Here is a 72,089-nt window from a genome sequence, read left to right as displayed (position 1 = left end):
TTAAGTTGCTAATTTGGCTTAATTTGGGAAAAGCCCCTGGAAGCGCTCATGTGCTAAACAAACAACAAGGCAGTGTTTGCTTAGATTTGATGAGCGAAATAAAAATGAAAAGGAAAATAGAAAGAAAAGGATAAGAATTGATAGGATTTTAAGTTATATTTAGGTTTCATTTTTTTGGAAAGAAACCAATGATAGAATTATAACCAAACATTTGATAAGCGAAAAATTTAGGTTTCATTTTCTATATGATTGCATTCACTTTCTTTTTTCATGTATTTTCTATTATAACCAAACAAAATGTAGAATTATATATATATTTTTTCTTTTCTTAAATCTTCTAAGCAAATGACAGAGAATTTTTTTTCTTAAATCTTTTAACTAGAAGCAAGCAACAGAGAATTGACAGTGATTGAGCAAAATAATGTCTTAAACAATGTTGTATGTTGTGTCGTATCTTCGTTACTGGAGTGTAAGACAATGTTGTTGTTCATCTAGCTTACGGATGTATTTCAACTATTTGTTATATGAACCTGAAGTTTATAAAATCACTACATTTATAAGTACACATGACAAGATTCGTTACGAATTTTTCTTCCTATTGATAACTCATGTATAAGCATTGCAAAGCCATTATACTGAATGAAAACGTTTGGTCATACAAGCAACCAAGTTCATTCAGTATCATCATTATATTCCACATCAATAATGCATGAAATCATGAAAGTCTACTTCAAGTAGCGTTCTTCAAAATAACTATAACGGAGAGAAAGCAAATGTATTTGTTATTTGTAGAATTACAAGAACTATTAAAAAACAATTGAAATATCTCCCTTCATTGATAAGTCGTGGATAAGCATTACAAATCCATTACAACATAAATGGTTTGGTCATTCATCCAAACAATTTCATTCATTATCATCATCATCCGACATCTCAAAATCAGATTCATACATAACATCCATGCTCCAGGCGAAATAGTGGTGTGCATCATCCATTAACCCATCTTTGATACGCTCATTTGCAGTCTTCATTAGTCCGGACCTTTGCAAATGTTGGGTCATGCTATTAACTTCGTCGCGGATATTATGCAATGCCCTTTGCAACAATTGTGGAGTGTCAGTTGGCATACGCATGGCTAACCGGCGAGGAAATTTAATATTAACTTCACGACATAGCTCAACGAGAACGTTTGCTCGAGTTATGCGAAATTCCCACTCAGCTCTCATGGTATTGACGGTGGCATGTGAGTAACGCAAATTTGGATTTAATGGGTATTGAAATTCATCTCCATCTGCAACCCAATAGTGACCCATTGCTGAATATAGATCAACCACCGTATATCTCATGATGATATCGCTCGAAATAACTATAAAAATTTAGTTGTGGTATGATGCGATATTTATACTACATATACACATGGTAGCTATATGTATGAAATTATTGTAAACAACTATGCATCAGAGTTGTCACGTCAACTTTTATGACCTGAACAACTATGCATCAACTTTATGGGAGTTGTCACTTCGACTTTTATTTACTACTCAGTGCATATCTGAAGGTTTTAAGCAAAGTTCAAATCCGCTTGGAAATTTAATTTAATTTTTTCGCTTACAAATATAATTCAATTTATTTTGACTTGACAATATATTTAATTTCACTTTTTACCTTACATATTTTATTTAATTTAATTGGAGAAATTTGACCAATTTAATTTGAAGTTAATTATGTGTTGATTTAAGTCGGTGTTGTTCTTGTCTGCATACTAGGCTAGGTTTTATCTATGACATTTTCAAGTTCTGTACATCGAAAGAGCCATTCATTCTAACTCTTTTTAAAATTAATCTTCAATACATTCTAACTATATAATATTTTATCATCAAGTTTATGAATCTATTTGGGGTTGCATAAGGTGGCTTTTTAAACACAAAGGGTCTAATTGTTTTGTTATTTTGTTTTGACACCCCCTCAAAAATTTTATGAATTGCAGAATTCACATGGGCACAGTAGGTATGGTACGATAATAAATTGTAGCTCGGCGCAGTGATACGTCCAACATTTCTCAATGATGCAGTGCAGTGACTTAAACAGACGTAATAATTTGTATGCTTTGTTTTTTCCTCAGATGCTATGTGACTTTGTGCAGTGATGCATGTGATGCATGTGACTTTGTGCAGTGATACAATGATGCATGTGACTTTGTGCAGTGATGCAGTGATGCATGTCACTTTGTGTAGTGATACAGTGATGCATGTGACTTTCTGACTTTGGCATGCTTGTATACTTTATGACTTTTTTCCTCACATTACACGACGCATGTGACTTTGTGTAGTGCAACTTAGATGCTTTGTTTTTTCCTCACATTTCTGAATTCATCTAAGTCACATTAATACGACCACATGACAATAGTGTTGATAAACAATTATATAAAGGACTGAAGGAGTGAAGTGTAATTTACCGAATATAAAAAGAAGCAGAAAATGCAAAGAGGAGAAAAGGGGATGACTGTGAAGTTCATTAAGTGAAAATAAGATAAAATATATGCAGTGCCAATCTTGTTTACATATCAGGTGACCATTTTATTATTTTGGTGAAAAAATCAACGATAGTTTTGTAGGTCGAAGTGAGTTGGGCGGTTGTGTATTTACTTGCACTCTGTGTCATAGTTGTTTATGAACAATATTACTTTAAAACAAAGAAAATTAAAGCCGCTGTTTCATTTTATGATTTCATTTATAAATTTTTGAAAACACCAATTTGTACTGAAATCGTCAATTCGAAGTGACTACTTACTGTATTAAAAAACGTAAGCACAAAAAAATAGTTTCATGTAGCGATGTGACAACTCATTGCATTACTGATTAATTTGACAACTCACTGCTCCATAGTGCCCCAACTCAATTATCGTCACCAGATCATCTCTAGTTAACCCCTAGTATGATGTCTATAAATAGCGCTACCCCCAATATGATGTTTGTTCAAGTCATAACAATAGTAATATATCTACAATTACTATTATTATTAATTTTTTTATTTTATGAACAATGTCTTCAAGAGGTGCAGGGAGTTCACGCCGGCAAAGAAATCCGAAAGTGTGGCTGCTACCTCCATTTACTTATGACTATAAGAGCGAAAAGTACTCGAGTCCGAAGGATTGTTATGCTGGTATCCGAGCATAATGGGCGTTCAGGGTAACGGAGCAAGAAGGATTGTTTAATGATCTACGTAACTTTGGGACACCGGTACCTCATCGTCGTTCATTGACCATGGCTAGACGAAATGTGAGTGACTATGAAAAAACAGTTAGCAGAATTAAGAAGGAGAATAATAGAATGTTGATGCGGAGATGTCGACATTTCATGCTTCAGCTAGCCACCGAAATGGCAGAAGCAAGCAACAGAGATTTGACAGTGATTGAGCAAAATAATGTCTTAAACAATGAAAAATATCTGTCTGACTACTACATGTCAGATGAGGAATGAGAAATCAAACACCTTTATCTTTCATATATGTTTGTATGTTGGTCGTATCTTCGTTACTAGAGTGTAAGACAATGTTGTTGTTCATCTAACTTACGGATGTATTTCAAGTATTTATTATATGAACCTGAAGTTTATGAAATAACTAGATTTATAAGTATTTTCTTTATTAGTTCATGACTTTCTTTATTGAATTGCAATGAGTTAATGAATGTTCTGGATTAATGAATGGATTAATGTATGTTGAATTATGTGAATACTTAAGGTTATTTTTTATATATATCTTTTTTTCAAACATGATATACAACTCCATTTTTTGTACCCACTTTATAGACTCAGTGATGTATGAAGAAGATGATTTGTTGATAATCAGATAATATTTAATTATCAACCAATCCTCTTCTTGACATATCAGTAGACTTATAAAGTTTTTGATGTTGTACTTTATTTAGTTTTTTTTAATTTTGTTTATGAAATTTTGAAGTATTTCAAAAAAATATTTACATGTTAGATGTTTATGAAGACATTTAAAAAAAACTTAAACTTATTTTAAAAATTTGTGGTAATAATTTTTTTTATGATTTTTATGAGAGTATTTTATGAAACCCAACACGGGAAGGAGAGAGACAGAGAGAGAAAACAAAATTAGGGTTTGTGCTTTCAAATTTGTAGACACTAGGAGTGTCATGAAAATTTACCCCCACCAATTATCCCACAAAATGAAATTAAAATAGAAATATAATATCATGAATACAAGTAAACACAAAATCACAACAATGCTGCATTGCATAACAACAATATATTGTACATGTTCACATTAGAAACATACAAAACTTAATGCACCATCTATTCCAATAGAACATGAAAAATGATAGGGAGAGGAAAACAAATGCATTTTGACAGATAAAATAGAATTTGTTAGCCGGAGAAACAATCTCAAAGCCAAGTGGTTGGTTTAATTAGGGGACTAATAAAGTTACGACAGACGAACTGTCGCATTCAACAACACAGAAAATAGAACAAGTAGCTCAGTCAAAAGCTTCCCTTAACTGGGGCCTCTAAAATACTGATCTTCTATGTAAAGAATTTCAATCTCCATCAGGAAAGACGAAATAGTCGCCTTCCAATTCCTGGAAGTCCAGTCAAAATGATGACTCTGGTAAGGAATGGGGGGTTGACAGAAAACTAAACTTGGGGGCTGGACAAACAAGCTCAAAGCCAAATGGTTGGTCCAGTTGGGGGACTAATAAAGTTCAAACAAACGAACTACGGCCTTCAACAATACATAAAACAGAACAGGTAGCTCGGTGAAAAGCTTCCCTTAATTGGGGCTCGTCAAATAGTGATCCTCTAGGTAAAGAATTTCAATCTTCATCAGGAAAGAAGAAAGAGTCGCCTTCCAATTCCTGGAAGTCCAGTCAAAATGATGACTCTGGTAAGGAATGGGGGGTTGACAGAAAACTAAACTTGGGGGCTTGACAAACAAACTCAAAGCCAAGTGGTTGGTCTAGTTGGGGGACTAATAAAGTTTAGACAAACGAACTACCACCTTCAACAACACATAAAACATAATAGGTAGCTCGGTGAAAAGCTCCCCTTAATTGGGGCTCGTCAAATAGTGATCCTTTAGGTAAAGAATTTCAATCTCCATTAGGAAAGAAGAAAGAGTCGCCTTTCAATTCTTGGAAGTCCAGTCAAAATGATGACTCTGGTAAGGAATGGGGGGTTGACAGAAAACTAAACTTGGGGGCTGGACAAACAAGCTCAAAGACAAATGGTTGGTCCAGTTGGGGGACTAATAAAGTTCAGACAAACGAACTACCACCTTCAACAACACATAAAACATAACAGGTAGCTCGGTGAAAAGCTTCCCTTAACTGGTGCTCGTCAAATAGTGATCCTCTAAGTAAAGAATTCAATCTCCATCAGGAAAGAAGAAAGAATTGCCTTCCAATTCCTGGAAGTCCAGTCAAAATGATGACTCTGGTAAGGAATGGGGGGTTGACAGAAAACTATACTTGGGGGCTGGACAAACAAGCTTAAAACCAAGTGGTTGGTCCAGTTAGGGGACTAAGTTTAAAACCCAATTGGTTTTACTTGATTTGCTCGTCAAAATATCTATTTACAATTAACTATACCGAAACAGATTATTTTTTGCACCTCTTTAAAGAAATTGACGATTCTCTTAGTATAGAATAGCAATCAACTCAAGGCCAAAAATGTAAGAAACTAGACTTGTAACCAGTTCTAATGACGCTGATTTGATATTTTCTGGATTTATACCCAAAGAGAACAACACTTCTGAAATTACTGTTTAACACCAGTTTTCTGGACAGATTTGAATGCACCAGTTAATATAGATTTTGACTCCCAAAAATTATGAGAAAATTCTGATATGCAATTCAATATGTAATTAATCAATTATAAAAATTCTTTACGTAGAGGATCACTATTTGACTTGGTGCACAGGCTTTGGTTTTCTTGATTTTTTGATTACAGTGACAACTCATCTCTTATTGATATATGTGGGATTCTCAATTCAGAAAGTCACATGGCAACAGTGAATTCACTGATTTACCTTATAGTGAGCATGCCCTTATGTTGTCGGTATATGCAGATGCATTGTCACGTCATGTGACTTGGTGCATAGGCATTGCTTTTCTCTGTTTTCTGATTACAGTGACAACTCATCTCTTATTGATCTATGTGGGATTGTCAATTCAGAAAGTCATATGGCAACAATGAATTCACTAATTTACTTTACAGTGAGCATGCCCTTATTTTGTCAGTATATGCAGATGGATTGTCAAGTCACGTGACTTGGTACACAATATTTGCTTTTCTCTGTTTTTTCATTCTAGTGACAACTCATACCTTGTTCGTATATGTGGGATTGTCATTCAGAGGCATCTTTCTAAAGCCGTTCATAACCAACTATATAAACGACTGAAGGTGAAGACACAACCTTACAACTCATTTCGCCTTACGAAATTATCATTCATTTGTTTAAAAAAATTAGCATGGCTACACGATTCATGGGAGGGAGTGGGAATCGCAGAGGTGGTAGGAACTTGCAAAGGGGTGACAGTTCACAATGAGGAGGGGGAAGGAGACGTGGCGATGCTGAAGACGAAACAACAATACCTGTTTTAGATTGTGCTTGTGGTTATCGTGATAGGTTTGGGAAGCGACATTTTTTGATGCCCAAGTATTATCGAGTTCAAGGAGGTTCATGTATGGAGCCATCTGACAATCAAATAGGATATGGTTTATCTGATGCTGCTCGTCTCAAGTGGCCCGCACTATTTATAGAGCAAGTACAACTGGAAACCTTTAGTTGGGAAAATCAACTTAAGGTGCCAAAAACACGTTCTGTTGAGATCCAAAAGGAAGATCCTGATAATGTTGATCGACTATGTGAAAGACTACAACGTGAGATTTCTCAAATGCACCGTAGGTTAGCCCGCGATATGCAACTATACATAGTTAAGAAGGATGCCCAGAAGAACAGAACAGAACCAAATGTTGCGGCTATCAAGGGTATCATGGAGGATCCTGAAATTGTCTCTGACGCTGAGCTTTCGGATTATTCAGACTTTAAGATTGCCGATTTAAGCGCGAATTAGGTGTTTATGTCTATAGTTCGGCAATATTAGGTCATGTATTAATATGTAATGTTTGTGTTAGACTAAGTGTTTCCGTAATGAGTTTGTCAGATTGTCTGCCTAATATTTGTTTGTCTAACTGTTATGTTTATGTATTGCGTGTTCAGTTCAGGGTGTCAAGGATGTATGTATTGTGTGTTCAGTTCATGGTGTCCATAATGTATTTTTGTGGGAGACTTATGTCTGTACTACCTATGCAACTGAAAAATGTTACATTTGCAACTTCAGTTATGTTGTTTTCATGCCTGTATGAGTATTTAGTAAATTAGTGACTTCGTATATTATGTATTAAGTTTTATTACAAAAATGTTGACAAAATTTATTTTAGGAGAAATACACATTCTCTTAACTTGTTCATCTTCTCAATCAGGACAACCCAAAAATGTAACTATCATTCATTGAATATAACAAATAACGTTCTCATTCTTACAAAAAATACACTACCAATTGAATAAAACAAATAACATTTCCATTCATTCATTCATTGCACAACATCAGTCTTATGAAATAAACGAAACCAATTGAATCACAATAACATCACCACCAACCCAATATTTACATTACATAAGTTCCTGTTCGTAATCAGAATTCAAATTACATATAAGTTACATTACATAGCAAAAAACGGAAAAAGTACCATTCGTATATAAAAAATACATCACCAAAATTTGAGGTCTTTCTCTTCTTCCTTCTTACTGTAGCTCTCGCGGTGACCTTCGTCTTCTTGGCCTACTCCACGGTGCTCTTCGCGCCTCACCCTTCGTCATTGTTCATCGAACTGCATAGTGTCTGGGTGTGCTTCGGACAGTAGACTATGTATATAACCCAAAACAAAGACGAAAGAATTTTTTTTTTTTTAATGAAAACGTCTAGAAAACGATTTTACTAAATCGGTTTTCTGAACTACATTATCACCTTCTAACCCAAAACAAAGACAAAAGAAAAAAAATATATATTTAAATGAAAACAACATTAGTAAAGCCAAAATAAGTTTCTGAATAACACCTTGTAAACCCAAAACAAAGACAAAAGAAAAAAAAGAAAATTTTACATGAAAACGGTTTTAGTAAAGCCAAAAGAAATTTCTTAATTACATTATTACCTTCTAATCCAAAACAAAGACAAAAGAAAAAACAAAAAAAATTTACATGAAAACGGCTTTAGTAAAGTGAAATTTTTTTTCTGAATTACACCTTCTAACCCAAAACAAAGACAGCAGAAAAAAAAAAAAAATTTGACATGAGAATGGCTTTAGTAAAGCCAATTTTTTTTTTTTGAATTACATTATCACCAAAACAATGACAACATAAAAAAAATAATAAAATAAAATTTAAATGAACAGTGAAAGCGTGGTTACAATCCACGCTTCCTGTAACTCAATAGTGAAAGCGTGATTGTGAATCACGTTTTCTTAAGAAAACAATATGAATAAAGAAAGCGTGGTTTAGAATCACATTTTCTTCAGAAAAAAAAAATTATAATTATAAGCACAGTAAAAGCATGGTTTAAAACCACGTTTTATGGAGAACTTTTTTTTTTTGCATTAAAGCGTGCTTTGTAATCACATTTTTTGAAAAAAAAAAAAAATTTGTTAAAAGCGTGGTTTGTAACCATGCTTTTACTATTTCACAAATTTTTCGCAGAATTGGCCTGGAAACATTGAAAATGTGGTTTGGAATAGCGCTTTAGCCTAGTTTGAAAATTCCGTCCAAACTAGGCCTAGTTTGGGAATTAAGTTGTTATTTTGGCTTAATTTGGGAAAAACCCAATGAGTGGGCAAGGGAAGACTGTATGCGTGACGGGAGGGTCAGGGTACATAGCTTCATGGCTGGTTAAGTTGTTGCTACAACGTGATTACACTGTTCGAGCCTCCGTTCAACATGATTACACTGTCCGAGCCTCTGTCCTGAGGACCCTTGTCAGTTCTCGCTCTCTCTCTCTCTCTGTGTTATTTTCAATATTGGGTTATAATCTTTAGTTCTTGTAAGTTATCTCGATTTTGTTGACAATAGATCATTCTAACATTTCCTATGCACTTCAATCTTTCATTCGATTATACCAGTTTATTGCTACTGGAATTTTTGGCTTCTGCATTATATAATTTTGGGTAAATTATACTTAACAGGCCTGTACTTTTTATTAAAATCTTACTTTGGTTCCTTACACTTTCAATCAAGTTTCAATTTCACCCTTCTATTTATCTACCCTTAATAAAGTTAAAAGAAATTGAAATTGAAAGTGGAAACGCTAAGGTGAAATTTTGGTGAGGGTAGGATTAAAGTGAGGTTTTAGTAAAAGTGTAAGAGTTTTAACAAGAAAATAAAAATGTCACACATTCTTCAAATGACAGGTTTTGTCAACTTTGTTAACGGTAGAGGGATGAGAGAGTGAGATTACAACTTGACTTGAAATGTAGGGGTGTGACTGTTATAATTAAAAGTGAGGGAATTATTTTTGTAAAAGTGCAAGAAGTACTAAGTGTAATTAACCCCCTAATATTGTTGTATGATTTTGTGTTGTTTGGAGATAACGGGTTGTTTAACTATTTACAGAATTTCTTATGCTATTTGTGTGTATGCTCACAGAAATTTTTAGTTCTTAATTGTGTGTAGTAATTGCCAATATCACTCTAATAATGTTAGGTCATCACTCCATGTTTAGAGAAGTAATTAATGGATACCATTTGACATTGCCTTACATGATAGACCTTCATCAATGGTTGTGAATCACTTTTTCAATCTTTTCAACCTTGGTTCCGTTGGAGCAAGTCAAAAAATTGAGAAATAGAACCATTGTCCAAACCAAACCAATAGCATAGCAGAAAATCTTATGAGTGAGACATGGTGACTCACCTTTGTTAGGTAGTTGGGAGATGTGAGATGACACACTTAGCGTGGGTTGTGGTTTCCCATTGGTCGGAAGCACCACCTAGGCGATACTAAATTATGCTTCAAGACTATCCAATAATTTTCTTGTTCTAAAAAGTATGTTTCATCATCAATCCAGCTTCAGAACTCATCATAAATTGTATCCTAATTGATAGATAGATTGTAGCAAAATTCTTTCATACTTGATTTAAAATAAATCATTTTTATAAAATACTGATGAACTGAAATCGGACTCCGAAATTAGGAGAGAAGCTTAGATCACATTTGCCCAAGGAATTGAAGTTTAGAAGTCAGGATTTTTACTTAAATCGCCTAAGGTTTTTTTTTTTTTTTTGCAGTTGTCTTGATCTCATGATCTGGTAGGAGCAATAACCATTCTAAACCCAGGATGTTACAAGGGTTTTACTCCAACATTATCTCAAATTGAATTGGGTCTGACCTCACATCATCATCTAGTGAATTGGACGGTAGGAAAACAATAGAACTCTTTTGACCTCAATGACTTGGATGACTTTACTAGGAGGTAGACTCTGTTAGAGTGGTAGTGTGGATCGTGATAATTATGGGGCTTAGGGAAGTGTGGATTTTCAGACACACACTTGCACTATATACACATACCCAAGTCCATGTTTTGTAGTTAGCACTTTTTAGTTCTTTTTCCTATTTGAAAAAAAAGAAAGAAAGAAAGAAAGAAAGAAAAATGACAGGCACTTATATGCAAAGGTTAAATTACACAAATAGTCCCTAAAGTATACTTTCTATTTCATTTTGGTCTCTAATCTTTAATTTGTTTCAATCACATCCTACACTTCACACACTAATTCAATGTGGTCCCTTCTTATATATGCCATAAACTTTAGACAAATTTTTTTGGGATCATGCTTAAATAAGCCTTATATTAAGCATTTAAAAGGCATTGCATTGAGGAATTTATTTCATCTTATTGTCTAAATGAATAGCGGACACATGAATTTAATAGAGGATAACAAAGTTACTTTTAAGAACTGAAATACATACCATAATGAGGAACATAGCCCTCTGATATGTCGCAACAATAAGTTAATTTTTTGTTGATTGAATTTCTAATTTGTTGCGTTAGTTCCTAAAAATCTTCTGACTCTTGCACTTTTAATTTGCAGAGTTAATCCTTAAAATCTCACTAAAACCTCAATTTTTCTATACTGCATGAAACCCTAATCTTTTATCCATTATTCGATCAATGTTATTTGGCATATATATTCCGTCTAAACTCCACTGCATTTATAGGAAAGAATCACATTTGAATCAATGTGTAAAGTTTAGGGATGTAGTTGAAACAAATTAAAGATTAGGAGCCAAAATGAAATAGTAGAATACTTTGGGAACTATTTATGTATTTATCATATGCAAAATTATTATACTATTTGTGCTCTTTTATAAGCTTATAACACTATAATTTTCCATGAAAATGTATGAATTGATATAAATTTGTTCAAGTAGAATTTAGAGGATTGAATCAAGACTCACCTTTTAATCTCATATTGTGCTCTACTTGAAAATGCACCTTTTAATGGATTATGGTTGAGTTACCAGTTTTTCACATTTATTTAATACTTGGTAATAAAATGCAGCTAATCCAAAGAAGACAGAACACTTAGTTGCACTTGATGGAGCTAAGGAGAGACTTCACTTGTTTAAAGGAAATCTACTGGAAGAAGGTTCCTTTGATTCTGTAGTTGATGGGTGCGATGATGTTTTTCATACAGCATCTCCATGTTTTTTTACAACTTCTGATCCACAGGTACACTTTGTATTACGTTTTTTTCTCTTTTATTTTATTTATTTATTTTTTAAACTGCCATACATCAACACGATACAGTGATAGACTGTCAACTGTTGTGGTCTCAAACATTGTTGATTATGTAATGAGTTGTGCTTTCCATTGGACCTTTCGTATAATGGTGTAGGGAGAAGTAAAAATTGTGTGTTGTGCAATGTACTTCTCAATATCTGTTGTAGATTGTTACCAATCCATGCAGGGACAAACCAAAACCTAAACTCATTCAACATGTTCAACATACCAATCTACCTGAGATCTATTGAAAAATGAAAAATGAAGAGGGAAAAATGGAAAAAGAGAAAAGAAAGAAGTTATTGTTGCGTACAGGGAAAATCAAAACCTAAACTCCTCTAACCCACTGACCAATTGGGGTAATCTATTTTTAAACCTCCTTCAGATTGACAAAAATGGCTAAATTTATCTCAAACATTGCTCTATGACATAAATAAAATTGGGGGAATAAGTCAGAAATATGTGTAGCTTGGGAAGTAGGCTTCTGTTTGTAGTGATTTTACCCACATTTGAAAGTGAGCCTTATTCTGGACACTAACTTTATTCTGGACACTAACTTTTGTTTTCCATCCTCTCTGCCAACTAGATCAGTTTGTGGATGCCCCTAACTGAAGATAGTAACTAGTATATAAGAACCACTTTATACAGACCCATTGCTAAATCAACTTGGGTACCTATTGTCCCAACTAAGAATGGTTCAAAAAATTGATTAGTAATTGATTCAATTTAGATATCAGTCCTGGCACAGAGTACGGTGGTTTTACGATCAGATGGGATACGACCATGCACATGTGATGGAAGATTCTTCAAAACTTGGTTATATACAAACAATTAAAAAATTCATTCATTACACAGGTCACATAAATTTTTCTTACGTTGATACAACAACAGATCCGCATGCCTTGAGCAACCATTGTCCCTAATATACTTGTTTATTTCTTCATTAATAGTGATGGGTCATTTCATTCATCTCCTACTTCTTCTTCTTCTTCTTCTTCTTCTTCTTCTTCTTCTTCTTTATTTATTAATTTTATGATGAGGAACCTCTCCAAGGTAGGGCTACATTGGACCCACCTTTGCAGAGTAAATCCGGGATAATTGCAATCACCGGCAAACCCCAAGTATTGGTTAAGCTAAGGTGACTCTAGCGAAAGTCAAACCTAGGATGTCTAGGTTTATAGCTCATCCCAGGATCCAACCCCTTTGCGGGTAGGCTCATCCATCTCCTATTTGGTTTCTAGACATTCTCAATTGTGATGGTCTTGATTTTCCAAGTGAAGTTTACATCATTAACTACTTTGGTTTCAAAACTATCTTTGAGTGTGTGTGGTCTTTTTTGTTACCCAAAAGACAACCTAAGAAGGGGATGAATTAGGTTTTTACAAATAAAAATAATAATACCCTAATAAAAATTATGACTAGCACAATAGATAAATACAGTTAATGAAATAAAAATAATTAAAACAAGCGTTCGAACAACTATGTCAGTTAATGATTTTAGCACAGTAAAAATGTGAAATATAGTTATGGCAATTTAAATAAAATAAAGAGATAAGGGAGAGAGAGACAAACAAATTTATAGTGGTTCGGCTTCAACTCGGCCTACGTTCACTCCTTAAGCTTCACTTGAGATTTTTCACTATTCCCTAGCTTCACAGGGTGCTAGCAACCTTTTCACAGATGGAGCAATCTTCCACAGATTTTACACAGACTTTCTAAGTCAAGAACACTAAGTGTACTACACTCTTACAAGGTTGAAAATAAGGCGTTTTTGCTTTCATAGAAAGTTACAAGAATTATCTCTCAAAGATAGATATAAAAATGAAGCTCTGGATTTTCTGTAAACCTCACACAGAAAAGATGAGCTTAATGCTATAAGGCTCAGTGTATAATTTCTGAGAGAGGATGTAAACAAAAACTTAACAACACTTCTCAGAGAATTTTTTAAAGAATAGATGAGAATGATTTTTAGATCAAAGAATATTTTCTGATTTTTTTTTCTTTTTTTCACTTGTTTACATTAGCGGCTTTGGTATATATAATAAAACTTATAGCCGTTTATAGCCGTTGTGTTCATTTGAATTTATAGCCGTTTATAGCCGTTGTACTCCATCATTACTAATTTGAATATCTTCCACTCCAGCATTACAAATTTGAATATCTTCCACTTGAACCTTTTGAACCTTTTGAACTGCTGTTGTGCTGGGCTGTTTGAACCTCTATTTTTGGGCTGTTTGAACTCCTGATTTAATCAAGTATTAAACACATTCTAATAACATTTAGGATAAAGGTTTAGGCGAGAAATAATGGGGCAAAAGAAATTTTGATTCTATTTTTCTGTTTCATATAAATTAAAACATAATTAAATAAATCATCAAAATAAATGTTGATTCTATTTTTTCCTTTCAAATAAATCATCAAAATAAATTTTGATTCTATTTTTCTCTTCCAAATAAATTAAAACATAATTAAATAAATCATCAAAATAAATAAGTCTAACAATCTTTCCCTTTTTGATGATGGCACACAATGATGTTTTCATTTGATTTTGGAGTAAAAAAAAGCTCCCCCTCAAGTCATACTCCCTGAATTCATTTCTAAAAACATAGGTTAGCACATGTATAATAAATAAGCTTTAATTAGAAACATGATATGAGACTAAGATATCAAACTATAAATACATAATCATCAGATTAGTTTTCAAATAATACCATAATACATAACATCATATAATTTCTCTTCCTGTGACAGTATCAAAAGGAAATCATGGGTTAGAATCTGGAGGAGGAGGAGGAGGAGGAGGAGGAGGAGGAGGAAAATGATAGTGATAAATGACATCAAAAAAATAGATAATCAAAACATATATATACATATATGCATACACATACAACCCTCCCGCGTCTCTCTTTTTTCGCAAAACGCGGTTGCCACGCGGCCTGGCTTTTGCTCCATTGGCCGACAAAAGTAGCTCTCCTCGATTGCCGCTCACCTCGGCTATCGCTCCCTCTTTGTCTTCTCCTCTTCAGCCTCTTCTCTTTAGCCTTCTTCTTAATCACACTCGTCTGGTTCTTCTACTTCACCTCACTCTCTTCTATCTCTGCTTCATCACTCTCTTTGATGTTCGTCTTCCTCGAGAGATAGAACAAAAAAAAACAAAAAACTGAACGGAGGAGGCCAAACCTCAGTCTGTTCTTTTCTATTTCGTTGCAACTCATTTCTTTTACATCTCTCACCTCTAAAACATAGCTTCCTCATCCCGTCCCCTCACTTTATTTCCGGACCTGAACGATCCCATAAGCTCTGCTAGACTGAGTGCCCCTACTCCTACTCTTCCTGTCATTCCTCTTCCTAACCTTCCTATGATATCGATTGAGAAAATCATGGCAGCTCAATCTAACATAGAAGCCAATCATTTCACACTGATGTCCTGTATGGAGACGATGATGGCAGTCACAAAATTGACTCACCGATTGCAGAATAGGATGAGTGAGCTTCATCAGGTTAACGCTCAACTCTCTCTGCTCCAGTGCATGTACAAGGATGCGCGAGCAGAAATAGGCGTACTGAAGGCCGAAAATAAAGAGCTTAAACGGAAGACCACCTCCATGGTCCGATTTGGAGCAACGTCGTTCTTGGCCTTTGATAGTCAGCGGGGAGTCGTCGCTCTCAACGAAAGCACGGGGGCAGGGGCATCAAGGGTCGCCCAAGGTGATAAAAAGAAGAAGAGAGCGGTGGAAGAGGTGAGTAAGTAAGATCGGGGTATGGCACGAAAAAAATGAAGGGTTTTTTTTTTTTATGTTTATTTTGATCGGCGTGTGGTCGTAAAAAAATGAAGGGTGTTTTTTTTTATGTAAATATTTGTATTTTGATTTGTTTTTGTTTTTATGTTTAAGTATTGAAAAATGAAATTAAAAAGCAAAAAAAAAAAAAAAGAAAATTAAACCCAAACAAAAAATAATGAGAAAAAAAATAAAAATAAAAGAAATTAAGCCTAATAGCAAAATAAAAAAAAATAAATTAAAATAAAATAATACTAGTAGAAATTAAACTTAATGGGATGTTGGTGTTACTGGAATGGTAATGTAAAAAAAATACCATGAGGGTTTAAAAGAAATCAATGTTTGAAAAGTTAATTTTACCTCAAGATGTAGAACCCAAAGAAAAATTACACAATTAAGAATAACAAACTGTTAAGGAGAATACATGTATGAAGGACTTGAGAGCATGCAACTGATATAAATGTTTCCATATCAATGTATCAATACACATATATCATTTTAACAAAAGTTCAATTTTCACAGTCATAACAAAACTTTTTAAGTAGAAATCGACATTCCAAGCTCGCCACGAATAAAATTGAAGCGATCCTTGCTTAGGGATTTTTTGAAAATATCCGCCAATTGCTTGTCAGTGTTTACAAATTCAAGTACAATATCCCCTTTTTGAACATGATCTCTTAAAAAATGATGTCGAATTTCAATATGTTTTGTTCATGAGTGTTGAACCGTATTTTTGCTTAAATTGATGGCACTAGTATTATCACAATGTAGCATCAAGTTTAGATAAATGCCATGGGTGCAATAAAGAGAAGTTCCAAAGGTCAAGAAGGAGACACATATGCTGTTGTAGCAAGATAATATGGCAACAATGAATTAATGAGCTTATCCATTATGAATAATTCATGTTATTTCAATCTATTTTCAAGTAAGAGCCAAGGAGATACCAAATTGTTAAAAGTATATGTGAAGCAGTTGAGCATGATCTAACAATCAATTTCTAGTAAGAGCGTACATATTTTATACAAGATAATTAAAAAAAAAAATATGTGAGGTGCAAGCTTATAAATGTGGTATAAAAAATAGAATAGAATCTGAGGGGATTTTTTTTTAAAAAAATAAAATAATTCTAGTTTAAATTATTCTCCTTGTTTCATTTGGCAAAATCAATAGGAGATATGATAAATGAAAGCTAATAACTGAAATGTTCTCCTCAATAATATCAATTAGGATGCCAAATATTACCAATAAGGATGCCAAAATGATACCAACATGTAATCTACCAATGATACCAATATGCAATCTAGAAGATTTAACAATCATAGCTCAAACATTACGTAGAATACCAAATATTGTTCATAATAGGTTAAACTCAATATAATCTCATGGCGCTAATGTAATTCCAAAAAATGAAACATGTTCAAGGTATAGCAATCCATATGCCAAGAAAAATCATGAATTTTAATATATAGCACACATTTAAGCATAGGCATGATTCTTAGGCAAGCGCATCATCAAAGAGTATTGCAAATCATATGAAGCATAACTAATCTTTTCCATAGCAATGTAATAACAGTATTAGCTCAAAGGATATAAGATAGAATTTTTACCTCAAAAGTTTAAGAGAGTGTAGGGAGCATACCTTTGGTTCATGAGTTAGAAGCTTTTCAATCTTCAATTTTCTTTCATGAGGAGTTCATCTCAAAAGGGTTTAACAAGTATGTTAGCAAAATGATTTCTCCTCCTAAGTTGGTGTTACCCTTTTCTAATATGATTTTGTGTAAATATAGCATCCATAGAACAATCACTATCACTCAATAAAAATACAGCACAAATCACTTTTTATCACAAACTTAAAAGGTGAAAAATAATTCAATGATCAAACAAGAGTTTGGAATGCTATTTTTCAGAATTTTCAAGTTGTAGCACATAGCATAATATTCATAAGAAAGTAGTGTTATGCTATTTGTTTTATTAAGAAATGATGCAACAATCACATTTAATCACATAACATTATCAAGAGGCATTTTCATCAATTCAATTTGCATACTCAAGTGTGATAAAACATTTTACTTAATGTGGAACACAACATGAATGTTATAAACAATTAATTCAACAATTTATCAATCAAAAGCATTTCATGAGATGTATGCCAATATAATCCATATTAAAAAGATATTCAATAGGATAGATGCAATGTCTTTACAAACGTATGATACTTCTTTTCATTTAGACATTGTTGATGGATCATAATCAAGGAATTTCACAACCCATTCAATTATTCCAATGTAAAGCATATAAGCATGAAATTTTCATATTGAGCATATTCTTGCGATCACAAACGTAGAATTCAAAATATAGATAGTATACATCTCAAAAACATGCTATGACATCAAAATTGATTCTACAAAGATATGACTCAAAAAGGAATTAACATATTAGTATGAAGTCATATATAAGATGTGAAAATTATGCTCACAAAATTTTTTATCACTTCTTATCTATTTTTCATAGCAATGGATGACATGATATAAAATGTTAATGAATACATGAATCATTCATATTCTAATAGGCATTCATCAAAATAATATAATTCTCATTTTTGAGTTCAATGAATGTTTGAAAGAAACTAGAAGAACATGACTTAGCAAACTTAGTACAATTAGGTTACATGGAAGCAATGATTAGACACAACCTATTGTACACAAATCACACCTTAAAGAATATAGAACTTTAAGCTTAAAGGTGTGTTAGGAGTTATACCTTCATTTACCTCTTTGGAGTCTTCACCCATACATTACCTCTACTGTTCATCTTGGTGATTTTCATTTCATCATTCTTCTTATTGTAGGAGCTGATTTTGCTCTTTAGATTAAACACTCTTGTTGTGCATTTCCTCTCGAAATCCTTGGTATTCTTTGAGATTCTACCTACAAAATATCTTGATTTCTTTCTTGGTACCCATACTTTTTTGGGTCCATGGGGATTAGTCTCAAGAACATTTAATCTCATAAAAGGTTTAAGAGGATCAAAACCAATGCCTACTTTGTCAAAAACACATCTTTTATTTCTAAGAAGCTTGTTGAGGTTTTATTTTCTTTTTATAAAATTTTCAAGAGTTGTGTTTAAATCCTCAACATTGTTTTTCAAAATGTTTTTCTCGTTGGCAATAGACGTAAAGTCATTTTTCAAAGTAACATTTTCCATTTTTAAAACACCCACATCATTTGAAAGAGAAGTAACTAATTTCTTTAATTTATAATTCTTAACACAAACATTTCTAAATATGTCATGTAATTCATTGAAAGCACTTTCAAGTTCTACATAATTAGAAATTACCTCATCTTGAGTGGATTCTTCTTCTCCAAGAACCATAAGACACAGGTTGGCTACTCCATCATTTTCTCCCCAAATGGCTTCCTTTTTGCTGCCATCCATCATTGAAAGTTCATGAGCCATGAGTGTGCCTAGGAGTTCTTCAATGCCTAATTTTGTTTAGTCTTTTGCTTCTTGGATAGCTGTAACCTTAGCTTCCCATTCATTTGGCAAAGACCTAAGTATTTTACTTACAAGCTCACCATTAGTATAAGATTTATCAAGAGATTTTAGAGCATTAATAATATTGGTAAATTTATAAAACATCTCAGAAATAGATTCAAATGATTCCATAGTAAAGAGTTCATAATCATGAATAAGCATGTCAATCCGAGACTCTTTTATTTGGCTAGTTCCTTCATAGGTGATTTCAAGTTTATCTCAAATCTCTTTAGCAGTAATACACTCGGAAATTCTATTGTACTCATTTGCATCTAGTCCACACACAAGAAAAAGTTTGGCTTTAGCATTAGCTTGAAAAATTTTATAATCACGCTCATCAAATTCATCCTCAAGTTTAGGCACACTGATATGGTCTACTACCTTGGTAGGGATTTGAGAACCTTTAGTGATAATGAGCCACAAAGTATAATTGGTAGCTTGAAGATATAATGTTATTTTTTCTTTCCAATGAATGTAATTACTACCATCAAAGAGAGATGGCCTATTGCTAGCTTATCCTACAGCAAAGTAAGTAGAATACATGGTTGCTATGGATCAAAAACTCAAGATTGTTAAATCTAAACAAGAGCCCCAGGCTCTGATACCAATTGTCACCCAAAAGTCAACCTAAGAGAGGGGGGTAAATTAGGTTTTTACAAATAAAAATAATAATACCCTAATAAAAATTATGACTAGTATAATAGATAAATATAGTTAATGAAATAAAAATAATTAAAACAAGTGTTCTAACAACTATGTCAGTTAATGATTTTAGCACAATGAAAATGTGAAATATAGTTATGGCAATTTAAATAAAATAAAGAGATAAGGGAGAGAGAGGCAAACAAATTTATAGTGGTTCAGCTTCAACTCGGCGTACGTCCACTGCTCAAGCTTCACTTGAGATTTTCCACTATTCTCTAGCTTCACAGGGTGTTAGCAACCTTTTCACAGATGGAGCAATCCTCCACAGATTTTACACAGACTTTCTAAGTCAAGAATACTGAGTGTACTACACTCTTACAAGGTTGAAAAGAATGTGTTTTTGCTTTCACAGAAAGCTACAATAATTATCTCTTAAAGATAGATATAAAAATGAAGCTCTGGATTTTCTGCAAACCTCACACAGAAAAGATGAGCTTAATGCTATAAGGCTCAGTGTATAATTTCTGAAAGAGGATGTAAACAAAAATTTAAGAACACTTCTCAGAGAATTTTTCAAAGAATAGATGAGAATGATTTTTAGATCAAAGAATATTTTCTAATTTTTTTTTTTGTCACTTGTTTACATTAGAGACTTTGGTATATATAATGAAACCTATAGCCGTTGTATTCATTTGAATTTATAGCCGTTGTACTCCATCATTACTAATTTGAATATCTTCCACTCCATCATTACAAATTTGAATATCTTCCACTTGAACCTTTTGAACCTTTTGAACTGCTGTAGTGCTGGGCTGTTTGAACTCCTGATTTAATTAAATATTAAATACATTCTAATAACATTTAGGATGAAGGTTTATGTGAGAAATAATGGGGCAAAATAAATTTTGATTCTATTTTTCTGTTTCAAATAAATTAAAACATAATTAAATAAATCATCAAAATAAATGTTGATTCTATTTTTTCCTTTCAAATAAATCATCAAAATAAATTTTGATTCTATTTTTCTCTTCTAAATAAATTAAAGCATAATTAAATAAATCATCAAAATAAATTTTGATTCTATTTTCCTCTTCCAAATAAATTAAAACATAATTAAATAAATTATCAAAATAAATAAGTCTAACATTTTTCTTTCCAGTTTTTGTTTCCAAACATTTGTATAGAATGGCATTTTTATCTGGAGTCCTCTTAGCTAGTGGACTTATTCACCTGGTGACATAGAAACAAATCTCAAGTATATGATCTATAAGAGCCATAAAGCTTCATTATATTTGCTTCATAACACTGATGGTTGATATCATGTAATTATTATTTTCATATTGTTTCGTAACCATTTCAGGCAGAATTGATTGATCCAGCATTAAAAGGAACACTAAATGTTCTAGGATCATGTGCCAAAAGCCCAATTGTCAAAAGAGTGGTTTTGACATCGTCTATGGCTGCAGTTGAATGCACTAGTAGGCCTCGAACTCCTGAGGAGATAACTGATGAGACTTGGTTTTCCGATCTAGAGTTCTGCAAGGAAAATAAGGTACATATTTGTGCAATTGTTTTTAATTTTAATTTTATTTTTTTATTGTATTTGGTACTTATTTGTGCAATTGTTAATCATGTTCTTTTGCTATTTCGGTTTTACATGTCTATTGGGCTAGTAAAACTCAGGCTACTAGCTCCCCAATTGGTAGAACCAACAATGGACGATGACCTTTTCTTTTAAGTTTTATTTTGTTTTCATGAATGCTTAAGTTATTATGTTAGTATAATGTGGTCATCTACACATGAATGAGTATTACTTGCATAAACTTGTTACTCTCAAGAACAATGTTACATGTTACTTTAGATCTATTGGAAGGAACCAAATAAAATGTGTTTGGTTGCTCAAATAGCCTTCTAAAAGCAATTAAAGTTTTCCCTCAAATTATCATTTATTGAGCCACTCGGTTCTTTCTCTCAACAACTCCATTTTGTTGTGGAGTAATAGGAGCAGAAAATTCATTCTTGATGCCATGCATATCACAAAAATTTGAAAACAAACTATTGTCAGACTCACGACCATGATTGGTTCTAATTCTTATGATACAGCCAAGGGTAACACCTTGTTCGTTCTAGATTCTTAATATCAAGGATTTGAAAGCATCGAATCCATAAAATTTTTCTCGTAAAAAGTTTACCTATGTGAAACAAGTAAAATCATCAACCATCAAGAAAATATATCTTTTACCTCCAATGCTTTCAGTATGAGTGGGTTCCATAAGATCCATATGAACCAACTCAAGAGGGCACTTGGTTGTTAAGCTATTCACCTTCTTATGAGGGGCTCAAGTTTGCTTGCCCAATTGACATGGCCCGCACACTTGGTTCAAAGACTTACCCAATTTGGGTACTCCTCCCACTAGCTCCTTATTGGCTAAGTCTTTGAAGTTGATATGACCTAACCGTTGATGCCATAAGTATAGATTGCTTATGATGGTCGAGTGACATGTGAGATCACTAGTAGCGACAATCCCATAGCAATTGTCAAATGTGCGGACACCATGCATGATGGTATTTCCCTTTTTGTCTAAAATTTGACATTTGCCTTTTGAAAACAATATCTCATGATGAGAGTGACACATTTGACTAATGCTCTAGAGATTAGCCTTAAGGCCATCAACAAGCAACACACTGTCCAACTTCGGAAGGTCGGGGGCACTTATAGAGCCCTTACCAATTACTCTGGAAGTGCTACCGTCCCCAAATGTAACAATTCCTCCTTCATACTTATCAAAGGAAGTGAAGTAGGATTTTTCATCTAACATGTGACGAGAGCAAGCACTATCAAGACACCACATGTCTTTATAAGCAATATGAACAACAAAACAAGTCAAGTCACTCTTCCGCACCCACACTCTTCTAGTCTTAACTAGAGAGGGATCACCATGATTCTTGGAAGTAGTCTTAGCGTTGTGAACACCATTTTGGTCAATGATATTCCGCCTTGACATAGAGGGTTGTCTCTTAACCCAAGAGGTATTAGAATTTCTTCTTTCTCTTTGAGACTCCCTACCAAACAACTCATAACAATAAGGACAAATGTGGCCATACCTACCACAATCATAACGAATAAAAACCAATTTTACCTTCCTTTCATTGATCATACCAGCTTTAGGATGATGGAGAGACTCATCATCATGGTGCATCTTTTGCTTCCCCTTCCCTTGAGTCCTTTTGTCATAAGAAGTAGAGGCATTCCATTTTTGTGGTTTGTCATCGCAAAAGCCAATTTCATTCTTGTCAAAGTCCATTTATTGAACTCCAATGATATCTTCCAATTTCTTTGGTTCTCTATTCCGAAGACCAATTTTAGGCCTAGCGCATTTGAGTTCTTCCTCCTTCTTGATGACTAGCTCATCCAAAGCAACTTGAGACATCTCGAGAGTTCCAATCTTTTCTTCATATGTCGCATAGATTTTCAGTAGCTCATTCCTCTCAGTCTCACAAGTCAAGAGCTTTGCACAAAAAGCTTATTCGATCATTAGAGATCTTGATGGCATCATTCATAGCCTCGGAAATCTCTTTCTTTAGTTTGACATTCTCAATCTCACATGCTTTGAGTTTGGTAGTGAGTTTATTATTCAACATAGATAAACTAAGAGACTCCTTGTACAAATTTTCATAGGCTTGTTAAAGCTCTTCACCATCTACCTCATCACCACTCTTAGAGGATTCATCAATAGTGACATTCTCAAGTGAAGGCACATCCTCCTTTTGTTTCTCTTCTTCCTTAAGAAATTCCAATCGTGCAAAAAAAGCATTGAATTGAGAAGAACTAGATGCTTTAGAAGATGATTCCATTCTTTCATGGAATTGTATTGGAGTAGCCCATGCATCTTTAGCATTCTTGCAATGAGAGATGCCTTGTTGCTCTCCTTCAAAAAGTGCTTCTCAAATAGTATTCAAGACCCGCATGCTACTCTCCATGTCTGCCCTTTCACTCGCACTCCATTCCACTCCTCAAAAGGCTTGACAACTTTCTAATGAGTTATTGAATCAATCACTAATGGTGCTTCAAAATTTTCTTCAATAGTACGCTATCCTTCTGAATCCCATGCTCTGAGAAACACTCTCATCCTACACTTCCAATACAAGTAGTTACTCACATCAAAGGTAAGAGCACGATGAAGACTATCACCTCATACAAATTCAACTAGTTGAGGAATGCTAGAATAGAAAGCCATGAAGGTAAACCTTCTCTTTGTTCTTCTTGTAGGGACAGTCGAGAGCAATATGCCCAAACCCTTGGCATTCATAGCACTTAACTCCCTAACCTCTCACTAGCTTCTTCTCAGGTTGTGGAATGATTTGAGCTTATCATTGCTTTTATCCTTAGAACTAGTGCCCTTGAAATTAGGCTTCTTTTTCTTTTATTTTTATTTTTATTTTTTGAATTGTTTGGTAAACAAAACTGTCATTTTGGACTCTAGATCATTCTCAACCTCCAGATTCTTAACAACCTCGTGACCACTAGAAAAAACTACAACTTCTTTTTGTTTTTTCTTGGAAATCAAGTGTGCCTCATAAGTTTGCAAGTTTCAAACCAATTGGTACAACTTGAGGTTCTCAACATCTTGAGCTTCCTCAATAGTTGTCACTTTTGATTGGAACCGATCAGGTAATGATATTAGAATTTTTCCAACAACACGAGACTTAGGGATTTTTTCACCGAGAGTGAAACAGGAATTAAAGATATCACTGAGTTTTGCATAAAAATTATTGAACGTCTCATCTTTACGCATAAAAAGGATTTCAAAAACAGAGGTGAGGCATTAAAGTTTTGATCTCTTAACCAAAGTGGTTCCCTCGTGAATCGTTTCAAGAATGTCCCAAGCCTCTTTTGCAACTTCACAAGTGTAAATAATCTGGAACTCTTTCGAGGTGACAGAGCAAAAGAGGGAGTTAAGTGTTTTACTATTCTAACTCGCATTTTGATGATCATTTGTATCCCATTTATCAATTGGTTTGGGAATTATGACGTCCTCAATGGTCACAGTAGGCTCACTCCACCCATAGATGACATAATGCCAAACTTTCTCATCGATGGATTTTAAAAACACCCTCATGTGTGCTTTTCAATATGAGTAGTTTGTTCCATCAAGCAACGGAGGCCTATGAGTAGAGTTATCTTTACAATTATCACAAATCACACAAAATCACACTCCTATAGCTTTGAAAACACCTCAAAGAATGAGTGATCCGCTTTGATACCAATTGAAAAACCCTATGTAATTTGATTGATGACTTATGAACTAATCAATTCAATGCAATTCCAAAATTAGATGATAATCTAAATCATCTAACCAATGCGAACTCGATTTACATTATCTCTAAGCCATTAATAAATCTGACACAAAGATTTGACATAGACAAAAAGCCACAATTGGATAACTCCAATTGTGATAAAAAAAAAAAAAAAAAAAAAAACCACGTCCCAAGAAGGGTGAACAAATCCACTAAGTGAATAAGAAGATTACAAGAGATCTCACCAAACTCTACCACCCATGAATTTACACAAGCACTTGGAAACTCTAGCACATCTTCATCGCCTACTCTTCATCCAAGATTGTCCATGGTTGAGCTAGAATCCACAAACTCCAACATAGTCTGGATTCCACCGGTTGAATTCTCTTGAAAGGTTGATTTGATCCAAACCCCTTGATGTATGCAATTCAATCCATGTGAGGTGACACACTCACTAATTCATCAAGGAAAAAAAACCAATAAACTCTCTTCAAATGCTAATCCAAGGTTTCTTAGGACTGTTGTTTGAGATATGAAAGAGGTAACCCTAAATTAAGCAACTGAGACAACTTAAAACAAAACAAGGTCGCGAAAATCGCTTGAGCGCAAGAAATACCACCCGAGCGGTGTATCTAAGAGGTGGTGGAACAAAAAGTCACTTCACTCAAGCGGTAGAGTGTATGCTCGCGCAGTAAATGCATCCTCCCAATATCTCAGAGCTAAGCCAAAAATACTAGAGGGTCCATTTTAGAGCTCGAGCACACAATTAACCGCTTGAGCAGTCCAAGATTGACAGGCTCAACAATACTACTCAAATGTGTTTGTTCGCGGAATTGACAAACAAGGGACCTAATATTAGTGTTCTGTGCATTAGCCCCATTTGGGGTCAAAAAGTCACACACAAAAAAAAAAAAAAAAAAACCAAAAAGTCAAAAGTTCAATCCCAATGGAAAAGGGTCACATTGTACACATCAAGCAATCACTTTTTTTCCTCACAATTATTATCTTTTCAACTAAAAAAACCATTCCCAAACACATTAACTTGCTTCACCCCATAAAAAAGCCAAAAGGCCACTAAAAAAGGCCAAGTTCCCAAAAGGAGCCATAATATAAACATGGAAATATCATAAATTGGGCTCGGAGAATCTATCTCTCAAATCTTAGACTGGGTCAGGTACTGGTGCACGCAAATCGCATAGATACATGTACCAAATAGGGTTCTAATTGAAGTAAAAGAACTTCATATGGACCTTTATTATAATTATTTAAGATATTTTGAGTCTCTATTACAGTAATTAAAAGTTTAACTTGGTCTGGTCCTTATAGTAGCTTCGTCGGTTATTTGTCACCACTTCTAGCCATTAATGTATGCATTGCATACAATATTGGTTTATAAGCTATTGATTTGGAAGGGAAATTTGGACGGAAAGTGAAATTGATTCATATAAGTTGGAGTCATTGTGATCTAAGAAGTGTGCTTCCTGTTGTGGAACTTCAAGAAAAAAGACTCACATTGATAAGTAAAGTAGTCTTAGTCTTACCAGAGTTTTGTAAGGATACATATATAGTGGTTTTAGCCTGAAATTGATGTAGCCTAGTGAAAGTCATGTATGAAGTACATAAGGTGATTGGTGATTGTAGACGTCCCCCGAACGCCCCAGGAGGGTTTAGCTCCCGTTCTGTTCATTTGGGGTCACTACAGCTCGGACTTTTAAATGTCACGGTTCCTAATCTGAACCAAAGAGTCAAATCCGGCAAATCGTTTTTGAGAAAACTGATTTTTGAAAGAAGTGCCAAACATGGACTGCTTTGCCAGATACAGAGTCGCCACCTAAATATTTTATTTTGGGAAATTTAGGAAACCCTGACTCGGTGCCAAAAGGCCACGTGTCCGTCATCACCAAAGTTGCCTCGGCTCGGGAACTTGGGTACGATTGGGGAAGGTCACTTCGTGAGCACCCCCGCTCGCCCGGTCATAGACCGGCCTCTACTAACCATGATATCGATTTTTGAAAACATTGTGAGTTCTTATTCCGGTTTATTAGCCTAGGTTACTATGTGATGCGCACAGCATACAAATATAGACCGGGTCGCCTGAATTGGAACGAAAGATTTCATGCTTTGTTTTTGAAAATGGTTTGCTACCCGCAGGTAGGCTTTAAAACATTTGATGATTTATTCTAATTCAGATAACCCAACCTTCACCCACAGGCATTCAGGCAGTTATATCAGATAAGCACATAGCCTCATGGTAAGCATGCTATCATGGCAGTCACTCACACGCATGCAAGGATGCTAAAGCATAAAACTTACCGGGTACTCCAAGCCAAAATAGAAACTACATTAGAAATCATGCATGAATCCTAAGTATACAGAAATGCCTAATGCAACACATGCAAAATGCAACTATAGTAGGCTCGGCTATTCTAAGATGGCGTATGAAATGCTACAACTAACATGTATTCAACTTGGAATTGAAAATACAATGCAGTTAGTATGATGCGCCGAGCCCGGTGCATGCAATACAGATGAATGATGCAAACATGCTGTCATACTGTATGCTAATTTAAACATGCCCTAATAAGCAGGTAAATAAAAGGGAGAAAGACGTGGGGTTGGAAGACATACAACACACTCACGCACACTTATTACAGTTATGCCCTCGCTCAGAGGGTCCGAATAAATATACAGTCCCAATATTACAGTCCCGAATAAAAGAATATTACAGTCCAAAATATTACAAAATCCTAATTAATGAATTAACTAAGAAAGCAAATAAAACTGGCGTGCAAGCCAGGGACTACTTCGCTTCTGATGGATGATGCATGTCCGGATTGTCTTGCGTGGAAATCCACCGGAATGCCCCAATTAGCCTCTGTTTACACCTGTTCTTGAAATGCGTGCCAAATTCCGAAAAGTTGCTGATTCTTCGTTTTGCTGCAACAGAGAGCAGGAAAGGGGCATAGCAATGTATTTGCACAGATATATGCATGTCTCGATCCTCGTGCCATCAATCACGCATACCGAGGCATGGTGGCCGAGGAGTCGAAATGCACAACTCAATATAGGATGAATGCACGTGAAACTACAGCTAAAACCTAACTCCATCATGGATAATCCGGAGTGTCGGTGACTGGGGAATTGAGACACATTCCGTCACTCGGAGTACGAAATGTACCTCGTTTCCCGTGCCCGGGCTAACTCCTATTCCGGACATGGTGCAATATGCATGATATGCATGAAGTGCAGCTAAGATACAATTCTGACATGCGCAAAGCTATGAAATGAGATGCCTCGAAATGCGTGCAAGCGGGCACGCAAACTGAGAAAATGATGTGTCTCGAAATACGTGCACGCGGGCACGCAAACCGAGGCAACGATATGTGTCTCGAAATACGTACACGCGGGCACGCAAACCGAGGCAATAATGTGTGTCTCGAAATACGTGCACGCAGGCACGCAAACCGAGGCAGTGATATGTGTCTCGAAATACGTGCACGCGGGCAGCCAAACCGAGGCAATGATATGTGTCTCGAAATACGTGCACGAGGGCACGCAAACCGAGGCGATGATATGTGTCTCGAAATACATGCACGCGGGCACGCAAACCGAGGCAATGATATGTGTCTCGAAATACGTGCACGAGGGCACGCAAACCGAGGCGATGATATGTGTCTCGAAATACGTGCACGCGGGCACGCAAACCGAGGTGATGATATGTGTCTCGAAATACGTGCACGAGGGCACGCAAACCGAGGCAATGATATGTGTCTCGAAATACGTGCACGCTGGCACGCAAACCGAGGCGATGATATGTGTCTCGAAATACGTGCACGCGGGCACGCAAATCGAGGCAATGATATGTGTCTCGAAGTACGTGCACGCGGGCACGCAAACCGAGGCAATGATATGTGTCTCGAAGTACGTGCACACGGGCACGCAAACTGAGGCGGTGATGAAATGCAATGAAATGGCATGGAAATGACAAGTGGGCTTATATCAACATGAGTGAGCCTCAGCCACACTCACATCGGATGCCAACGGATAAAAATGAAGTGCCTCGAAATGCGTGCACACGGGCACGCAAACCGAGGCGGTGATGAAATGCAATGAAATGGCATGGAAATGACAAGTGGGCTTATACCAACATGAGTGAGCCTCAGCCACACTCACATAGGATGCCGGTGGCAGAAAATGAGGTGCCTCGAAATGCGTGCACACGGGCACGCAAACCGAGGCGGTGATGAAATGCAATGAAATGTGGCAAAAATGATATGCAAGCACACTAATGGAATTTCAGCACTAAAATATGGGGGAAAACAGCCCCGAAATGAAGCGAAATGACATGAAATGCAAGGAAATGTCCCGAAATGCAACATTAGGCACCCGAAATGGCCTATGGCTATATCAAGCATGCACAATATGGATATGCAATGCGAAGACAGAAGCTAGACAGTCCCAAAAGATGCACTTTCACAGTTATAAACATGGCCAAACAGCAAGCATAGGTAGGGGAAAGATAGCATGCAAGAATAGGGGCCAAAAGAGGGGTAATGAAGCAAGTGATATAAGCAAAACCCAAACTGAAAAACTTCCTTCTACAACACTGAAGATGGACCAAAAATATGAACATTTACAGTATATGGCAGCCTCAAAATCAGTATACAAACATGCTAAAAATATGATGCAAAATGAGGCTCAAAAGGTGCTAAAACATGAAGTGTACAAAATAATCACCAAACAGAAAAAGAGTGTGAATGAAACATGAAGTATGGGCCAAAATAAGGCCACTTTCAGTTCGGACCAAGGTCCAAAAACAGAAGCAAAGAGGGCTATCAATTTATACAAAAATGGGGTCAAATAAGGGATTGAACCACAAGTGCCACATGGAGACACCAAAAAATGTTGAGCCCTTCTCCAATGTTGAAGAGGGGCTCAAAATATGCCTCATATCAGTTTACAACATGCTCGAAAATAAATTGCTCATGGGTCAAAAATAGCATGCAAAACTATGACATACAAGATGATCAATGAAGCAAGTGTATTATGGAGGGCTCAAACAGGGTTGAGCCCTTAATGAGAAGTGAAGATGAGCTCAAAATATGGCCCTTTTCAGTTAGGGCCGAAGCTTGAAACCAAAAAGAAATGAGGCTTAGAAATAGATCAAGGAAAAGGGTCAAAAGGATCAAAGTGAAACTTACCCTTGAAGATCCAAGCTTTTGTTGCTTCTTGGGTTGATTTGCAGCTTCTTTAGCCTTCAAGAATCCCTCCTTGCTGCTGGAAATGAGATGGTGGTGGTAGAGCTTGGTGGTGTAGAAGGAATGAAGGTTAATGGACTTAGGGTTTTTGAAGAATTGAAGAAGAAGAAGATGGAGTTGGCTATGGAGCTTTGAAGAAGAATTTTTCTAACCTTTGTAGAGGAGGCCATCAGCTGGTTAAAAGGGCCAAAAGGGGGTGTAAAAGGTGGGGGAAATGGAGAGGAAAACTCCCCCACAAAATATCTCCCGGATACAGAAAATATCTGGGGGATATTGCCCAACAGCTGGAAAGGGTACAGTGAGGAGAATACGGCCGGCCTCATACTTTTACAGGAGGTGGCCGGCCGGCCACACCCCCTAGCCGGCCGGCTAGGGGTCAAAAGGGTCAAGGAGCTTTTCTGGCCGGCCAGATATTGGGGAGGTAGCCCTATGTGTGTACAACACAACCATGTAATTGAAATTCCAAGAAAGTGGGCCGAAGGGGTTCAACAATGGCTCGGAAAGAGGGGGTCAAAAGGGTCAAGTTGACTTACTGGCCGGCCATGAACGTTTAGGGGCCTCTCAGGTGTGTACATCACAGATATGTGGTTGAAAGTTCAAGAAAAAAGGTCCAAGGGGTTCAACATTAGCCCGGAAGAAAGGGGTCAAAAGGGTCAGGTGACCTTAATGGCCGGCCACCAACTTTTAGTGGCCTCTCAGATGTGTAGATCACAGATATGTGGGTGAAAGTTGGCAACACTAGCTCTAAGGTATTCAACATTAGCCCGGAAGTGCGAAAAACGGGCGCCGGGAGGCTCCGGAGGAGAGATAACTGGTTGCTGCAACAATTGCTGGCCTCCCACCCTTCAGTGACCTTTCCTGTGATAAAACAGAGGTACCTGCCAAAAATGAGCGAAAACCGTTGCAAAACGAATGTTCCGGAGCCAAAACACGCAGTTCGGGGTCCCGGAAATGGGCCGTTAAGCACCGAAAATGGTATTCGACCTCGAAGTGGGTTTCTCAGCCCCCAGTGTCCCTCAAAATGGATGAAATAAGATGTATGCCAAAAATCAGAGCAATAGGAGATGGTTAAGCGGTCCCGAACCGAGGCACACGGCCTGACGGCTCCGAAAACCGGAAACCGGGCTCCGAAATGGGAAAAATGGCCTACGGCCACCAAATGTAGCCTACGGACATTGAGAGATGGTCTACAGGACCTCTCCCTCCCCTTAGGAAAAGAAACAGAGAAAACCGAGTCTGGTTCGCAAACCGAGACAAGGCACAGAAAAGGGTTCGGAAGCCCGGAGGCAGGGCTCACGGCCGTGACTCTGAAACTTCTGAACAAGCACATTATGCAATATCACCAAGTGCTCAACTGGTGACGTCTGAGTCTCAAGGTCGGTCAAAAATGGGGTGTCTACAGTGATCTTCTATTATGTAGGGCCAATATGAAAGCATTAATCTCTCAATTTCGAGCATTTTAATATGTGTTTGGCTAATTAGAGATTACCGCCTCATATGACCTACAACTGGAAAACTCTTAAATAGTCATTTGGATTTATAAGCTTTGTAAATGGTCTGTACAGCCCAAACTGGCTTCTCACAGATGGGTGGACTTAATGATGGGGGATTGAAAACTTAAGACATTATACAGAATGCTCAAACCTCGGGTTATCTTTTGATTGTATGGTCCATTGCTCGTACTTGCACTTGGAAATTTTAACACTAAGATCACTTCTGTCAAGAATTTAAATAGTCCTTTTATTTAATTAATTGTATCTTGCTTGACCATGTGACCTACACCAATGAAATTGAAGAAATCTTCTAACGTTTGTTTCTATATAACTTTTACTCATTAAACATGTCAGTTTTTGCAGTCTTGTTAATTAGAGTTGTAGCTTGTACTAAACCTAGCCAGCATTTTCACCATATTAAAGTTGTAGCTAGCATGAATGGCTGTTCATAATTTGAGTTGCTCCCCCATGGCTTTTTTTTTATTTGCTACCAGCTTTGGTATCACCTTTCCAAGACTCTAGCAGAGGATGTTGCCTGGAAGTTTGCAAAAGAGAAAGGTATTGACATGGTTGTAATAAACCCATCAGTGGTTGTTGGTCCTCTGTTACAACCAACGCTTAATTCAAGTGCTGCTGCTATCTTGGAATTAATAAATGGTAAGTATTTTTAAAATGTTTGAAATGTTTACCATCCGAAGTTCTTTGAAATGTTTTTTCCCATTCACTTTGCCTTTCTGTTTTACAGGTTCATAAACATATCCAAATGCTTCCTATGGATGAATTAATGTTAAAGATGTTGCAAATGCACACATTCAAGCATATGAAATTCCTTCAGCCAACAGAAGATATTGTTTGGTGGAGAGAATGGCACACTTCTCTGAAGTTGTAAAAATACTACATGAGCTTTACCCTTCTTTTCAACTTCCAGAAAAGTAAGTGTTTGTGATTTGTTGTTGACTTTAATTGTACCTTTATGAAGAAGTAATTGCCTTTGGAATTGAAGCTCTATTTCACAAAAAAGAAAAAAAAAAAATCTTCTTCTGCAAATGTTATCCACGTTCTTTATATTTTTACCAATTAAATTCAGACTATCTCAGCTTCATTAAGTGTCATAAAATATGGGCATATCAGGACATCCTTAGTCGACATATCTATTCTTTTGTCTTTTTCCTGTTTTTTATGTTGGCATCTCGTCGGGTTGCAATTGTTTTTATACTAGTAGATGCAGTTCCATCTACATCTAAGTCTTTAATGTGTTTTCACATGATTCTTTTTTCCTTTTTGGCTATGATGTGATTTGCATTTCATGGGATGAATATAATATAGTAGATATGGTGAATCTTTAATGAGAAAGCAGTCCTCGAGAGCAATCATTGTGGGTATCTATCATTTTAGTGAGGCGATAAATTGAAGATGCTTTGGTGCTCTCGACGATTTTTAAGACATGATGAGCAGCAACAAGACTCTATTAATATTAGTTGTTATTCTTTCTCTGATTACAACTACTACATTCGAACAAGTACTTAATTCTTTCTGCTTTCAGAAGACTTGTCCTTTTCATTTGTTGAAACAAGTTTACTAATTAATGGTAAACTTAACGTTCTTAGTGAACTCATTTATCAGGTCTAATGGTTTTGGTTTAGTAAGACCAGCCAAAAATTTGATGAGCTTTTTGTAGCCTCATTTAAATTAGGAATTTTAAAATGTGGCATGCAGTGCTTTTTAGGAGGTAATTGTTCCAATTTCCAATCATAAGGTTATTGTCATTCTTAACTAATAGTTTTTTTTATTATTATTAAATTTTATTTATTATTGTCATATTGCATTGATGTCTTTCTATAATATTTGCTGATATTCCTTCCAAATGTCATTTTTCTCATTCATTTTTACTTCTAATTTGTAAGAGGAGCTAATTTCAGTCTACTAAATTAATTAGGCCCAATAGCACAAGATTAGTGGGCCCGAATTTATCGCAAGTCCAAGATTGGTGGGCTCGGATTTATCGCCATCAAACGGGCTGAATCACTCTAAGCTTCGAAAGAGTTCGGATCCACGAACTTAGAGACTTACTCAAGTTCGGACTCGAAAGGGTTCGGATCCACGAACTTAGAGATCCGAAGCACCTGGCTTCGAACGGATTCAAACGCAATCTAGAAGTTGCTCCGTTAATGAGTCCCAGAACACTTGCAGGTTCGGAGCTTTCCGGGATCTACGCACCAGAACCATGGGCGTAATGGAGTTCGAACAAAGGACTTGATCCCGAGGACGGTGAGAGGAGATAAATTCACTCTTCGGTTAAACTAGCCTATACCCGGGTCGAGGTGGCACGACTCCGGGGGGTCCATGAGACTCGGCAATATTTAGCGGCATGATGTCCTCTGGGACTACCCCTGACCCTTTGGGATGATTGGGGATCATTGATTACGTGTGGCTAAGAAGAAGGGTTCGCCGAGAGGTTGATCTCTTCTTCGGGGTTTTCCTCATCCTCGGAGAGGTCACCTCCTCGGACAAGGTGGTTAGAGAGAATATTCCCCATGTGCCTTGCACATGGGCTCCATCCTACATCATGAGATGCCTATAAATAGCACCCACCCATAGCTTTACAAGGGATGGATTTTGGAGATTTTTAACTCTTGGGAAAGAACTAATTTCCCTTCTCCATTATCAACCTTGAGAGTGAAAGTGGGAGATCCATGGGAGAGCCTTGCCATTATTCTCTCTCTAGCCATTTTGCCTTCTTCTTCACCCAATCTCTTATCTCCATCATCTCCTTTACTCTTGTGTTCTTGAGTTGAGACTACTGAAGAATATAAGCCTCTCATCATCTTCTAGAGAATTCAAAGTTGTTCTTCAAGGATCTTCGAATTTTCTAACTACTTTCTTGAACCCTCTCCTACATTTTGGCGACTCTGCTGGGGAGGCGAATTGGTTAATGGTCTCAACGAGATCTGGAATCCACACAACTCCAACAAGGATGGCGGGAGAAGATGAAGTTCACCAACAAGGATCCTCTAATGGTGGTGATGACAGGACCATGGCTCCAGATCAACCACTTTTGCTTGAAGCCATTCAAGGACTTCAAAACACTCAGCAGGAGATTCTTACCACTCTTCAGAATCTCACTCACACCATGTTGGTGATGAGTTCTAATCTTGCACCGGCGCCAAACGGAAATCAAACTGGTGGTGGAGTTATTTCCGCCGGAGCGCAAAATCAAATCCAAGGAGAAGTAGGCCCCAATCAACCTATGGCTCATGGCAACACGGCCACAGTAACACATGCTCAAACCGCAGTAGGCGGCAGCAGTTTGCCCATGCCCGGGCTCCATGGCGTGCCAAGCCAAGATCCAATGGTGACTAGGGGAGTTTCTGGTGTAATGAATGGCGCTCTGGCGACTGTTGGTGTCCAGGAAAACATGAGGAGCATGATGGCGCAAAAGGGAGCTCTGCCCATACCAAATCTTGTTACGCCACCAGTAAATGTTACTCAAGTACCAGCCGGGCCTCCTTTGGTGCCAACAACAAATTTGCAAGCACAACCCGGTATAGCGGCACCGTGATGTGGACTCTACGGGCCTCAATTCAATATCCCATCACCAACTGGCTTGTCTATAGGCGCTAATGGTCAGTATCGTCAAATGTCCTCACCAATGATGAATCCGCAGCACCAGAATGGCCAAGTCGTCCCTAGCTAAGTCTTCGGGTCCATAAGCCAAGTTCCGGGAATACCACCGTCAAACTCTCTCCCTCAACAGTTTCTCACTCCCGCCGGCGTGCAGGCCATGTTCGATCTCGAACGAAGCAAGAGGACTTTACCCTCTTTGCCTGATCCGGATGTCAAGCCGCCTTACCCCATTGAGATGCTGAGCTGTCCATACCCTAAGGGGTATACAGTGCCGAAGTTCATCAAGTTCGATGGCAAACAAGGAAATGCTCGAGAACAAGTTGTGCGATTCATCGAGACTTTGGGTATTCATGGTTCAAACCACGTCCTCCGACTGAGAGAATTCTCTAAGTCCCTTACCGACTGAGCATATAGTTGGTATGTTAATTTGGCCCCAAACTCTATCCGAAGTTAGGAGGAAATGGTTAACAAATTCCACTCTAAGTTCTTTCAAGTGGCGGAGAAGGTGACCACACTTACGTTGTGTAAAGAAAAGCAGCAGGAAAGTGAAGTTGACTACGTCAAAAGGTTTCAGGACAAGGCCGTGGATTGCCATGAAATAGTGGAGGAGAGTTATCTGGTTCAAATCTGTCTAGAAGGGGCATTGAGCAGGTACAAAATGTTTCTAGTTAATCACAAGCTACCCACCTTCTCGGCATTAATAGAAGCAGCTCGGAACATTAGCATTCCTCAGGCTCAAGAGTCCGGATTTAAGGCCAGTTACAAGACTAGCTTCAAATCGTCTCGTGGACCTATTGTTGCTACTGCCTTTGCCCCATATACCCGAAAGTCACAAGGAGGAGGTCATAGAGGCCAGAAGAGAAAGCAATATAATGGTGAAAAGGGGAATGTTTCTTATCCATGTGGAATCGAGGAAGTGAAAGCTCTAGTTAAGGAATGGGTGGCCGACGGAGAGCTAAAATTGCCTTATGTCGAAGAAATGCCATCCAAAAAGGACTGCGAGAGCCCTGAATTTTGTGTCTACCATCGTACATTGAAACATCCGACAGAGAAGTGTTAGACTCTCAGGAAAATCTTCAGAGATAAAGTCGAGGAAGACGAATTGAGGTTCAAAAAGCAAGGGACTCAAGACATTCGAGAACAACCATATCCTCAACACCGAGACAAGGGCAAGAATGTTGCTATGATAGCTTATGAAGGCCCAATGATCGAGGCTATCGCCAATCTCGATGACGATGATTATTATCTGGACGACATCCTCGAGCCAGAGGGTGAGCAAGTTTACTATGGAAGTGTTCTCGATCCAGAGGGCAGAACATTTATGACTCATGGCGAAGATCCCTTTAATCCAGAAGGAGGAGAAAAGTACTATGGAAGAGGAGGACACCATGTTTATGTGGCATCTTATTTTGAAGAGACCGAGGAGATGGTTAACTACGAGCCTCCAAGAGTGGAAAAAGATCCGGATCACTATGCCAAAACCTTGCAAGACTGTGTAAAGTTCAAGCAATTCTTCGACCAGCTTGGACTTTCCAGGGAGGCAAGAATAGAAATCACCAAGTCTATCATCAATATAGGTGAGGCATACCATGAGGAATGCATGTCGGCCGAGGGATCTATTCCGAGGAAGGCAAAAGAACAATCTAGTGCCATTACTTTCTCCGAGACTGATCGGAAGTATCCCTTTTCTCACAACCACCCGCTTTATGTGACTACTTTTATTAACGGGGTTGAGTTTAAAAGGGCCTTTCTGGACAGTGGAGCCTCTATCAACATTATGACTCGTGCTACCCTAGAAAAGGCCGAAATTCCTGAAGAGCGCATTGTGAAGCAGCTGATAGTCATCACTGGCTTCGGTGGAGAAAGGAGAGTTACTATCGGATGTGTGACAGTTGATTTAGCCGTCGGAGAAATTCGCTCGACCACCAAGTTCCATATTATCGATTCCGAGGAAAATTATCACATCATTCTGGGGAGGACCTGGATACATAGATATGGGGCTATACCATCAAGTTATCATCAGTGTGTTAAGGCTAAATGGGAAAAGAAGACGGTGACAATTCAGGCTACAGAAAGGCCTTTCGAGACCCATGAAGCTCATTATTCTGATGCCATCTACTTCATCGAACTGGCTGTCGAAGAAGTTCCCACCACCTCTAAGCCTCGGGGGGTCAAAATTCCTCGTTGGGAAGATATCAAAGATGACAAGGAGCCAAGGGCAGAATCAAGTAAACGGGCGATCTCTAGACCAGAAAGTCTGCCTATTCCTCGGAAGGTGATGAAAGTCCGAGAAGGGGGCAAGATGGTGTACTATTTATGAAGGTGCGGGGAGTCGATTTCTTCAGTCACCGACTCCGAGTCAAAAGAAGAGCCTCCTGACAATGACATAGTGATAAAGCCTGAAGTGGCTCCAGAATGCATGCAATATGGGCCTCAGCCTCAGCCCGAACAACTTATTGAAATAGATCTGAGTGATGGACAAGATGCTCCAAGGCCGATATTCATAAGTTCGAGCCTTAGCCTAGAGAAGCAGAACAGTTGTTAAAATTGATAAGTCGGTACTCAGATGTGTTTGCATGGTCATATAAAGAAATGCCCAGACTAGATCCTGACCTAGTCTCCCATCATCTTGATGTGTTCCGAAACTCCAAGCCAATTAAGCAAGTTGCTCGAAAATATTATCCAGATCTCGAAGAGAAGATAAAGGAGGAGATTGAAAAACTTCAACAGGCTGGTTTCATCCGGCCAATACAGTACCCCACGTGGTTGGCAAACATAGTGCCAGTAAAGAAGAAGAATAGTCAAATCAGAGTATGTGTAGACTTTCGAGATTTGAACAAATCTTGCCCGAAGGATGAATTCCCTCTTCCTCACATCGACACTCTCGTGGATGCCACCTCGGGACACCAGATGTTCTCATTCATGGATGGATTCAGTGGATACAATCAGATTAAGATGGCTGAAGAGGACGCAGAAAAGACTGCTTTTAGAACACCTCTCGGAAACTTCTTCTATACAGTCATGCCTTTCGGACTCAAGAATGCCGGAGCAACTTACCAAAGGGCTATGACTGCAATTTTTCATGACATGATCCATCATGAGGTGGAAGATTATGTTAATGATCTAGTGGTGAAATTCAAGAAAGAAGAGGACCATCTCCGAGACCTTGAGAAAGTATTCAAGAGATGCCAAAAATTCAAAATGAGGATGAATCCTCTTAAATGTGCTTTCGAGGTGACGGCTGGGAAGTTCCTCAGGTTTCTTGTACACAGACAAGGTATCGAGGCAGATGAAGACAAGGTCAAATCTATCAGAGCAATGCCTTCCCCGCATTCTCAGAAGGAGTTAAAGAAGTTCCTCAGGAAGGTGTCTTATATTCGGAGGTTTATCCCAGCACTTGCAGAGATCTCTGCCCCTTTCGGCTCATTGTTAAAAGGAGATGCCAAGTTCGAGTGGAACCAGGAGCACGAAAAGGCCTTCAAGAGAATCAAGGCGGCCTTGACCTCGCCTCTGTAGACACCCCATTTTTGACTGTCCTCAAGACTTGGACGTCACTGTTTGAACACACGGTGATTATCTATGTTTGTGCTCGTTTGGAGTTTTCGGAGGCCTCGGCTCGCGCGCCTTGTCTCAGAATCTCCGAACTTGACCGTTTAGTGTCTGGTTTTGCACCAAACACTTGCATCTTGCCTTTGAGAGGCAGGGTAGGGTTTGTAGACCATCCCTACCAACCACCGACAGTGGCTAGATGCCACCGGCTGGTGTCTACTGTCACCGGCAATGTAGTTTGCCGGCCGGCACATTTTGTTGCCGGTCAGCACTTTTTTGTGCCGGTCGGCACTCTTTTTGGCCAAGATGGCATTTTTGGCCGGCCGATTGCTGTTCATCTGCTTTTGTAGATATTTTTAGACAGCTGTCTTGCTTTTGCTCCCCTCCATACACGTGTATGGAGGGATCTCCCTCTTGCAAAGCTTGTCTTGTAAGCTTTACAAGAGATATAGGGATAGAGGCTCTCAAAAAGCAAAAAAAGGAGAGAGATTAGACATTTTAGAGAGAAAAAAAGACAGAGAGAAGCTCTGGTTTTAGGGTTTGAGTTACATATATTTTCTATCTCTCTTTCCCTCTCATTTGTTCACTAGGTGCTTTGTGTCTTACTATTGCACACAAACACCTAGTGTTTCACCTTCCTCTTGGAGTTGAGGTTCTAAAGAGTTTGTTTGGAAGTTTTGGTGTTGGATTCAAGTTCAAGGAGGCCATTGGAGCACCATTTGTGAAGAGGTCATCAAGGGTGAGAATCTAGTCCCATTTTCCCCCATTTTTGCATTGATTTTATACCTATCTTAGAGCTGTTTTTGTGATTATTGTATAACATAAAAAAGTTCTATTTTTAGGCCCTCTTTATTGTTTATTAAGAGTGTTTTGTTGTTTGAGGGTTGTTGACCACCCTTAGGCCTCAAAAGGCCTCATTTTGAGCCATTTTGTGTTAGCTCCGGGATTTTGGTGTTGAGGTCTCTTCACCACTGAAATCTTGAGGGATTTCAGTGGTGAAGATGATGCTTTGAAGTCCCAAGAAGGAGAGGGCCACCCCCTCTCCTTGTTGTCCTTGAAAAGGACATATTTTGGCCTCTTAAGGAAGCCTATGCTTGAGTGTGTGTTGAGCATGTTTGGTTTGTTTTTCATGCTTATATATCCATAATATAACATGATTTCAAGTTGGTTTTGGAACTCCATGCATGCTTAGCATAGTTGCCATGTAATGCCTTGTTTATGCCTTAATGTGCCTTAGGTTGTTAGCCTTTGTTGGAGCATGTTTTAGGCTTAGTCTTGTGAAGATTATGTGCTTATCTTGCCATGTTCTAGGTCTGTCCATAAGTGTTTGGGTCGATTTTAGCATGCATTATATAGCTCCTTTGTATTTGGGCTTGTTGGCCTTGAGTATGTGCATGTGTAGCATGCCATCTTTGCATTGTTTTGGTGATTTGGGATCATTCTACATGCCATTTCAGTCCCATTTCCATGCTTGTTTGGTTGCCTTGCATGCCTCTTTAATGCCTCATAAGCTTGTGTAGCAATGCTCCATGTTTGGGTACTTATTCATGCTTTTGTTTTGAGTCATTTGAATGCCATTTAAGTGATTCTTGAGGTTGTTTTAGCATGATTTTCAGAGCTTATGTTGCATGCTAATTGATCATGTTCGTCCCTTTCAAGTGTGCTTGAAGGTTGTCTAATTTGTGCCTAAGTGTTGGTCCATTTGTGCATATGTGTGTGCATGCCATTTAGTCCTCACTCTTTAGCACTTTGGCTACTGTTTTAGGCCTTATTAGAGCTGCCTAATTCATGTATAAGACCATCTTAGCATTAGTTTGCATTGTCATACGTATGCTTGCATGCTTGCGTAAGTTCATTGCTATGCCATGTTGCATCCATAGCTTGTATGCCTAGGTTGCATTGCATCTTGCATGCATTCCTTGTCCCTTGACTTGGGTGATAGGGATTGGGAGTTTTGTTTGATTGGCTTGCATACATTTGAAATCAAAGTTGCATACTTGGTTCTTTGGGCCATCATGCATGGAAATGCGTGATTGGTGGTCCGAGAACCGAGGCACATGTCCCTTTGAGTCATTACAATGATAAGAGACATGGTTGGTGCATACATGCTTTGAATTGTGCTGCCATGCTTTGCCTTGCCCTCTGTTGCTGTGAGTTGCAGGTTCTGCAGGAATACTCTGCCGACCGGCAGTGTAATGTGCCGACCGGCAACAATTTCTCTGCCGACAGATTCAATTTTGTGCCGATGGCCATACCACACTGCCGGTGGAAATCTCAATCAGCCGGTGGTGATCCTCTCTGTCCAAGGGATCAGTCCTGAGGCTTTGACAGCCTCCAGAGGAGGAAAGGAAGGAAAACAGAGGCAGCCCATGCATGGTGGCGCGCTTCCCGAGGCGTTTTCCTGTTTTAATTAATTTATTTAATTTGTTAATTAAATTAGTTAATTTGTAGTATTAATTAGCTTGCGTAGTTAATTAATTTGTAATATTTATTCGGTCCCTCCGAGCGAGGGCAAATCTGTAATAAGTGTGTGTGGGTGGGTGTGTATGTCTCCCAATCCCCACTTCTTTCTTCCCTTTTACTTACCTGCTTTAATGGTTAGTATTAGGGCACGTTTAATTTAGCATACCTTATGCTATGCATGCGTGCATCCATGCATTCGTATTACATGCATTAGGCTCGGTACATCACGCTAACTGCATCAGTACTTCAATTCCCAAACTGAATACGTGATAATTGTGCATTTTCACATGACATGTTTAGGATAGCCGAGCCTATTCTAGCAACATTTTGTATGCGATGCATTAGGCACTTAACATGGACTTGGATCATGCATGTTTGCTAACAAGTTCTTTGTTTTGGCATGGAGTACTATGTAAGTATTTCCGCTTTAGCATATCGCATGAGTGTGAATATTGCCATGACAGCATGCTTAACATGTGGCTAGATGCTTATGTGTTAAACTATTTTGAATGGCTGTGGGTGGAGGCTGGATTGTTTGAGTTGGAAAAACTCGTTGAAATCCGTATTTTAGCCTACTTGCGAGTAGCAAATTCCAAAGCATTTTCAAACCGAACGGATATGCAATGTTTATTTCCAAATTAGGCAATCTAGTCTATACTTGTTTGCTGCGCGTATAACATAGTAATTCTAGGCTAATAAATGGAATAAGAACACATAAAGATTTCAAAAACGGATATCACGGTTAGTAGAGGCCGGTCTTCGGACCGGGCGAAAGGGGGTGCTCATAGCTGACCTTCCCTGATCGTACCCAAGCTCCCGAGCCGAGACAACTCCGGTGATGACGGACATGTGGCCTTCGGCACCGAGTCAGGGTTTCCTAAATTCTCCCAAAATAAAATATTTAGGTGGCGACTCTGTATCTGGCAAAGCAGTCCATGTTTGGCACTACTTTTTCAAAAATCAGTTTCTCAAAACGATTTGCCAGATTTGGACTCTTTGGTTCAGATTAAGAACCGTGACACAAGTCGAGTCCGAACTGTAGTAACCCCAAATGAACAGAACGGGACTCACCCTCCCGGGGCGTTCGGGGGACGTCTACAGTTTCTAGCGACTCTGCTGGGGATTTTAGAGAGCTTGACTCGAACTCGTGATATCCTGTTTTGATTTCATTTATGTGTTTCTTTGCATTGCATGTGCATTGGTGCGCCTAGGACACCGTGTTTGCCATCTGCCATTCCTGAACGGTTTGCCGGAGGCTTGTCTTGTCAAGGCATGACCATAAGGCTGACCGGTAATGGGCTCTGACAGTATGGGAACACAAACCCCAGTTTTACCGGGGCACCCTTTTTGACCATTCGACCTAGTGCATATTCGGATCCATAGTGACCATTCCGAGTTAGGACAGGTTGCTTACCCGATACTAAGTTGTTTGAAAACCGCTGTGTGCGTAGTGAAACCCTAGTTCCTGACAAAATAGGACAGGGAAACCTTACCCCAACATAGGGGTGTTTTGTTCTCTTTGCTTGCTATGTGCTTTTAGAGTGTATCTCTACAGGAACGCATATACCAGTTTGCGAGTTTGAGTATCGGGCCCGAGGGCACCAGAATCAGTATTGTTGAGAATCAGTTATCGAGAATCAGTTATCCGCGGGTATCAAATTCAATATTTTGGGAACAGAAATCTGGGGAACAGTAATCAGTAGTAGAGTACAGTCGTCTGGCTACGCCCGTGTTTGATCAGTTTGGACTGAAAAGCTGTCTGTTTTTCTTTCAGTTCAGAGAGTTGCAGAGTTGATACAGAATAGCCAGTGTCTCCCCTTGCTGAGGCAGGGTTTATGGCGGCACAAAGTTCAGAAGAAATTGTGGTTATGGCAGCTGCATCGGAGCAGGGGACCGCTCCACAGAGTGAGGCCAGCATCAGTATGTCATATCCGCCCAGGTCGCCCGTTGTGCACCCGGTTTGGGCTCCCCAGTTATACCAGGCTCGTGAGCCCACCACCTTCGAATTGATGGGGATGATAGGGGACCTCCAAAGGTCTATGGCGGACCTCGCCTATGGAATGTCGGCTCCACCGCCAGCGGCATCGTATGCCGGGAATTTCGTACCACAGGAGCCCCTGCTGCTGGGGCGGATTGTAATAGAGCTCAGCCAGCCAGAGGTGGCTTCCAGCTACAGCCGCGACATGCCAACATCAACCCCGACCCTTGATCAGGCTGAGGCCAGAGGAAAAGACAAGGCAAAGGTAGACGCCGACCCTATTGAACAACTACTGTGGGCAGTCGAGGCTCTGAAAGTCAGGGGGATGAACAAGCAACAAACATCTGCGATAGTGACCAAAGCTGTAGATGATGCTTTACCCGCTCCAATCAAAGGCAGTTCAAGCCAGGCAGAAAATCGGGATGGGCCCCGTCATGCCCAAACAATTCCAGTAGTTCCCAACCCTGCACCGGGGAAGGTTCAAAAAGCCAAGGCAGCGCCAGCTGATCCTTTCGCCAGCGCATCTGGCAAGAATCCTCAAACTGCAAAGTACCCGCCCCGAGGGCGCAGGGTCTTTCACGACCTCCACATGCCTTTGTCTAGGGCATTGTTGATATTGGCGGAGAACGGGCATCTTAAGCCTTTGGAGCCCCGGCCACTCCCGAAGAATCTCCCCACCACTCATGATGCTACCTCGTACTGCGCGTACCATCAACAGTCAGGTCACAGTACCGATGGATGTTCCCGCCTTCGTCATGAAGTGCAGGATTTGATTGATAACAAGGTTATCCTACCACCCACCTCAGGCAAGCCCGTCACCACTCAGTTGTTGGATTTCGAGCGCTCAGATACTGCGAGTATGTAAAACGAACCGCCTGAGGGCAACATTTGGTGTATTTTGGATGAAGCGTCTGGCACGCATTTTTGAGCATCGGTGAAACCGAGTTTTGTAAATCCTGGCTTGGATATCGAGTCAGTCTTTTGTTTTGAGTATGTCTCTTTGTCTTGAGTCAGTCTTTTTTTTGCTTAAAGGGTCTATCTGGTTGTATCGAGTCAGTCCCCATTGTATATAATACCAGGTGATTCTGGGGTTGTTGTCCCGAACACCATTTTATTTTGTAATTATTATCTGTTTTTGTTTTGAGTCTGTTTCTGCCAAGGGGCCAGTTGCACCAACAGAGCCGATTGAAACAGCTGTTGCTATCTCAAACTTCATGCTTGCTTTCAGCATAAGTGCCAGAGAATTTGATTGGGCTGACAGTACATCCTGCTTGCTCTCCTGTGTGCCCAAACTCATTGCAATAACCTAAGTTTTCCATAAAAACAACCTTTTTCAACACTGCGGTGATGAAAACGAAGAGGAAGGAATTCCTCGGCTTTTGCGAAATTTTGATCATTTCGAGAGAAAGAGAGGCGTGCTAAGCCTTTTTATGAATGAAATCATGCTTGTCAGCGTGAGTACTGGGAAGGATCCTGGCCTGATCCAGATTGGTTCCACACTGTCTTCGGCGCAAGCGATTTGTCGCTTTCTTAAAAACTTTCAAAAACAAATGTTTTACGCAGCCCTGCGAAGACCTGTGTGGAATCGCTCTTGAGATTGCGCAGCCTAGGATCGCTCTCAGCCTCAAGATTCAACTTATTTGTTTTCCGACTTTGAACCCATTCAGAACGTTCAGAAAGTTCAACGGACAAGCGCCATGAAAGGTCTGTATGGCCAGTTTTGAAGCAGCCCTCGAGCAAGAGGCACCAAAGCCGAATCAGAAGGAGTAGATCTCACCGGAAGAAGCTCGTGGAGCAACCGGGATGGATTCTCCGCAAATCAGTGCAACAGCCGTTCTTCTAGACACAGAAAGGCTTCAATTTCAAAAACCATTTGGCATGGACTTGCTACACTTTTACCCTTTGAGAGGCTCGCTGGGCCGAAAACCCGGAAGGGCGACCCAGGCAAAAGTTAGAGCAAGAGCAAAAAAAAGAAGCAGAAAAAAGCAAAAAAAAAAGAAGCAAAGAAAAGACAAAAAAAATGCAAAAAAGAAATGAAAAAGAAATGAAAAAGAAATAGAAAATGAAAAGAAGCTTGCAAGGTCGAAAACCCGCATTGGGCGCCTTGGCAAAAGTAAGAGCCAAACAAAGTGAAGGTTAAAATACCTGAGTGTACCTTAACCGGAACTACGTAAGGCTTGATTCCCATGTTTGGGATACGTAGGCAACTTCATCATGAAGTCCAGCCCCCAACGCTTTCATAGCGTCTCAGTCCATGCAATGGTTTCGATTTCATCCCAAAGTCCAGTGGCCAACACCCTTTAAGGTGATTGTGTCCATATATGTGTTGTGACCGTCTTCGTCATCGCTGTGTCCAAGAACTCGACCACCGCCAATGAAGATTGTCTGTGGATTGCTGCGGCACCATCCCAAACAAGGGGCAACTTTCCGTTGCCACGAGCCGCCGTGAGCCGCCATTCAAACTAGGGGCAACTTTCCGTTGCCTCCCACCCCCCCTTTAAACCAGGGGCAATTTTTCATTGCCTCCGATCTGAGGTTGCGCATCTCGAAGAGTAAGTTTCATGCTCGTCGAGCATCAGCTGTTTGAAAAAAATAGTTTTTGAAAATTTTTACTGAGGTTGACTATTTTCTCGAAAACTATTTCATTTTCCAAAACTGGACCATTGTCTTGGACCCAAAAAGGAAAATTTTCAGTGTTTACAGCCTGACTTGCACGGTTTTCAAATCAAAAATCGAACAAGTACGTTAATCCGACTCTCGTTTTGATCAAAACCGTTTTAGTAAAAAGCAAAAACGAAAAAATGGTTAAAATGATGAACTAGGGGCACAGTTGAGCCAGGCGTTCTGTCTTTCCCCCGTCACCGACGTACTTGCCAGAAGAGCACTCTGCCCGCCAGAAGAAATAGCTGTGAGCTAACGGCATCGGGCGTGAACCCGCAACTTCCTGTTTATTCATCAGTCACCCCAGGGAGGGATGGAAAATGAGAGATTGAAGAATAGAGAGGTGTAAGTTGAGAGAAAAGTGAGGAAAAGGGTTTTGAAAGAAAATCCGAGCTTGAGAGTCGAGTGATGTGAGGATCACAAATCAGAAAGGGTGGGAAACAATACCCAGATTGAACTGGCTCCTCGTGGTCCGAGGTCCCCCATCTTCGCTAAAGCGTCTGTGTGTCGTGTCCTTTTGATTTGGCGGTCTCATCTTTTGTTTTTAGTCTTTCCCGAGCGTGTCTCGTTGTGTTTAGGTCGTGTACCTCCTTTGTTTGAGTCCTCCCCGCTGTGTTCAGTTGTAGGCTCGATATCCCGGTTTGAAAAACCCTCATTCGATTTCAAAAATCGCTTGTGATCAGAATGTTGTGCCATTCTCTACATTTGAACGCGTTTCGACTCCAACCGGTTCCATCTTTGAGGTCCGTCCTGTCAGATTGGGCTGTTTGTTTGAGAATTGCCGTGTGCAGAATGAATCGAATGTTGTGTTATAGGCTGTATGCAGATTAATCCCCAGTAGAGCAAGGGCTGTGTGTCCAGAATCAGGCAGTGGGTTGCTTGGGTGTATTTTGCTGTTGGCTGTTTAAGTTATCTGATTATTACAGTGCAAGTGTTCAATTTTCAGACAACCAATCAATTTCATTTACATTGAGGTGTAACATGATGAGATGCGATGCAATGCATTAAATGTGTAAATGTAAACACTTTTTCAGATGAAAAGTCCGTTTCATTTCATAATCTTTTTCAAATGTACAAGTTTTGGAAACAAAAATCTGCCTGCAGCAGTACAAGGTAATCTATCTACCAACAAAAAAGAAAAGTACAAGAAAGAAAAGATAGCAAAAATCAGCATCTATGTCCAGCGACTCCGGGGGGCCGTCAGTCCGTCCTAGTCCTCTTCCTGGATGAGGGTCCAGGAGCATCATCAGCGTCGTCATCGGAGCCCGAGCTAGAACCGTCTCTGGTCTCCTCCTCCGATGACTCGGCCTCCGCCTCTGACTCCTCGTCGTCATCGTCGTCCGGGACTGGAGCTCGCGAGCTGCTCCCGACGTGAGTACGCCCTCCCCTGGTACGGGGAAATATCCTGCCCTCCTCATCTCTCCCCCGAGCAGGGACAAAAGGCCCAGCTGGAGCACCTCCTGCCATGGGAATCTAGAAAGGAGGCTGAAAAAGTACACAAAAAGGGAAATGCATCAGTATACTGTGAACAGTTTAAAGGTGCAGAATGCAGTGTATGAATACAGTAAGAGTGCCGTGAGCAGTTTAGCAATGCAGAATGCAGTGTATGAATACAGTGTAGGAATGCCGTGAGCAGTCTATCAGTGCAGAATGCAGTATATGAGTACAGTATGAGAATGCCGCGAGCAGTTTATCAGTACAGAGTACGGTGCAGAATGCAGTGTATGCAGTGTGTCAGATACTGTGAGATCAGTGGATCAGGTGTCACGCCATGCATCAGATTATGTGAAGCAGTGTATAAGTGGTTTGAGGCCAATGTCAGAAGAACATACCGGTATGCTGTAGACGGCTAGGAGGTCAAATGTCCGCTGGAGCATCCCCATCATCGAGGCATTCATCGCCAACGACTGACGGGTGTACCCCGAAGAAGCCTGCAAAAGTATCAGACGCATCAATATTCTGTGGAATATCAAGTAAACTGAATTGAATAACTGTACAAAATGCAGTAGAACATACCGGCGGTAAGTCGGGGACGTCAATGAACTCATGACCAGCCGGTGGAGGGGCGAAGGGGATCTGATAGGTCGACCCACCCTGCCCCTGGAAAGTCAGTACAGCAGGCAGGGCAGGCCAGCCAGCTCCCCGTCATCCCTGCTCTCCACCCCTACCACGGACCCGGGCCCTCCTCGAAGATCCAGCCCCTGCTCCCGCTCCGGCCCCAGCCGCCGATGCTACAGCCCTGGCCCCCTCTGCTCGACGACCACTCAGGGGGCGCATCAGGTACGTCCGCACGTACTCCTGATAGTCGTCGGTGCCTCGGAAGCCGGCCTCCTCCTAGCCGATGGAGTAATCATCTAGCTGCTCAGTAGTGAGCCCCTCGGTCTCCCTCATGTCTGCAGGAGGGGGAACCGGGACTATCTGCTCAGGTAACCCTAGGGTCTGGCGTAGAAAACGCTCCCCCAGGTACCAAGCCCGACAGACCGGGCCCTCAAGCAGAATCCGGAAACGCGAGGTCTCCTCCGCGCCAGGGAACCGACCCCGCATCGCCGCCGGCATGGGAGCCCACGGCCGCCATGTGATCTGAAAATGGCAGACAGTTTGTTATCTACTGTTATTGAAATATACAGTTGGAAAGCGAAGCTTAAATGAACTGAAAGTAAAGCATACCTCCGCGGGGGTGATGGTGTCGAAATATCGGCGGAAGAAGCCGAACGTCTCCCGTGGTCGCCGGGTGCATCTCCCGTCGAAGCGACTCGAAAAGGGGACGGCCAGGGGAGTCTCCGAAACTGGCACGGGGGCAAGCCTAGGAAAGTAGGCGTAAACCCACAGCTGCAAAACAGATGTCAGTGTGACTATAAAAAAAAACAGAATATGCAGAATAAAGCAGGAATGGCAGAGCCGTGTTTTGTATTGTGTACAGTGTACAGTGTGAGCAGTGTACAGTCAGTGTAAAGCAGAATGTATGCGTGTGCCGTGTGTACAGTATACAGCAAGTATAAAGCAGACCACAGTGTGTGCAGTGTACAGAGTACAGAGAATATCGGACAGAAATGAAAAGCGGAGAAGAAGTATACCTCCCAAGCCCGCCAGTAGCCTCCGAGGAGCTGGCCGCTGCCGCGAGAAGCCGAGCTCATGTACCCATAGAGAGTGGCCAGAGCAACGCCACCCCAGTCATAGTGCAAGATGTCCCGGACGTCCACCAGTGCGCTGAGAAGACAGAGAGGCACGGTGTTCGCCCGGTCGGCGAAGATGGTAGTCCCGAACAGGAACATGAGGAAGCTGCGAGCATACCTCTCCTCGTCCTCCGGGGTCATCTGCGCCTCCTCCTCCAATGCGGGCTGGACCCGAAACTGTACCTCGAACCAGGAATACCGCACAAAACCTGGACGAGCTAGTGGCGGCGCCTCCCCCAGCAGATAAACCTGAGCGGCGGTCCACTCATCCATGTCGGTGTCGAAGGGGATCGGATCACCCCCTACCCCGATGCCTGTGAGCATCGAGAAGTCATAAGGGGTCATCGTCATGTCCCCTGCAGCAGAAAAGTGGAAAGAATCGGTGGTGTCCCACCACCTCTCCGCCAAAGCAGCAAGAAGAGGTCTGCATGTGGACAACCTAGAGAGCCCTCGGCAGAAGGTGCCGAAGCCCGCCCGGTCCACGATGCGTTGGACCGCATCAGGGAGCTCATCATACCACTCCCGTGCACCAGTATTCCCATACTCGCGAATGGTATGGGAACCCTCCTGCAAACAGAAAATGACAATTGCAAGACAACATTCAAAATGCAGTTTTGAAAGGACAGATATGGCATGTATGCAAGTTTGTCAGATTCAGGCAAATACCGGGTGCCGGTGTGCTTACAGTAAAATACGTGTGCTGTGTCAGCGTGTTTGGGTGTTTCAGAACAGATGTAGCATGTGTGCAAATCTAACAGATTCAGACAAATACTGGGTGCTAGTGTGTATGCAGTGAAATACAGTGAGCGCAGTGTGTTTGAATGGTTCAGGGCTAGTGTAGTGTGTGTGCATGTGTCAGTCTCAAACAGATATCAGTTGTATGTATGTTTACAGTCAACTACAGTCTACAGCATATCAGTTTTCAAGTAGTTAAAGAGTACAACTAACTACGATAGTTTTTGTATCCTACATTGCGAAAAGTAAAGCAGAAGATGAAGAGTTACCTCGGAAGTGCCGAATGAAAGGTGGGAGGTAGGCTCACGCAGCAGTAGCTCAGGCGCCACATGCCTCTCGAAGCTCCGGAACTGACGCAGGCCGTCTGGGGGCAGAACATGGATCGCCGGCCGGTAGGTCGCCGGGTCGAACGGGCGCTCGCTCAGTGGTAAGAGCTCGACCCCAGGATCCATCTCGTGGTCCGGGGGAGTCCCGCCACGTGGAATGTCGTCCGCCATGTAGAGAATGATGTGAAAATGGCCCGGAAAAGGAAAACCGAGCCAGAATACGAAGAGTCAACTGAAAAGTCAACTCCCGAGAGGGTCGGAAATGGCCGGGAAGACCAGAATGTGAAAAGGCACAGGAATGAAGAGGGAAACAAGGGGAACAAACCCCGAAAAGGCGAGAACGCCAAACGAGGCACCGAAACGAGAATGTGATCGGTGGAAAATGTCCGAAACGCGAAGAGAATCGCGAATCCGACGATGAAACGGGCGTAGAACGCGAAGAAACAGGCGAAAAAGGAGAGAGAAGTACTCTAGAGAGAGAGGGCAAGAGATTTCGGCGGTGGAGAAGTGAGGAAATAGGGCATGAAGCCCTATTTTATAACACCCAAGGTGAAAAGTCAAAACTGCCCCGCACCAGCAACTGTTTGCCGGTCGGCAATGTTTTGTGCCGGCCGGCACTTTTGTGTGCCGATGGAATTATTTTTATGCCGGTGGCCAGCCGGTGGCCTCCCCTTTCGGCCGGTGGGGTTCCCACAGTCTTGTTTAGGCCATATGAGGAGTTTGTGGTCTTCATAGCTCAAGAAAGTGCAAGAAAGTGCATCTCCGATGCTCAACCGGCCTCCGTTCTGACCGCGGGCCGTGTCTCCAGTGCGTGGCACTCGAATTCTTGCAAGGTGTATCCTTTTTGTATCCTTTTAAATTCAAAAGTTGCCCCATGTGTGTTGCACGAGTTCATCACACTACTTCGGTGCATTACATCGCACTGTCATGCGCCACACATTTGCATTGTTATGCACGTGTTACATGCGTCGCAACACGCACCCCTTTGCATTGTCGTGCACATTTCTCATGCATCATCATTGCATTTCCATTCCATGCATTGTCATGCATTCTGGAATACGTGCGTTGTTGCGCATTTAAGCCTGTTTACATTCCGTGTGGCATGCGTGTCACACTTGTCGTCGCACTGTTTTGTGCATTTCAAACCGTCGCACTGTTTTGTGCATTTCGAACCGTCGCGCTGTTTTGTGCATTTCAAACCATCGCACTGTTTTGTGCATTTCAAATCTCGCGCTGTTCTGCGCATTGCACTGTTTTGTGCATTTCAAATCTCATGCTGTTCTGCGCATCGCACTGTTTTGTGCATTCCATTTCGCGCTATTTTGCGCATCTCATTGCATTTTGCATGCATTCCATCGCACTGTCCTGTGCACTCGCGTTGCCTAACGCATAGCGCTATTTTGCGCATCATACCATCATGCAATACCGCGGTCTGGCGAGACCTTAAACACGCACGGTCTGGCGAGACCTTAAACACGTACGGTCTAGGAGACCTTAAATCCTTGGGAGGTGCGAAACCTCCGGTGCATTGATGTGCACGTTTTTTTTTTTTATTTTATTTATTTATTTTTATTTGGCATATAAGTCCATTTGCATCAACTTACATTCCATACGGCATGCGTGCCTCATTCTTGCATTGTCATGCATATTGCTAACAATATTGTACCTGTTAAGTTTGTTTTCTTTGCAGGAACGATATTGTATGTACGGTTCATTCGAGGCTGGAGCGACCAGACGAACCGGACAGGTATTTCACGGTCTGGCGAGACCTTAAACACGCACGGTCTGGCGAGACCTTAAACACGCATGGTCTGGCGAGACCTTAAACACGTACGGTCTAGGAGACCTTAAATCCTTGGAAGGTGTAAAACCTTTAGTGTTCGCGTTGCCGTACACTTCGAAAGCCGCGTGTTGTCGCGCATTCCATGCAACATGCATTTCATGCATCATTTGCATTTCAAAAACAACAAAACATGCATTGTCATGCATACATTTTGCATTCCGGTCTAGGAGACCTTAAATCCTCTAAAGGTGCAATTCCTTTGGTGTTTGTCGTGCCCGAACGACTTTCGGTGGTCTGGTAAAGCCACCTGCCTATGCTTGCGATGAGTTCCTAGAAGACCAACTGGGACGGTGGAAACTAGAGTTCGAATGGCTTATGCCTAGAACACAAAGGTTCGGGAGTTCCGAGACTAAAGTCTGGTTCAAATACCCAGAGGTTTACCCTCGGCTTGAAATCTGTATGGAAGCCCCATAGGTTGAGGCGGCATGTCTACGCCTCAATTCTGGATACTGAACCAACCTAGTATGTCACCCTGTTGGTAAGATAGGGAAAGTTGCAATCATAGTCATTGCATCATAGTGCATTGTCATGCATTTCCATTGTAGCTTGCATGCATCCATTGCATTTCCCCCAGTAGGTCGCATTGCACTGCATTGTCATGCATGTTGTAAATATCCATTCCATTGCATATTTGTAGATATTGCATTGTAGCTTGCATGCATTCATTGCATCACCTTCCATCCATGGCTTGCGCCTTTCCAGGTTGAGCTTGGTCTGGTATGTGCCCTTACTTTTCATGTTAAAACATAGTTCTGCATGTGTATCGCGTCGATTCCACGCTGATATGTTGGTTGAGGGTTGCGGCACCTTTTCTGTGTTACACATGGCTCGTATGTGTACATGCCTTTCCCAGGCAAGATTTGGTTTGGCTTGCGTGCCATATCCATTGTATCCATATCCATTCCATTGCATATTTGTAGATATTGCATTGTAGCTTGCATGCATTCATTGCATCACCTTCCATCCATGGCTTGCGCCTTTCCAGGTTGAGCTTGGTCTGGTATGTGCCCTTACTTTTCATGTTAAAACACAGTTCTGCATGTGTATCGCGCCGATTCCACGCTGATATGTTGGTTGAGGGTTGCGGCACCTTTTCTGTGTTACACATGGCTTGTATGTGTACATGCCTTTCCTAGGCAAGATTTGGTTTGGCCCGCGTGCCATATTCATGTATTACATTGTAGTGTAATTTTTGCATCCGGCATTAGGATCGTAGTCCTTTCTCCAGCGGGTCGTTTCCCCACTTATGTCGATTCCACCCAATACTTGTTCTTGCGTCTGTCTACAATACTCATAGTTCAGTTGACCGTTCTATGGTAGATAGACTTGTTACCTCCATCAATCTATTTGACATAGGTGTGGTTTCGAACCGCTCGTGATTGGATCACGATTCAAATGTTTTGCATGTAGCTTGCATTGTTTTAATTACATTGCATCTTCATTTGCATTGATTATACATTGTTTTGTATATATTGCATATCGTTTTGCATCCACATTTGCATTGTCATGCATGTTGCTAACCATATTGTACCTGTTAAGTTTGTTTTCTTTGCAGGCACGATATTGTATGTACGGTTCAGTTGAAGCTGGTGCAACCAGACGAGCCGCACAGGTATTGTATCCTCCGAGTGAGACGTATTGAGAATTCCATAATTCTCTTACATCCTTTCTGCGTTGTAGTGTAGTTTGGTATGCTAGCTTAAAACTGTCGCATGTTTGCTTCGTTACAGCTTTCTTTGCATGATCATAAGTTATGCTCGGCTTCGTGCATTGTCTTGCATTTTGCCCCTGCCTCCGGGCGCATACCTTGTTTGTCTTGCATGTTTGTCTAAGTCTTCGGCCTTGTCAAAAATGGGTCGTCTCTGGGCTTTGACATTCACTCCCGTCATTGTTATGACTTTCGAGTTCTGTCAAAGAGGGGCAACTGTAGACACCCCATTTTTGACCGTCCTCAAGACTTGGACGTCACTGTTTGAACACATGGTGATTATCCATGTTTGTGCTCGTTTGGAGTTTCCGGAGGCCTCGGCTCGCGCGCCTTGTCTCAGAATCTCCGAACTTGACCGTTTAGTGTCTGGTTTTGCACCAAACACTTGCATCTTGCCTTTGAGAGGCAGGGTAGGGTTTGTAGACCATCCCTACCCACCACCGGCAGTGGCTAGATGCCACCGGCTGGTGTCTGCTGTCACCGGCAATGTAGTTTGCCGGCCGGCACATTTTGTTGCCGGTCAGCACTTTTTTGTGCCGGTCGGCACTCTTTTTGGCCAAGATGGCATTTTTGGCCGGCCGATTGCTGTTCATCTGCTTTTGCAGATATTTTTAGACAGCTGTCTTGCTTTTGCTCCCCTCCATACACGTGTATGGAGGGATCTCCCTCTTGCAAAGCTTGTCTTGTAAGCTTTACAAGAGATATAGGGATAGAGGCTCTCAAAAAGCAAAAAGAGGAGAGAGATTAGACATTTTAGAGAGAAAAAAAGACAGAGAGAAGCTCTGGTTTTAGGGTTTGAGTTACATATATTTTCTATCTCTCTTTCCCTCTCATTTGTTCACTAGGTGCTTTGTGTCTTACTATTGCACACAAACACCTAGTGTTTCACCTTCCTCTTGGAGTTGAGGTTCTAAAGAGTTTGTTTTGAAGTTTTGGTGTTGGATTCAAGCTCAAGGAGGCCATTAGAGCACCATTTGTGAAGAGGTCATCAAGGGTGAGAATCTAGTCCCATTTTCCCCCATTTTTGCATTGATTTTATACCTATCTTAGAGCTGTTTTTGTGATTATTGTATAACATAAAAAAGTTCTGTTTTTAGGCCCTCTTTATTGTTTATTAAGAGTGTTTTGTTGTTTGAGGGTTGTTGACCACCCTTAGGCCTCAAAAGGCCTCATTTTGAGCCATTTTGTGTTAGCTCCGGGATTTTGGTGTTGAGGTCTCTTCACCACTGAAATCTTGAGGGATTTCAGTGGTGAAGATGATGCTTTGAAGTCCCAAGAAGGAGAGGGCCACCCCCTCTCCTTGTTGTCCTTGAAAAGGACATATTTTGGCCTCTTAAGGAAGCCTATGCTTGAGTGTGTGTTGAGCATGTTTGGTTTGTTTTTCATGCTTATATATCCATAATATAACATGATTTCAAGTTGGTTTTGGAACTCTATGCATGCTTAGCATAGTTGCCATGTAATGCCTTGTTTATGCCTTAATGTGCCTTAGGTTGTTAGCCTTTGTTGGAGCATGTTTTAGGCTTAGTCTTGTGAAGATTATGTGCTTATCTTGCCATGTTCTAGGTCTGTCCATAAGTGTTTGGGTCGATTTTAACATGCATTATATAGCTCCTTTGTATTTGGGCTTGTTGGCCTTGAGTATGTGCATGTGTAGCATGCCATCTTTGCATTGTTTTGGTGATTTGGGATCATTCTACATGCCATTTCAGTCCCATTTCCATGCTTGTTTGGTTGCCTTGCATGCCTCTTTAATGCCTCATAAGCTTGTGTAGCAATGCTCCATGTTTGGGTACTTATTCATGCTTTTGTTTTGAGTCATTTGAATGCCATTTAAGTGATTCTTGAGGTTGTTTTAGCATGATTTTCAGAGCTTATGTTGCATGCTAATTGATCATGTTCGTCCCTTTCAAGTGTGCTTGAAGGTTGTCTAATTTGTGCCTAAGTGTTGGTCCATTTGTGCATATGTGTGTGCATGCCATTTAGTCCTCACTCTTTAGCACTTTGGCTACTGTTTTAGGCCTTATTAGAGCTGCCTAATTCATGTATAAGACCATCTTAGCATTAGTTTGCATTGTCATACGTATGCTTGCATGCTTGCGTAAGTTCATTGCTATGCCATGTTGCATCCTTAGCTTGTATGCCTAGGTTGCATTGCATCTTGCATGCATTCCTTGTCCCTTGACTTGGGTGATAGGGATTGGGAGTTTTGTTTGATTGGCTTGCATACATTTGAAATCAAAGTTGCATACTTGGTTCTTTGGGCCATCATGCATGGAAATGCGTGATTGGTGGTCCGAGAACCGAGGCACATGTCCCTTTGAGTCATTACAATGATAAGAGACATGGTTGGTGCATACATGCTTTGAATTGTGCTGCCATGCTTTGCCTTGCCCTCTGTTGCTGTGAGTTGCAGGTTCTGCAGGAATACTCTGCCGACCGGCAGTGTAATGTGCCGACCGGCAGCAATTTCTCTGCCGACAGATTCAATTTTGTGCCGATGGCCATACCACACTGCCGGTGGAAATCTCAATCAGCCGGTGGTGATCCTCTCTGTCCAAGGGATCAGTCCTGAGGCTTTGACAGCCTCCAGAGGAGGAAAGGAAGGAAAACAGAGGCAGTCCATGCATGGTGGCGCGCTTCCCGAGGCATTTTTCTGTTTTAATTAATTTATTTAATTTGTTAATTAAATTAGTTAATTTGTAATATTAATTAGCTTGCGTAGTTAATTAATTTGTAATATTTATTCGGTCCCTTCGAGCGAGGGCAAATCTGTAATAAGTGTGTGTGGGTGGTGTGTATGTCTCCCAATCCCCACTTCTTTCTTCCCTTTTACTTACCTGCTTTAATGGTTAGTATTAGGGCATGTTTAATTTAGCATACCTTATGCTATGCATGCGTGCATCCATGCATTCGTATTACATGCATTAGGCTCGGTACATCACGCTAACTGCATCAGTACTTCAATTCCCAAACTGAATACGTGATAATTGTGCATTTGCACATGACATGTTTAGGATAGCCGAGCCTATTCTAGCAACATTTTGTATGCGATGCATTAGGCACTTAACATGGACTTGGATCATGCATGTTTGCTAACAAGTTCTTTGTTTTGGCATGGAGTACTATGTAAGTATTTCCGCTTTAGCATATCGCATGAGTGTGAATATTGCCATGACAGCATGCTTAATATGTGGCTAGATGCTTATGTGTTAAACTGTTTTGAATGCCTGTGGGTGGAGGCTGGATTGTTTGAGTTGGAAAAACTCGTTGAAATCCGTATTTTAGCCTACTTGCGAGTAGCAAATTCCAAAGCATTTTCAAACCGAACGGATATGCAATGTTTATTTCCAAATTAGGCAATCTAGTCTATACTTGTTTGCGGCGCGCATAACATAGTAATTCTAGGCTAATAAATGGAATAAGAACACATAAAGATTTCAAAAACGGATATCACGGTTAGTAGAGGCCGGTCTTCGGACCGGGCGAAAGGGGGTGCTCATAGTTGACCTTCCCTGATCGTACCCAAGCTCCCGAGCCGAGACAACTCCGGTGATGACGGACATGTGGCCTTCGGCATCGAGTCAGGGTTTCCTAAATTCTCCCAAAATAAAATATTTAGGTGGCGACTCTGTATCTGGCAAAGCAGTCCATGTTTGGCACTACTTTTTCAAAAATCAGTTTCTCAAAACGATTTGTCAGATTTGGACTCTTTGGTTCAGATTAAGAACCGTGACACAAGTCGAGTCCGAACTGTAGTAACCCCAAATGAACAGAACGGGACTCACCCTCCCGGGGCGTTCGGGGGACATCTACAGCCTCAGAGAATGATAGCCCCACAGCCCAGGGTGCCTCTAAAGTTGTACTTAACTTCAACCCCCAAGTCCATAGGGGCATTATTGGTCCAAGATATAGATGGAGCAGAACGCCCGGTGTATTACATCAGCCGGATGATTGGAGGAGCAGAAGTTCAGTATACTCCGATAGAGAGACATTGCTTAGCTTTGGTACTCACTGCCCAAAAGCTCAGACATTACTTCTTAGCACATCAGATTCAGATTGTTACTAGAAGTGATCCAATCCGATACCTCCTCAGCAAGCCTGCTCTAACCGGGAAGGTGGCAAGATGGTTGTTAGCACTGGGTGAATTCGAGATCACATGTGTAGCCCCCAAGGCGATCAAAAGCCAAGCCTTAGCTGACCTCCTTGCTCAATTTCCAAGTGGTGACTATGAACCAGTGAATGAAGAATTAAGAGGAGAGGTGCATGCAGCTATGGCTTCCGAGGAAAGCTTTTAGACATTGAGCTTTGACGGAGTAGCAGCCGGAGGTAAAGGAGGAACCGGGATAGTCCTTACAATCAAAAGTGGGGAAAAGTTATATTTGTCTTAAAAATTGGATTTCCATTGTTCGAATAATGAAGTCGAGTATGAGGCTCTTATTTTAGACTTGATAGCAGCTAAGAAGCACAGTATCAAAAAGATTCGGATTCGGGGGGACTCAAAGTTGTTAGTGAAGCAAGTTTCAAGACAGTTCGTCTTAAAGGAGCCTGCCTTGGCCACATATCGAACAACAGTTCAAAGGCTTCTTGACAAATTTCAGAAGGTTGAAATAGAGCATGTGCCTCGTTTCGACAACAAGTTTTTAGATGCCCTCGCAACATTAGGGGCAAGAGTTAATGTCCCAGAGGAGGAGGTGACAATTATTATCAAGAAAAGAATAGAGCCTTCAATAATACCCAAAGACAAAGACCTTCCGGAAGACTGGAGAGGAGAAGTCCTCGAACAACTTAGAAGCAAAGTTGGAAAATTGACTATGGCCAAACTTGCCCAATTCATAATAATTCAAGGTGAACTTTACTGCCGATGAGGTACCGGATTCCTCGCCCGGTGTGTTGGCCAACAAGAAGCAAGCTTCCGACTACAACAGATTCATGAAAAATCCTACGGAGATGGGGATATCAGTCTGTACAGAAGGATCCAAAGACATGGCTATGATGGTGCGTGATGGCCACAACCCGAGCAGCTAGTGAAAGCTTTCCAAATGATCTTGCAACTCTAGGGGAAAATTTCAACATTGCATAGAGGAAGTCTATCTATGACATTTACAATTTGTATTTACTGTATCGTCTAAGAATTTTCTATCTTTCTTTCTTATGTTATGAAGAAAGTTATTTCCTTTATATTATGTATCTCCATTAGAAGTTATTTTCTCTACATTGTATATCTTCATTGTGTTATGTTGCTTGAAACCGTTTTCAATTTTTTACTGCCCCTCGAAGAAGAAAGAGGAATAGTAGACTCAGTTACCAACCTGAAGAGACCTTTCTTGACGCAGTAGAAGTATACCCCCACTCGGACCTCCGAAGAGCAGCTATTGCTTCCATTAATGTAAGCTTTGAGGGTCTTTCTTATTGAAGCAGAGTGTGTGTTCCCACTCGAACTTCCAAAGAGCAGCCCTCGCTCCCATCAGTGCGAGTCTCAAGGATCTTTCTTACTGAAGTAGAGTGTGTGCTCCCACTCAGACTTTCGAAGAACAGACCTCGTTTCCATCAGTGCAAGCTTTGAGGATCTTTCTTGTTGAAGTAGAGTGGACTCCTACTCGAACTTTCGAAGGATAGCCCTTGCTTCCATTAGCTGCCAAAGTAGAAGTACACATCCACTTAGACTTCTGAGGAACAGCCTTGTTTCCACTCGGACTTCTAAGGGAGAGCTTTGTTTTCGCTCGAACATCTGAAGGACAGCCTTGCTTCTGCTTGGAGTTTTGAGAGACAATCTTTACTTCTGTTGGTGCAAGCTTGTTAGACTCAGTTGCCTTAGAGGGATCTTTCTTGCCAAAGTAGGGTGTGTGCTACTATTCGGACTCCTGAGGGATAGCCTCGAACTTCTAAGCAACAGCCTTGCTTCTGCTCGGACTTCCGAGAGACAATCTTTACTTCTGGTGGCGCAAGCTTGGTAGACTCGGTTACCTTCCAGAGGAATCTTTCTTGCCAAAGTAGGGTGTGCGCTACTTTCGGACTCTCGAGGGACAGTCTTGCTTCCGTTTGGACTTCCGAGGGACAGCTCTTTTTCCTCTCGAACTTCTGAGGGACAGCCTTGCTTCTGCTCGGACTTCTGAGAGACAATCTTTACTTCTATTGGTGCAAGCTTGGTAGACTCAGTTGCCTTCCAGAGGGATCTTTCTTGCCGAAGTAGGGTGTATGCTACTTTCGGACTCCTAATGGATGGTTTTGCTCTCGTTCAGACTTCCGAAGGACAGTCCTTGCTCTCATTAGTGAAGATTCTGAGGACCTCGGGGTCGTGGATTTCGCACAAAAAATTTATATGCCTGAAATAGTAAAACTGACAAATGAGACGAGCAATATTAATTTCATATCCTGATTCAGGCATTATCGGAATGGGGCAACATCAACAAATAATAATGATCAATTTAAGTTACAACAATTCTATTCCTCCGAACAAGTTCATGAGAATGCAACAATCAAGGTTTTGTCCTTTCGACCGGCTCCTCTTAAGCTGATATAAAGCAACAATGTTCAAACAAAATCTCAGTATCGGGCATCAACTATTTATTTTTCGAGCATCCACAAGTTAAACAAACAACAAGATATCATCTTTATTATCCAACGAGGTATTTCATCATATCAACAAGTCCTACGATGAATTCTACATCAGGAGTTCAAGCATGATATATAATATTATTGGGGTTGCAACAATAAATCATTCGACAACAAGATTTATATACAATATGAGGGCCTCATTTCCTCGGGTTTCATGGACAACAACAACATTTATTTTATTCTTCACATTCAAGCAAAGCTAGCAACAACACTCACATGGACTACATGTTCTTCCTCAACATCAATAACTCACACAAGATTTAAGTGGGTCATTCTCTCTCAGATTACATTATGCAATGTTAAAGACCCAGTTTATACAAGACTCTGACTCTAAACAAACAGAGTAAGTTAACTAACAAATTTCGGGCCCAAGATATCAAACATTTTTTATTTGAATATTATATTTCTCAGTCATACCAATTTCAAGAATATCTCTTCCAAGTCAAGATTCACAGCCCAAGATTTCTTACAAAAAATAAAATTTAGCAAGAGTGGTGGGTATCTCAAGATCAGGAGATCAAATTTCAACCCAAAAACTCATGTATATTTAAGCAAAGCCCACAACATATATCAAATTCAGCATCAATGGGTTTTTACAAGAGGTTCCAAAGTGGATTTACACATAAAAGAGCTTGCACCAAGTTTTAAATTTTTTTTTTTATATATACTTACCCACAGATTTGAGGAAGCAAATTTAAGGCAACAATTATCAGGAAAGAGATGAATGATAATGCAAACTGAAGCTGAACGATGCTAGGGAGGACCACACACGGCGTTGAGTGGGCAAACATGTGTGGTCGGCGTTGGACAAGCGAGGCCGGAACCAGCGGTGATGTCGCAGCGGAGTTGGTGACCACACACGACGCGTTGGAAGGGCGACGTGTGTGGTTGGCACTGGAACAACTAGGCGGACCGACACAACGTTGAATCGGTGGTGTGGTCGGCGTTGGCGGGTCACGGCTAATAGTGATGAATTTCAGTGGGCGAGAAAGTATATCGACGGACCGACGCCGCGTTGAGTGTACGGTGTGACTGTCACTACTCAGTTATAGTTGACAAATACAGCGACAGTGCAAGAGCTGGGCATGAGACGCACAAGCCACGCGAGTTGAGGTGGTCGCGTGCAAGATAACATCGGGGTTGGTTCTTACGAAACCGACAGCGGCATTCAGAGGATTGAGACGACAACCGATACGCAAGCAGAGGTGGACTTCAGCGGCTGTAGGAGCAAGACCAAGGTTTAGCGTGCCCGAATGTCTGAGCTCACTAGGCCAAAGTGGAGCACTGATGGCGAGCAACAGCTTGGAGCGCACGTCTATGGTAGTCATGACGCTGAAACAGGATAGTGGCAATAATAAACAGTAGCAGCTCTGGTTTGTTCACGAAGAAGAATAGCTGTATTGGTCTCATTTAAGAGGAGTCAAAGCTAAAAAAAATATATATATATATTAATAATAATAAAAAAAATATTGAGGTTTCCCAAGAGTTTACCCACAGATCTGAGGTGCCAATGGATAAGGTGTAAAGCTGAAAGAAGCAAGAAGCATCAAACAGCGGAGGCCATAAGTCGAGGCAGGGCAGAGATGGCGCAAGCTGCGTGCACGAGCAGTGGACGAGCGAGGCCGGGACCAGCGGTGATGCACACGACGCGTTGAAAGGGCGACGTGTGTGGTTGGCACTGGAGCAAGCAGTGGCGTCGGTGCTGGTTAGTTGAGGAAGGTTTGCGGTCGCCGACTGTGAGCAAGGTGGCGTGGGTCTTCGGTGACGACGACGGCGTTCGGAGTGGTAGCAAGCTGGGTTGGTCTTGTGAGCAACCAACGGTAGCTTTTGGTGTAGCAACTTCGGAGCTTCGTTGGAAAAGAAGGTTTGTTTTGTTGAAGAAGAAAGGAGCTGGGTTGGTGCCTGTAGAAAGAGAGAGACCTGGAACGGCTATGAGCAAAGAAAATGAGTGAGATTTAGGGTTTTACACCTGTCCTTAAATAGAAAAAAAAAAAGAGGAGGCGTGATGCTAGAATATTCTCATAATGTACTATTTATATATATACATATATCTATACGTGGATGGATTCGTTGGGTTGCCTAACCAGAAAAGGAATGGTGTGGTTTGGGGTAGCCTCACAAAAACCTTTTTTTTTCTTTCTCTCTCTCTATAACGGTTTGCTAAGATTTGTTTGGTTGCCATAAAATGGGTTCACGTTGCTAGAGAGAGAACATGTTTTGGGTGTGTGAAAAAAATAGCACCTGGAGTGAATTTACAAAAAGTTGAAGGGTTATTAAATCTTCTAGAAAGAAAAAAAAGAAGAAGCTTGCTTCGTTTATGGCCTCTCAAACTAATATACTCTCTCTCTATATATATATATATATATAATGTGACATCGAATATGCTTCCTGGAGAATCTACAAATTTGAATTTGTGTACATTAAGTGAAGGTAAGGTCAAAGTTGACTATAAAAAAGTGGGCCTTACACATTCAAAAATAAAGATGATGATGATGATAAGTGATTTATTTTGTCCTGGAGTGGAGGCATTTTTTTTTTTTTTTAGATATTAAAAAAAAAACCTTGTAAAAAAAAAGATATTTATTTATTTATTTATTTATTATTATTATTATTATTATTATTATTATTATTATTATTATTATTATTATTATTATTATTTTCTGTAAATTATGGTGAGCCCTCAGCTTTATCCATAGACTCTGTAAAGATCAAATATTTCCGAAGACGTAATGCGAAGCATGACCGATAAGGCGAGACTATGCATGTCCGAGAAAACTACAATTTTCTCATACATGCAAGGGGCAAATGTAAGAGGAGCTAATTTCAGTCTGCTAAATTAATTAGGCCCAATAGCCCAAGATTAGTGAGCTCGAATTTATCGCAAGTCCAAGATTGGTGGGCCCGGATTTATCGCCATCAAACGGGCTGAATCACTCTAAGCTTCGAAAGAGTTCGGATCCACGAACTTAGAGACTTACTCAAGTTCGGACTCGAAAGGGTTCGGATCCACGAACTTAGAGATCTGAAGCACCTGGCTTCGAACGGATTCAAACGCAATATAGAAGTCGCTTCGTTAATGAGTCCCAGAACACTTGCGGGCTCGGAGCTTTCCGGGATCTACGCACCAGAACCATGGGCGTAATGGAGTTCAAACAAAGGACCCGATCCCGAGGACAGTGAGTGGAGATAAATTCACTCTTCGGTTAAACTAGCCTATACCCAGGTCGAGGTGGCACGACTCCGTGGGGTTCATAAGACTCGGCAATATTTAGCGGCAAGACGTCCTCTGGGACTACCCCTGACCCTTTGGGATGATTGGGATCATTGGTTAGGTGTGGCTAAGAAGAAGGGTTCGCCGAGAGGTTGATCTCTTCTTCGGGGTTTTCCTCATCCTTGGAGAGGTCACCTCCTCGGACAAGGTGGTTAGAGAGAATATTCCCCATGTGCCTTGCACATGGGCTCCATCCTACATCATGAGGTGCCTATAAATAGCACCCACCCATAGCTTTACAAGGGATGGATTTTGGAGATTTTTAACTCTTGGGAAAGAACTAATTTCCCTTCTCCATTATCAACCTTGAGAGTGAAAGTGGGAGATCCATGGAAGAGCCTTGCCATTATTCTCTCTCTAGCCATTTTGCCTTCTTCTTCACCCAATCTCTTATCTCCATCATCTCCTTTACTCTTGTGTTCTTGAGTTGAGACTATTGAAGAATCTAAGCCTCTCATCATCTTCTAGAGAATTCGAAGTTATTCTTCAAGGATCTTCGAATTTTCTAACTACTTTCTTGAACCCTCTCCTACACAATTGATGAATGTCTCTACAGATTAGTTTTAGAATGTTTAAATGTTCGAAGTGGCACATGAAACTTCAATTTGGCCAATTTCTTTCTGTTAGAATTGGCTTTTGTTATGAATTATATTTTGATTGGTTATAGCATTGTTTTGTTCCCTTTTTCGATATGCTTTATAGGGTTGCGGATGACAAACCATATATACTGGCAAAACAAGTATCCAAGGAAAAAGAAAAAACATTGGGCATCGACTTCATTTCTCTCGAGGAGGGCCTCAAGGAAACCGTTGAAAGCTTGACAGAGAAGAAATTTGTTGGGATGTGATCCATTGTAGCTATATGCAGGATTTTGGAAAAACATGTGATGGTGAGCCATAGAGTGTTGACATATTAACTTGTCAGTAGAACTAAAATAAAAGAAACAATAAAATGTTGGTGTGCTGGCTTTTATGATTTTATGTCTATCATGTCTTGTCATGGTAACTTTGTGAATGATTTTTAAAAAAATGATGGCGAACAATACTTTGTTGTGGTTGGCTGGTATGGCTTTTAGAACTCTTTGTCTTGTATTAAATTATGTTATCAATCCTAAAACTCTAAGTTGAACTTGCTTTAATTACTAAGATTTGATTGGGTACTTCATAAGCTTAGCATTACCTTATGCAATATGTATTTAGACTATATTTAGATCTTGAATTTGTGGAATTTTTAATTTTTTAATTTTATTTTTTTCAGCTCAAATTGGCTTGTCATAAAGTCTTAAGGTAGTTCACAATTTATAACTAAAATATCTTTTTGATGCTATTTTATTTAGAAATTAGAAAATGAATAAAAAAATAAAAATAAATAAGAAAGGGGTGTAGTGATAAAAACAAAAAAAAAACAAAAACAAAAACAAAAACATAAAGAGCTTTGTTTGACCGGAATTATTCAACACAATGGTATGAACACGATACCAAGGCAAACTCATGGAAATACCACTTTGTCAACGAAAAATAAACACTACGTAACATTGAAAAATGCATTTATATCTACTCTGAAATATTCATATAGCATGTAGTAAGGCTTAAATTAACTGAGTATTCAACTTTTTAAAAGTCTTGTCTAGGGAAAAAATTGAGTCAGACTCAGACCGAGAAATGATCAAATTACCAGCCTTCTGTTCGGAGGAGTTAAAAATACTATGATGGTTCTGTTACTTTATATATTTATTATTTATTTTCAGCATACCATATCTCAATGGATTGACATAATTTTTCTACTACATGTATATCCCCATAATAGTGGTGATTTTTCAAAATCAAACATTGCACATTATTACTTATCAACTATAGAATAAATTTGCTTCTGTAATTCTTCCATTATTATGATTATTATCAACAAAATAGAACAGATCTTACCCTTGCACCAAGATAATACCCATTTATGTATCATAGACTAGCAAGGAAAGGGCTGACTTCGTTAAATTCCACCTCCTTTGTTAAGGTGATTGAAAAAATCCAATCTATTGTATGTGCCCATTGTAATTTAGCTAATATGGTCGTTGATATTAAGGTTCCACAAGCGCTACTTATTAGTACTATATTTGAAGCAGTTGTTTGAACTCCTTATGATATGTAATTTAAACAAGTTCTTGCAATGGTAAAAAGGGGCTTTGAATATGGGGGTTTTTCTTATTTTAATTGACGGTTTTGAATTAGCCCCTCCTAATCGTATTTCTCCCGAAGCTATGGGTTCGAATCTAAGAAAAATTATAGAGATTTTTTTTTTTATCTTGATTTTTTTTTTCTTTTTCTGAATGATCATAAATATAATCAAGTTGAATTCTTATAGCACCTTGTACTTCTTGGTATAATAGAATTATATTTGACTCTTAAATTATCATAATTGAGAACCTTCTTAGTCGATATTTAAGTCATGGTGGAGGAGTTACCTTAATGGCTGGGCGAGACTGGATCAAAATCTCCAAATTTGAATAGTTGTTTTTGAGTGGTCTTCATTCTTTTGTCAGTTTCTCTTCCCACACTTTGAATCTTGATGTGAGGCTAGAACCATTGAAAATTTCCAGGGCTTCAATTTTGATACAAGAACGACCCTAAACGAAGTTCGGATGAGAGAGTTATGCTCGTTTGAAATTTGCGAATTTGTAATGTGTGCATAGTTCGCTCAAGCGCAAGTTTTACCGCTCAAGCAATCCATAGACCCTTCCAGCTCTGTTTTTCAAAATTGTTTGAGATACTGCAAGCCTTGATTCACCACTCAAGAGCACTTTTGACTACTCGAGTGGTCTGTTCGAGACTGTATAGATACTGAGAGATTTCATGCACTGTACGAGTGCAAATTTGACCGCTCAAGCGGTTTGTTTGGGATTAGATTTTTAAAAGTCATTTTTTGGGTCAAACCTCTTCACTTTTCACCCTCAATTCTCTCTCTCTTTCCTCCATTTTTGAGTTTCAAGATCTTATACCTTGGATTTCATCTCTTTATAGTGAGAATCTTATCCTAGTCCCTTATATCAAAACATAGAGCACGGCGAGAGCTTCTTTTTAATCTGAGCGGTTCGTGTTTTTGTCGAAGTTAGTTTTCCAGGCTTTCAGACTTTCTTCTCTTTTTTCTTGAGGTAGGGATTTCTTTGCTCCTTTTCAATACCTTATTATAGATAGACATGTGGTAGTTTTTATCGCATTAAAGGCATATTTTGTTATAGGATTTTGGAAAGGCATGAAAGGGATTTAGGGTTTTGAAATTTTAGAGTTAAATAATTATATTTTGTGTTGATTTAGTAAATTGGGAGGTAGTTAATCACATTTACGTTGATAGTGGTGAAAATTCCTTATTTGTAATTGAGAGTTTGATAAAGCGAAAGGTATTAAAGTTGAATAATTGTTGGGCTATGTGTTTACATTAATGAATTAGAGCTTTGGTTGCTAAAAAGAAGTTAATTGGGTCTTGTGATGGTTTAGTTAATCTGATATTGTATTGGGTTGTGGTTGTGTATCAACAAATTGTGATTTTGACAATTATGAAGGGGTTTCAGCTAACGGTTGGGAGTGTTAGAGATTTGGGAGAATGGGTTTGGTTTTGAATATAATATGACGTTTGTAATTCTTTTGTGTAATGAAATGGAAAATGGAAAGTGAGTTAGAAAAATGGTTGTTTTGAAATAATTTCATTAAAAACATTAATGACTTGAAATGGTGGAATCGGTTGTGGATTTGAGTTACAACAGCCGTGTATTTAATTGTTAGAGGTTTTGTCCTTGGTCACCGGTGGAGGATGACATTGTTGTTGTTGATGAATATAATATATGTATGTCTTATATTTGTAGATTATTGGTGTAATCTAGAATGTTGTGATATGGTTTGGGGGTCTGTTTCCCACCAGGTGAGGCCGGTAAAGCATGGCACCTTTACAGATGGTTAATTTCCTTTCCGGTTTGTGCCTGGTAAAGAGTGAATTGGGGTCCATTACCCTCTGGTGGGACTGGTAAAGTGTGGCATCTCCAGATAGGTTCCTCTTCCTTCCAGTTTGCACTTGATAAAGTGTGACCTACAGATCGTTCATGTCCAGGTGAAGCTGGTAAAGTGTGTTATGTTATGTGGGTTGTTTCATTAGCATCTGTGCTTTAGGCTAGTAAAAATGGAAGTATGTGCTGTTTCCGTTCTTTGCATTTAAATATATATGTGTATGTATATTGTTGTGGGTCTTCCTTTTCACTTGTGCTTAAGGTGGTGGATGTGTTGGTGGATATGTGTGTAGTGAATTGTGATGTAAAACTAGATTATGGCTAGAATGTTTGAATGTGTTTTCAAAATAGATCTTGATATGAAATTCTTTTAATAAAAATAGAAGGTTAAAGAGAGGAAGAAGTGGTTTTACACCTTGTTATGTTAAAGGGGATGATTTCGGGAACATGTACTTATATAAATATATTGTGGATATAAAATTGTCACATTACTTATATATGATGTGGTGTATTTATGATCATAGCTATTTGTATGTTGTTATTGTTTTAGATCATTTTGGGATCTTTACTGGACTTTATGCTCATCTCGCGTTGCTAATCATTTTTCAGGTATACGTTGAGAAGTGGTTCAAGGTCGAGGGGCCTTTTATTTGTTGCCCAAGGGGTCTGTTATTTGTTGGTGGGACGCCATTGTTGTAAAAGGACTAAGCTCTTTCTTTTTATGTAATAAAGTAAGCCTACGGACATTTATTTAATTGTAAAACATTTTGAATCCAATGAATATACAAATGAGAGAATGAGAGAATTTCTATTTATTTATGAAGGTGAATGTATATAGCTTTTGTAGGTTATTAATGACATTGGATTATAATGATAGATGTGGCAATATTATTCGAGTAATAAAAAGTGGAGCATGACGATTTGGTGTCAAAGCGAGCCAAATTCGAATACTTTGGGCTTGGGGAAGTGGTTTTTACCACAATAGATTTATTATGCTTGGTGAGGACTTTCGCATGTAGTTAAGATAAGTGTTAGGATTTATGTGTTGCATTTATGTGAGCATAGAGTTAAGTTTCATGGATAGTGCTTGTAACTAGTGAACTTGTTTTGAGGTCTTTTTGGAAACACGCTTAATCAGCATGGTTTCTGATAATAATTCCTTGAGAGTTTCGGGACAAGTAGTTATCGTTGTCGACTTGATTTGATTATGTGATTAAGTGTTTAAATTGTTTATGTGTAATAGGATTGTGCTGTTTTGTGCTAAGTGTGTCTTATAGCTTTGCGGTGGTGATTGTGTGCCTCAGGGAAGGTTGTTGTGTTGTTCACTAAATTTGATTTTTGGTTTTTGGTTTTTGGTTTTATAGGATGTTTGCACGAGGGAGTAGAGAACATATTGAGAATAGAAATGTCAGTATGGGCACAGTAGTTTCGTTATCACCTATCCTTGCAACATCAGATATGAGCGAGGAAGTTGCACGCGATATTGTAGTAGCAGTGGGAGGGGCGGCAGACATACCCTTAAGCTTACCAAGGAGTTTCTCTATTCCAATCCACCTGAGTTTTTGGGAGACCCTAAACTGTTGGAGGCAGAAGACTAGTTAGAAAAAATTACCGAGACTCTTGATATGCTCAGAGTCAATGATGAGGGGTTGAGGATTGCTTTGGCAAGTTTCCAACTGAAGGGAGACGTTGGGTAATGGTGGAAGTATGCAAGGATTTCTGTGGGCACCACTTGGGCTACATTTACTGAGGCCTTTTTGGCTAAGTATTTTCCTCTTTTCGCTCGAGAAAGATTAAGGAAATAGTTTGTTAAGTTGTGACAGGATGCTACTCATTTGGCATAGTTAGGCAAGGTTTACCAATTTGTCAAGGTTCACTCCAGGGTTGGCCGCAACAAAGAAGCGTCGGTGTTTTGAGTTTGAGTGGAGGTTGTATGATGATATCTGGGAAAAGGTTGTCAGGGCTATGTATAGAGATTATCACACACTTGTAGAGGCATCGGCTCATGTGGAAGCTGTTATTCTTGATGTTGGTTAGAATGGAGAGGAAGAGGCCATATCGGCAATTCCAACTGTTCAGGAATGTGTTAGGTTTAATAAGAGTTAGAGATGAGCGAGATCTCAGACATAGGTGCAGTTGTCGCCTCATTCTATTTTTGTTTCTTCCGACTCGTCCTTTAGGAGGTCCAATCAAACTCAGGCTTCTTTGAGTCAGTCGCAGAATAGAAGACCACCTACTTGTTCTAAGTGTGGTTGATCGAACCATGTTAGGTGTCGTTGCCCTCTGCGTGGGTAGGGCCAGTTTCAGTAGTGCAAGGACAGTGATAATGTTTTGGAGTGGTAAAGTTTTATTATTTTGGTTATTGTAATGTTATGTCGTTTTATGTAGAGCTTATAGCCTATTGATGTTACATATGTAAATATATGTTGCTGTGAACCTAAATGATTGGGAATGTAATTAACTTTGAGCTTGCTTGAATTGAGAAGTGTTATGGGGATTAGTAATCCTAGTATTATTGTGTATCTGTCTTTAATTCCTAAGTTGAGCATGTGTTGGCTTGCGAGCCTTAGATTGATTTAGAATCGCTTGTTGAGAAGCAAAAGTTTGTGTGTTAATGTAACCAATCTTGGAATGTAGTAAGGATGGAATTGTATGGTTCTAAGTGTGTGTGCTTTGGGATGGTGTGAAACCTTAGAGTTCTATAGGATTGGTATGAGCTACTTGGTGGAATGTGAAAGTGTTTTAAGGAAGTGTGAGACTCGTGTCTCTTGATGATGAGGGTAGTGCTTGTGCTTGTGGTTTGTCAGGAATTGGTAGGTTGTGTGTATTTGTGATTTAGTTTGTGATACTCAAGTGTTGGGTGGTATTACTAGTAATTGTGTGGGGTTTGTGAAAGTGATGGGAATTTCTTAATTGGATGCTGAAAGTATTCCTTCAGGGAAAGCAAGGTTTGCGTTTTCGGGTAATGGGGGTGACGTTTGTGCTGGTTGTTTTGTGTGTCCAGGGTTATGTGATTTGCTGTAGACCCTATATGTCTTTTGTTCATGATATGAAGGGTATGATTGCCATATAGACATATGAGTTGTAGTGGTTTGCTTGGAAACAAGAGTGCTGTGGTTTAAGCTTGAGGAATCCATTGTGGGTTCAAGAATAGGTGCAGAACTCCATCTAAGGGTGATCGAAGTTGGGTAACATGTCGGTGTTTGGTGCCAAGTGTAGATTATTGTGGAGTATATTAGTTGGTTGGTTGGTATCAAAGTAATAATGAGAAATAGTCACCTTGACAATAACTTAGGCTTAAGTAAAAAGGTTGTAGGGTGGAAGGTGCCTTAGAGTGGGCTTGAGAGCATTGAGTCTTGTGTATATGAATGTGAAGCTTGTGTGAACTTGTGGTAATCCTTTGGGTTGGGTTATGTGATGGAGTCTTAGTTTTGTGAGCGTTTTTGCACCGTAATGTGGTTGATAAATTGTGATGAGATGAGATTTCTAGAAAATTGTGAATTTTCTTTGTGCTTTATCATGTTATTAGCATCGTTGTTATTTCTATTAATTGTTATTATAGAAATGTTGTGTTGTGTTGTGGTATCACCATGGGGAGGTGATGGATGTTGTGGGGTGACGGTTGAGGTTCACCAGTTGTATGATGAGAAATGATTCGAAAAATGAAATTTTTTTCCTTATGTTGTGGCCTCGGATGGCATTGTTAAACTGAGGGCGTTATTGTTTTAATAGAACTGAATTGAAATAAGGGGTTTGTTGTAAACAAATGTGATTGATTATGTGTTGTGAGTAACACTCATTGTTTTCAGAAAATGTTTATGAAACTTATAAGTTTTACATGGAAATAAAAAACATATTTTGGTTGTGGATGATGCAGGTTTGAGCACCTTTTGAAAAAAAATCTTATATACAAAAGAAAGATTTTCAAAGAAAAGAAGAAAATGAGGATTTTTTTTTTTTTTTTTTTTTAATGAGGATGTGTTGTGAATTATGTCACCTTACATGGTTGGGTTGTGTAGTGACTTAGCTTGGATTGCTAGTCGTGTGTCTGGGTGTTTTGCTTTGAGGAGGGTTTGGCGTTGTTGGGGCTTGTTGTGATGGGGCGTTGTCTTTTGGACGGGTGTTTTCATGGTGAGTCATTTTCTTTTGTGAGAGTTCATTGAGAGCTTTATTGTGAGGGTGGTTTTCTTTTCCTCAGTGTTCAAGTGTTGAGCATTTGGTGGTGGTTTTGAGTGTTTGTTGGCAGTTGGGACGTGTCTTTGGGTGCACGTAGATATAGACACCC

At 39.9% G+C, this 72,089-nt stretch overlaps 1 long non-coding RNA gene across 1 annotated transcript; it reads left to right on the top strand.

Annotated features, from left to right (window-relative positions):
- The first annotated feature begins 32,612 nt into the window (after positions 1–32,612).
- Positions 32,613–64,796, top strand: LOC145808018 (uncharacterized). The gene is made up of 2 exons (XR_014351491.1): positions 32,613–32,799; positions 64,519–64,796. It is a non-coding gene; the product is annotated as an uncharacterized LOC145808018 (long non-coding RNA).
- The last annotated feature ends 7,293 nt before the right edge of the window (positions 64,797–72,089 follow it).

Source organism: Camellia sinensis, chromosome 14 (genome assembly GCF_055761805.1).
Source record: "Camellia sinensis isolate YWXY chromosome 14, ASM5576180v1, whole genome shotgun sequence".
NCBI classification, from domain to species: domain Eukaryota; kingdom Viridiplantae; phylum Streptophyta; class Magnoliopsida; order Ericales; family Theaceae; genus Camellia; species Camellia sinensis.
This window is presented reverse-complemented; position numbering and strand designations above follow the sequence as displayed.